A 52,297-nucleotide genomic window follows, 5' to 3' on the forward strand; every position below is an offset into this window, starting at 1 on the left:
TGATCAGGAATACTGGGCTGTCGTTGTTATTTCAACATTACAGCATAAAACTTGTTCTGATTGACACATACGAGAAAAACTATTAAATGCGTATGTCAAGGCAATCAAATCTGAACTTTAATAGGGCACTGGCTATTCTTGATTCAAGTCCATATCCACCCGAAGCCACCGGAGAAAAATTACAATATGAAAAAGCTTTTACAAACACCGTATAATAATGAAAATGATGAGGATGCCACTGACACGCATGGTGTATTGTTGTGGCACCCTTTACAACATTATTAAATAATATATGATAAACAAAATTATAGAAGGATAATAAATACATTTGTAAGATATGTGCCTTATGGGTTAGTTATAAACTTATCGAGAGCTATGCTTTCAATTGTAGATCAATAAGTAATGATGAGTAAAATAACAACCAAACCTACACGGTAGGTGTAAAAGGGTTGTAAAATACCATTATAATATAATTTATATAAATAAGCTTAAATAAATGTCGGTGATTTAACGTGCGCTACACCCAAGTACAAGCACACTTCAACAATTATTCCGCTGCCATTAGGATATATCAGAATCATTTCCGCTTCCAAAAGTCCGCAACTGATGCGCAGGTACTCTCAGCGACTTAGTTTGTGATTACCCCCAGCAGCTCCCCCATTTTACACCTGGGTGGAGTGAAGCAATTGGGAATTAAGCCGTCTTGCTTAAGGACGCAACACACTGGCCGTGGTGGGGCTCGAACCCACAACCTTTCGATTGTGAAGCTCGCGACCTAACCATTAGGCCACCGTGCTTCCCCTAATAATACGATGGTGCTGATGCCGTCCACACCCGAACTATGACTAGCGTTTAATTTTGCACATAATTTAGATGGCGTGGATCAAAGATAGAGGAGTGGTTGGTTTTTCTTGCGCGATCAGAGAGTAGATGGTATTAGTTGAGTAGACGCCTTTTGTTCTTTTCCCTTTAGTGTCAAGTTGCGTACGATGATTAACACTTTCTTATTTAAAGTTGATGCCTAACATGTTGAGAGGTCAACATTTACAGGTGCACAATGGGCATCCTTGAGCAATAAAAAAATACTAGGTCAAAGGTTATAAAGGGTTCAAAACTCAAACTTGCTACGGCCAATCAGTCTGGAATTTTTAGCAAAAAGGTCAAGGGTTGAAATTTGGGCTCCATATAGCCGAACGTCAACATCATTGGACTAAACGAGCAGTAACACCTTTTGTGTCACCATGGTTACGATACATTGCAAGTAGTGCAAACTATTACGTTTCTGAATTATTATAATAAAACAAACATTTTGAGAACATTTTCATCAAAATACGGTAACTTTTCTGTGTTTGAGCCCTATACAGCCTAAATTCCAACCTTTTACCTTTTCGCCAATAACTCAAGACTGATTGGTCATAGGTCAAACTATATAGTTTCTGAATTTGTGTGACCTGGGAAATATTTTGGAATAGGTTTTAATTTTTTTAAACGCAGTCATTATAGTATAGTAATTAAATCGGAATAATTTTGATTTATAGTGATAACAAATGTACCACAATAAAATAACTTATATCATCAATATTGACTTGAGCAAAAGAAGTATGTCCATAAACTTCTGATACATCCTGTACTTTTAAGTAATTGGTAATTGCCAAGAAAAGTAAACGTTGCCTATGCAAAAGAAAAACACCCTTAATTGGCTATGTGATTGTATCCTTGGGTGATTGTATGGTTACACCTTTCCTTTTGCTTTTAAAGTATAAATATTTATATAACTGTACAGGTATATTGAAGCAAACTGCTTCAAATATAGTAATATTGGGTTCTTCCTGAATAAAACATGATTGATGACAAATAAGTATATTTATAAAAGACCCCTCACAACTTCCACCCATCCTACCCTCACCCCACTCACACACACACACACATTTAAATTTCTATTTGTATTTTCCTTATTTTCATGCATTTCCAGCATTTGTATCAGTTTTCCTACTTACGCGTGCCCAGATTGTTATTTGATTGACATTAAAATTATCACTGTATTAAGTACCAGATCTTACACGTGACCAGTATTTATGTTTTCCTTTGTTTCATTTTGTAAATAATTGTATGTGATTTTAATACCAGTTTTTCTTCCCTTCCTGCTAATGCTGTTACGTAATCAAACGTGCGGTATAATTTTTATATTATATATAGGCCAAAAGTCAACATTCATTACATGTTGACCACCTCATGTATGTATGGGTCATAGATTAAGAAATCAAACTCATTTTACCCAAAAATCGTTATAACCCCGAATAACACCGGTATGTTAGAGCATGCAGCGACGGATGATCTAATAAGATATATGGAACCAGGGACTTTAACACAATTTGCAAATTCATCATAATTAGATAATAAATTCACTTTAACAATAACCTATTTCTTTTACCTTGGTATCATTCCATATCGTCCGTAATTCATATTGCGGTAATATGTCTTCTCTGGCGTTGATGTCATCAAATGCCATTTCTATTGCAGGAACACAGCCGCTACCTTCCCATCCACCAAGACCAGGGCCTTCATAATAGGCGCTGATATAAATTGGGATTTTCTCGTCTGGTTTTCTTGAATGCTCGTGGAGACTTTCCTGAGCGGAACATTTGCTATAAAGCGCGGCACACGTTGTCTCATAGTTATCACTAATTGAGATATTCTCAGTAACCGGTAACACTGATAAATCAGTTCCATCAATTGTTACATTCCATGTATCAGATACGGGAGTCGCGTTACTTCTATTAAATTTGTCCACAAAAGTAGTGTTACTCTGTGGTGTTGTGTAAGTTTCCAAAGTGGTCATATTTTCAATCTCACCCGCAAGCGTGATTAAAAACAGCAAAAAGAAAATCATACTGCGCTTCTCCAGTACGACATGCAAAATATGAGATGAACGTGAACAATATGAGACATTTCCTGAACGGAATGCACCACGCAAGATGCATTCATAATTTGAATGTATTACTTACTATGAAGAGTTGTTCGGATGCGCATGACCGTCAGGGTTTTTTAAGCATTTTGCAAAAGGGGTATATTCCATTTGTTGTACTCTTTTAATTCTGAGGCCAGGAAATTATGGGGATATGCTCCGATTTCGTTGCGATTTTTTTATCACGTGTTACAAACAAACCCATAAAATAATAAACCTATTACTCAATAGATGGGTCGTCCCAATTTGAAACAGTAAGCGTAAGGAAGAACAGATGTGTTTTCAACTGATTGAGTGTCCCAGCTTAGAAATAAATAAAACAAACAAACAAACATATTCACAGGATTTCAATGAAAATGACATACGACATTATTTCTTTAAGAACAGCTAAGGAAAACATTCAAAATAATTCATTTTATCACAGCACAACAGGCAAAAATAATTTCCAACATATAGTTCCAAGATTAAGACACATTTAGTTTCCGGTACTCACATTTTCTACTTTTTCACAGTATTACTTTACAATATTATAATATTCCATATGCAGTGTTTCTATTCTAGTACTTATATCCGTATTGCATGGGAAGTATCAATTGATTTTAACAATGTTATAGAAATTGAAGAATTCCTACCAAAACTTCCACTATCATTACTTGACATGCTTGATGGGAGAGTCAGGGGTTTTCATGGTTTTGTCTACCAGGGGCTATTTTAGGAGTAAAAAGTCACTGCACGCCGGCAAATGGAAAGCTTTCGGGCAGAATTTGTAAACGCTGTCGTTAGCATTGCGTTGTGTGGGTGTGTAGGGGTGTGGGGGTGTGTAGGGGTGTGTGTGGGGGGGGGTACAGGGCGGATTACAAAAAGTTGAAACCTTTAAGAAATGCCGATCTTAAAAATTACATTTAGTATTTTAAGCACTTTATACAAGGTATGCACAAATCGTTTATGCGTCAAGATATGAAATTTCGATCTGTACTGATCGCTTGATGGAAATGTCTGTACAATATCATAAATTTTGAGAGATATATTTAGCACCAGTAAAGTATACCAGATGACTCATGAACATAATTTATTGTTGCGATATAAAATAAAACATTCATATCGAGTTTTAGCTTCCATTTTGTATATAATACCTATTTTTACGCAACAAAATTTTAATCAAGGTTCTTCATACATGATTATATACATGTATACCAGAACTTCCAGAAGGTATATAAGGTATATGGTTGTATGCGGATAGGGATACGTTATTGTCATTCGCGTTTAGCATGTTTTTCACTAAAGAAGGAACCAATTAGCTCTAAAAGCCCTATCTGTAAGGTAACAATAGCAAAATTATATTAATTTTATGGCTACATGAGATAAGCCGTAAGATGTGCTCTGAACTGGACTTAATTTCAGATAATATAGGCACAATTTAGCCAAATTATTTGTACTTGGTTTCCATTGAAGAAAGAATCAAACTCTAGCTTTTATCTGTATAGTGTAACAGTATTAAATTTTACATTTAATTGCATAGCTACCTGCGTTATAAGATGTTCTCTGAACCGGACTTAATTTCTGATAATATAAGGCAAAACATATGTTTCTTGTACTTGCTTTTCACTAAAGGACTTCATTTTAGATAATATAAAGCAACGTTTATAGGTTCCATGAACTTTTACAGGTATTGTGTGGAAATTTCTCAAAATAATTTTTAAAAATAATTCTAGCCTCCTAACGATTGGGTACTGTGTGATATTTATCCTTGCTCCGAAGTTGAAATAAATATGGCAAAGGTTATGAAAAGATAAAACTTTAAACAGCAACAATTGATTTCAAGAGATATGATATACTATAAATTATTTAATGATTATCTTATGGTGCCAATATTATTGTTTGGTCATAATTATTTACTGGGTGCACTCTTTGGGGGCAGTGGGAAGGTTTAAATTACTGGGTGGGCAAAATAATTTACTAGGTGTGCATTTGCCCATCCCGTTATACATGTTATTTGTCACCCCGGTTTGGCACCCTGCTCCCCATTTCAAAAACCTGGTTCCAGGGGCGTAGCAAGAGCATCGGGGGCCCATGGACAAGGAGCAGTACGGGCCCTTTTAACCATGGATTTACCTTATTGGGCCCTGGGCCAGGCCAAAATTTGTAGGCCCGAACTCACGTGCCGAGGATGGCATGTGCACTCAAGTCAGTGGCCATGTTTGGGTTTACGTAGAGTGGACTAACATATTTTGTTCCGATGGCATTTGCGCGCAAAGCACGCGAAAAACAATTTTAGCCCCAGATCAACATTTTGATTTTGCCCTATTTAGGCCAAAAACATGCTGTTAGTATTTGTGGTTAAAAGAAAGATGCACATGGCAATTTCCGGCCCTGCTCTTCATTATCAGCCCTTATTCAATTTTCGCTTTTGTGCTTGGGGCCCCCTGAACCCTCGGGGCCCATGGACTTCGTCCACCCTGTCCCCCCGCTTGCTACGCCCCTGCCTGGTTCCCCTATTCTATTATCTGGCTCCTTTCCCATTTTCTCCGTTTTTCTATATATACATCGATCCCAATGAAATGAGGTTTCAATGATATAAGGTTTTCTAAGGAAAGGGATACTGAAGTCACCAGTAGAAAAATTGTAATGAGAATTCTTTCAGAACTATGAGAATTGGATAAAAGTATGAGAATTGTAAATTTTCTCATTTCTATGAAACTTTCTCATCCAAATGAATGAGAAATATCAATTAGCGTGTCAACCACCTGTCACATTGTATTAAATGAAGACATTTACGTTTCAACCGTCGCTGGAAATTATACAAATAAAATGCATATGCAGTTATTAGGCCTATGAATTTCTATAATAATATATATAAAAAGCAAAATTGAACATGTTGAAGAAAACCCAAGCATTGATACATGGAAATAGAAAAAAAGAAAGAAAGAAAGAAAGAATTGAGTAAATAAGTTGAGGTAAAAACAGTTTTTAAACATATCTTATAGAAGAGAAGAGGAAAAGTAAAAATAATAAAATATAGCACTACATAAGATTCGAACTCATGACCCACAATATTAGCCTATAGTTCACAAGTCAGATCTTCTGCCGCTGCACCACGAGGAACTCTATAAACATTTAATCGATTTGTAATGTATTATTAAGTTATTCAATGTACGTATGGCTCGTGGTGTGGTAGAAAACTGAACTGAAACGTCTCAAATAGACATAATTGTATCGGTTTATTACGAACCAGGTGATTGAAAGAGTTTCCTCTGTCAAGTTCCTTGGTATTCATATTTCTGACAACTTATTTTGGAATGAGCATGTCAATTTCATCTCTAAGAAAGCCAGAAAAACAATAGGCTACATTCACAGAGCATTCAATTGTGCCTCACCAACCATGCCAACTATCCGGCGTTTGCTCTACTTAGCCCTTGTCCAACCCATTCTGGAATATGGCAGTATCACCTTCCATCCATTAAATGTCACATTAACCAACAGGCTCGAGTCCACTCAGAGATTTGCTTGGAGAGTCATTCTCCAATCCTGGAATGTCTCTCATGCAGAACTTCTCTGTAAATGCATTCTCCCAAGCCTGTCTAAGCGTCGTGACATTGCTGCCCTTAGCCATCTGTTTAAGATCCTCAACCACCTCTGCTCTTCTCCCAACCCATTCAAGCCCCACCCCAAGACCACTCTCCGCAATCTCAATAGCCTCTCTCTTGATACACCTTTCCGAAGGCTCACACTCTGCTAAAGGTCTTTCTACCCATATGTTCCCACCTTGTGGAACTACCAGCCCGGGATGTTGTCAAAAGCACCTCCCTACCAGCCTTTAAATCTGCTGTTTGTCTCCACTTCGTGTAGCCATTTCGTTTGGTCTCCTTTTATTTCTCCATTCCACCTGTCGTTGTAGAATTTCTCCATTCCACCTGTCGTTCCACCATTCCAGCCTATTGTTATAAATAAAATATATTTGTTGGCAATGTATTTAGGGTTCAGAAAATAAACTTGGAATTTCGATTCGTGCACTTTCCCACGGTGGACAAAATTTAAATAAAGAAAATGAGATCAATTTCTTTTAACACTGTTTGTGTCCACCGTTAGCCCATCAAACTGCTATACTTATTATAAATAACCTCACCCGACTGACAACGGCCCTACTACAGTGTAGTGGGTTTCGTTAATGCCTCGCGATCACGAGGTCTAGAGTTCGAGTCCAATTGTCGCCGATTTCTTTTTTTATTTAAAATTCTGGTCTTTATCCCTTTTAAAAATCTCCGATGACCCATACGACGGCGCAGTTTATCGATTTAAATTTGTTTAAAAAATTATGATCAATAATGAAATCTGTGAGATTATAAATTAAAATGAGCAATGTCTCAAGATACTGGTTATCCTTAGCTTTTACATTCACCTATTTGGACACAAATGACGCAATGTAGGTGTTTTGCATCAAAACAAAGTAATCATAATAATTCCTTATGAGAAAATTGAAGCTCACATTAGTTTCAGTGTCAAACAACCATCTGTGACAGGTTGTTGATGGATGAGAACATTTTCAATTCTCATAGTTTTGTTCAATTCCCATCGCTTTGAAAGAATTCTCATTTTACAATTTCCACTAGTGAGTGTTGATGAAGTGTGAAGTGCGCTCAAAGTGCGCGAAAAATTAACATTTTGCCTGGCAGTAACCATTGGTAATCGTAAGAAAGGCCAACTACATATTTTAAGCACGAATTTTTAATTGTCACTGCACGGATTTTTAATCTCACTGCACGAACGTGCCAGGAGACACGCTAAAATAGCCCCTGTAGTCAGCACAGTGCATGGTTGAAACACATTTATGAAAGAGGAGAATTTACATGAAAATAGAATGTTGCATTGACGTATAATACATAATTAAGGCGCAAAATATTGAATAACCAAGTTCATGTAGAAGTCGCTGTCCAATGGACTGTGTCCATCCAGCTCACATTGTTTAAGACGTCCTCCTAGAACAAACTATTACTATCGGCACATATGACGTTCGCATTGTTGGAACAAACTATGACATATGCACTCCATGACATTTTAATTTGGGTGAATCGGCTTAGTATATCATCAATTGTTTGTGGTAATATTTCTAGATGCATTGTTGTCATTGTTAATTGCAATAGTAATGTCGCCAGTATTTGCCTCTCCCTGAGCTTTTCTTAATGAGTTTTCCAGCTGAAATAAAACACAAGTTAGGTTTACATAACTTTAATATTGTACCGATGGAACAAACGTATTAGATCTAGATGATCCATAAAAATAAAACTTGTACGACTCGTATACAATGAGCTTTGGGTAACCGAGAATTTCGTCCATCTGAAAAAAATGCCCATGACAATATTCCCCATTCCCATCACGAGTATAATTCTCAGCATCAGGGTGCACTATTATTCCATATCAACCTTTTTTTTTCATTTTGGATCTAAAAACGGTCGGCTTATCCGATCTTGATGAGCGATCTGAACATGAAAAGAACCCGCAAAATATGCCTATGTCCAATAAGAAATGCACGCACTTGACTTTTTTATGATGTAACATTTTTATATTGATGCTGCATCTGTGATTTTTCTTGTGTGATTTTTATTGATTCTTGTGATTTTGAAAATATATAATGAAAATAAAAGCACAGGGCACTTTGTGTCTTGTGGAAAGATAAAAAAGAAATGTACGCACTTGGATAATTCGCTTCCTCAAATTGATATTTTCCAGATTTGGAGTACAATCCGCTGGATCCTTTTTGAGTCGATCTTCTAAATTCTGAGAAGACTCTGATAAATCTCGTGAGGAGCCATTTTTCATAGTCGATACAGGCTGTCCTTCTGGATATTTGTACACAGAAATTATCTGGAACAACGACAAGACATTTTATACTCAATTTTAAAATGCCAATTCATGGACAAGGAGTAAAGAGAAGAAAAAGATCTAGAAATTAAACCACTCAATATTGTCTAGGAATATACATTTATGTCAATTATGCTCAAATTAATCTTTATAACATTTATAATGTAAGCTTTAGATTTAGAGGGGTTGTCACATCGTATTTCTCAGAAGGTCTAAATCACCCAGAGATTTGCATTGTTTAACTTACCTTGGGTATAAAGATAGTAAGTAGCGTAAGTGTTGTGCAAAACAAAACTATACTCGCTACAAATATGTAGAGCGTAGATGGAGCGTCAATAATAAGACTAATAGCTCCACCAATTGTACATAATATCACGACATTGTATATGCTGATTCCAATTATCTTGCTATCGTTAAGAGCTCTAATTTGAACCTGGAATTCAAAATGAAGGCATAATTTTGATTGTTAAATTGTGTACATTGCCTACTCATTTTATGCTACGGAAACAGAGCCACGTATTATGATGAAATTTTGAATTTCTGAATTTCATAGCCATTATTGTGCTCATCGGCTCTTTGCAGAGCAACCATTTCTGTATTGAAATGGAAGCAAAACAATCAGTGTGTCCTGTCTGCAAGATTTATATTTGACTCATGGTTTCTGTTCTTTAAAACATTGCAGGTTGACAAATGAAGGATAAGAGATCAATACCACTAATAACCTATTCATAGTTTTGAATGTGACATTTAAACGCCACATGAAACTAGATGATTTAGATGCTAAATGATCAAAAGCACAAAATAGGTTGACCTTGAACTTTTCTTGTTTTAACGCACTGGCCCGTCTGTAATTATTTTTTTCGTACATCATATTTGTAACGCATGTGGTAAAATCAGTTGAATTTTTGCTTTATTCCGTGTTAAATTATGAAAAACGAAAAAAAAATACAAATACGATGAACGCAAAAAAATAAATAATCGCGAACCGCAAACACCTTAAAATGGCAGTACACCCTCGAAGCTGACAGTTACAATTAGGTATGACAAATATTTACTAAAAGCCTATGCCGTGCGGATGCATTTTGGTAATATTTCAACAGAAATGTAATATAATAAGAGAAAATATACCATTTCGAAGCATCAAAACCCAAAATTTTACAATCTTTTTTGCCATACAACCTTTTTCAATTTTGGAGATTTTAAAGCAGCCTTATCAGATGCCACATAAACAAAATTAATAGTTCCTCGTAGTTTTTCCATGCATCGCCCAGGCCTAACCTATACTGTTTATAACGCTTTCGCTGCAGTATGGTCTGTATCTGAATACCTGTCATTTCGTCAGTAACTACTATCATTTTGTATACATGCCTTCCTTGTTTCCCATGCTAAGAACATTCCAAAGATAAGGAGAAGTCCTTTGAATCCACATAACGCTATAAGCCAGTATGTTATCCAGGAACATGTACAATAATCAACGTAAGGTAGGAGCTTCTGATTTACCACGTTTGGGTCGTCCTGTGAGGAAATTGAAATGTAATACATGTCGCCAGATTGATCATAAACATATAATCAAGTTTATTCTTTTTTTACAAAGAAATGCACTTACTGTGTTAATTTCGATAATAACACATATCCAATCCTCGCAATGGACACGGTATTGCCAGTGGATTGTTATTTTGTTTTGGGGTTTGGGTTTTTTCTGTCGGAATTTTTTTAACAGGATGCATCAGAAATCATTACCAATTACGAAGCTTCGTAAGTCTTAAAATCAAAACTTCCGAGGTATCGTAAGTTCCATTTCACTAAAATTACTTACGATCGGTACCCTTCGTAAGTAATGCGGACTTACTACAGGGACCCTTCGTAAAGTTACGTTCAGTTAAAGGGTATTCGTAATTTACGTTTAAGTTTAAGGGAAATGGACCCCAGTTCACTTCTTCAAGTGTTGAAAAAGATATGAGGTGATATCAAAAAGGTACACAGTAAATTAATTTCTTTGGATCAGAAAATAAGAACATTAATAACTTTAAATAAAAACATTTTAATTTGACTTTATTCTACCGATCCTGTACATGACATTTATTGAAATGCAGGTAGCTCCTGAAAAAAGAAAATGACAAACCATTGCGCCAATCTTTTAAATGTGGGATCGAGCTTCTATTTTTAAATTTTTATTATCGTGATCACAAGAAAGCTGTAATCTTAGTTTTATGTTGTTTTCAATATTTGTTATTTATCTTTTGTTCTGTCTCATTGTGTACAGTCTGGATCGCGATAAAAATACGTTTATGACGTGTAACCCATCAAAATCAAAAGTAGAAGGCACCAAACTAAGGTCTAAAGACGGACACTGGACTACATCATCGATCGATATCTTATCGTTGATTCGTTGCTTAGACAACTGTCAACAAACCGTCAATACGGTAAAATTGAAACGATTATGTAGAAAATTTATGGAACAATTAGCATATTGCAACAATAAATTGTCATAGTGTAGCATTTATGCATCAAGTTGTTACATATTTTAAGGTTTCTACCATTCTCTTGGTCGGGCTGACGTTACTAAGGGGAAATAGCCTTGTAAAACCAGTGTGCGCATGTGCAGTCCAGTTCCCCGTTCTCAAGCTGGTTGCTATGCGCGCGCTTGTGCAAAGGGGACGAAGGGGCAATGATCCCGGATGTCCGACCGAGTCAATGTTTCCTACTTTGTAGATTCCAGAACAATACAAACATTTTCGCGCGCTTCCCGCGCATTCCTACAATTAACTTGTTCGTTGCCAAACGGTTCTGGATTCAATATACTTCAGGAATTTTTTTCAAACCCCATTCTCCTCCCCTTTCCACAATGTCAAAAGGAAATCTACGCCACGGCGTCTTACAACTCGGCATCCGGAATTACTAAATAAATGACGCTGCTCATTACTCACCCTTTCAAAGCCTTGATCTGTGGCTATATACCAAGGGCTAATAACTTGCCACAATATCAAGATGATCACATCGATGATAAATAGGATGGTAACAAGGAGAAGCAATTGCTGATCTGTAATTATCTGTAAAAACAAGAAGAGCTTAAGCTTAACATCTATACCCAGTTACGATGCATTTCAGATAAAAGAAGATGATACAAAAATATCTAAACATGTAACACGGGTCAAAAAATGATCTAGATCAAGAAAGAAGTGCGCTTTATTTTCGAGTTATTTTCATAAATGTAATCCACGTCATACCATGGAAATAGTAGATACCAAGGTATTTTGGTTACATGCTTTAGTAATTGTGTGTATGAATTACTCCACCTACTGTTCTATATGCAAAGCAATGGATAGCTGTGTGTCTCCTGTTATTCCTGTATCCAATGATACCCAAAAGAAGTACCATCATCCCTTACGTAATGTATTGGCGCCTCGCAACATTGGGGAGTTCTTTGTACAAAGCATATGTCAGCAATTCGCAAATATGATTTTCCCGAAATTTTGGCTAACTATGAAATATCAAGATTGAACTTTTGGAAGAGCAAGAAAAATATCGCTGGGTCTTATCAACCCCGTCCATTACCATCGTACCCCGGGTAATGTAGACCAAAGATCAAAAATAATTTTGCTAAGCTAAAATAAGCGTAATGATGAACTTACCAATAGCCCAAGTCATATGAGCGAGTAATTTGGCGTTTTAGCGTACCGGGAAATCTGTGTGGGGTTGGTACAACCAGAGGCGGATTTGAGGAAAAGGGCCCTGTCAGCAATATACATTATCCTGGGGGCCCAATAGTAAAGAGTCAAAATCAGGAGCGTGCCTGAACTTTCTGACGGGAGGGGGCAAGCAGTGGCGTAGTGACTTTGGACGTGACGCGTATGTAGGGCTATTAAGACCCCCTTTTTCACCGGTTACGGTTCGCTATCTCTAAGGTTCGCTATCTCTAAGGTTCGTTATCACTAATTACGAAAAAGGTTCGCTATACCTAAGGTTCGATATCACTAATTTTGAAAAAGGTTCGGTATTTCTAAGGTTCGATATCACTAATTTTAAATAAGGTTCGCTATCTCTAATTTTAAATAAGGTCCGCTATCACTAATTTATTGAAGGTTCGCTATCTCTAAGGTTCGCTATCACTAATTTAAAATAAGGTCCGCTATCTCTAATTTTAACAATCCCGGTATCCCTAAGGTTCGCTATCTCTAATTTTAAATAAGGTCCGCTATCTATAAGTTTCGCTATCTCTAAGGTTCGCTATCTCTAAGGTTCGCTATCACTAATTTCAAATAAGGTTCGCTATCTCTAATTTTAAATAAGGTTCGCTATCTCTAATTTTAAATAAGGTTCGCTATCTCTAATTTCAAATAAGGTTCGCTATAGCGGTCCTTATTTAAAATTAGAGATAGCGGACCTTATTTGAAATTAGAGATAGCGGACCTTATTTAAAATTAGAGATAGCGGACCTTATTTGAAATTAGAGATAGCGGACCTTATTTAAAATTAGAGATAGTGGACCTTATTTAAGATTAGTGATAACGAACCTTAGGTATAGCGAACCTTAATCGAAATTAGTGATAACGAACCTTAGAGATAGCGAACCTTAATTAATTAGGGATAGCGAACCTGAAACAAAATTAGTGATAGCGAACCTTAGGTATAGCGGACCTTTATTGGAATTAGTGATAACGAACCTTAGAGATAGCGAACCTTCAATAAATTAGTGATAGCGGACCTTATTCAAAATTAGTGATAGCGAACCTTATTTTAAATTAGTGATAGCGAACCTTATTTATAATTAGTGATATCGAACCTTAGAACTAGCGAACCTTATTCTAAATTAAGGATATCGAACCTTAGAAGTAGCGGACCTTTTTTTAGGTATAGCGAACCCTTTTCTCTATTAGAGATAGCGGGATTCTGATCTCCATAGACTTTACACGTTAGTGATAGCGAACCTTAGAGATAGCGAACCTTAGAGATAGCGGACCTTAGAGATAGCGGGATGTCACCTCCCCACCATCGCTGTCACCAAAAGACCCCATTACCAGCACATTTGCTGATTTTAAAGGTTTGGTGGTAAAATCAGTTGATTTTTTTTCCAGTGAGTTTTGCTTTATTTCGTCCATTACCATCGTACCCCGGGAAATGTAGACCAAAGATCAAAAATAATTTCACTAAGCTAAAATGAGCGTAAGGATGGACTTACCAATAGCCCAAGTCATATGAGCGAGTATTTTGGCGTTTTAGCGTACCGGGAAATCTGTGTGGGGTTGGTACAACGGATTTAAATTTATTACGTTACCCTTCTCTTAGGCTTCTTGAAAGTAGCAACACGATACACTCTCCATGTTTTGCTGAACATAGCACCAAATGCTAACACAAAGCCAATAGACAAAAGCCACGTTCGTATCTAAAATATGGTATACAGGGAGTATTTCAAACAAAATATATTACAATTTAAATTTTTTCAACTAGAAGAAAAACGACATACATCGAAAATGATTTTTCGTTGTTGGTGAGTAGCATGATGAGTGAATGTTCTTAGTCATCCAATAATTGTAAACAGGATTTGGGAAATAACTCTAATACTGGAACTTACTTTTTGCAACTTTGCTACGTTGCTTCGGGAACCACCAGTCACGTGACCAGTCCAGCGGGTCAGATGCCTGATGGTTCCAGACGCAATGCAGCAAAGTTGCAAAAAGGACGTTCCAATATTAGATTTATTTCCAAAATTCTGTACAGCATAATGTCAGCCAAGTTTGTTTTTGTGTAATTTGATGCTATCGTTTTTTACTGGGGTATGCCCAAATTGACCTGGTACAATTTCTATAGACGAATCCAACGATAACAGGTGTTGAGACTGCCCAATTGGGTGGTTTAAAGTCGCTTAAAAATCGAGGTTATATTGTATTGTGTTGTAAACTTTCATCATTCTTTTGTCTACGTGTAACACTGGTGGTGGAATGCATTTTAAAATTTCCGCCAAGGCCGGATCATTTCACATTTCAGGTGGGATAGACAAATGATGGGAAGCCACATTATGGCTGCCATTTTGGATTCGTCTATACACTGAGTAATAGGCAATTGATAAGGGGAATTGATCCCACCACGCTAAGTATAGGACGAAGTGGACCAACTAGGGTTTGCTATACTTTATGTTTGGATGTAAATGCTTACATGGGATAGGATGAAAGCCAGTGTGTAAGGTACGTGATTATGTTTTTTACCGACATATGAGTCAAAGAGAGCCTTTATATATACTTTTTTTTAGATAATGATGTACATGGAATAGATAATATAATACCGGTTACTTATGGAAACCTTTATTAAATGCTGTACATGGTATAGATAATATAATACCGGTTAGTTATGGAAACCTTTATTAAATGCTGTACATGGTATAGATAATATAATACCGGTTAGTTATGGAAACCTTTATTAAATGCTTTACATGGTATAGATAATATAATACCGGTTAGTTATGGAAACCTTTATTTAAATGCTGTACATGGTATAGATAATATAATACCGGTTAGTTATGGAAACCTTTATTAAATGCTGTACATGGTATAGAAACATGGAAAGCATTAATGTAAACATGGTACAGATAATACGATTGTAATCGTTTCTTCCACAATTTTTTTTTACAAACACCAACTTTTTGTGTATGGAACTAACCCACACGCTTGCACAAAGAACAAATTTGTGCTATTTTTACATGATTTGAATCATTACGGAACAGCCCAAGTTCATAAATTGCGCCGTTCCAACGATTAGAATACCTAATAGCTATGTAGAGGTTTCTTACCTGACATGCCAAAGCAAACGTCCAATCTGATACCAGTGTATTATCAATACCACTAACTCCCACCCAGCAATAGATGAGCATACTGCCCGCAATGATGACATTATTCAGATTTGGACTGGACATTCTAACGAACCTATTAAAATAATGATGATAGTATAATGGATTCCTACAAACTTGGAAATAAGTCTTGGAACACTTTTGTGTCAAGAATGGAAAACTAACACCCCCTCTCCCTCTTGCAATGTTGGGAAATGCCAATGTTTTCAACAGTTTTCCCAATTGATTGATGGGAGAGGGGAAGGAAAATCATTGTTGTAGATGTCATGTTTATTCAAAAACAAAATACACAAAATATCTTTTTTCCAAGATCAAACATCGTTATCTTTATTGTTTGAATTTTACATCCATACATTTATGTATCCATTAAAATGAAGATTTGAGCATATCACAGAGATAAAAGATACCTACTTTTGCTTTCGAAATTTAATGTTGAATGTCAAAAATGATAGTGCTAAGATGCCTCCTGAGGTAGCCATAGCGCACATGATGAAGAAAATGTAAGATGGGATACCACTTTGGACTCTCTTGTAGGTGATGATGATTTGTGGCGTATGATCCAGTGGCACTTCGTTGTCTTTAATGGTCGAAGACGAAGACGAAGACGGAAGAAAATGTATAATAATAAGAAGATAAATGGGAAACAACAAGGACCAGAACAAGAACAATAAATAGAAAATATGAAGAAAAAGAAGACCAAAATTAATAAATGAGAAGAATAAGAAGAATACAGATCAATTAGGAAAAAATAAAAAATATTGCAGAATGTCACACAAAATAGGAATCGGTTGACGAGTGAACTATCCCTCCTTAAAATCCTAAGTGAAGAAAAAATAAAACAAGATCTGTCCTGTGCATCTTGCTTTTTATCCGATAAACTCCATGTTTTGGGCCAAAATAAGGTAAAATTGCCAATGTTGCGCACTTCGCACAAAAACCACCATTTACCTTCATTTTGGGGTTAAATAGTCTCTTGCAATTGTTCCAGTACGACCGGAAATATGTTCATCCGTCTCAATTTTAATTTTAACTTGAGACTTATTTTTATTTTTATTACCGGAGGTAATAATATTAATGATGATGATATTATTGATGATGATGATGATGATAATAATAATAATAATAATAATAATAATAATAATAATAATAATAATAATAATAATAATAACACTAATAATATAGACTAGGCGGTTACCCATATTTGGCGGTTCTCGGCTGGGCGCGATTACCTGGCTGATGGTGACTGTACCCACCAAGTTTCAAGCCCATATGACAGTTTTTACTAATTTGACCTCAGATGACCCTGGTGACCCCAAAATGACCATCCAAAAATTTGGCTCTAAATGTTAACTGTACCCACCAAGTTTCATGTACATATGGCAGTTTTTACTAATTTGACCTCAGATGACCTGTGGGTGACCTCAGATGACCCCAAAATGACCTTCCAAAATGTTGGCTCTAAATGTTGTCTGTACCCACCAAGTTTCATGCCCATACAACACTTTCTAGTAATTTGACCTCAGATGACCCCTGGGTGACCTCGGATGACCCCAAAATTACCTTCCAAAAGTTTGTCTCCAAATGTTGACTGTACCTACCAAGTTTCATGCCCATACAACAGTTTTTAGTAACTTGACCTCAAATGACCCCTGGGAGGGGCCCTGGGGTCAGATGACTTAACGAACATAAGCTTCGTCTTGCCAGGACAGAACAATACCCACCCACAGAGTTTGGGCCCCGTACGACCTATGACGGCCTCACACAACAGTTTTTAGTAATTTGACCTCAGATGACCCCTGAGAGGGGCCCCGGGGTCAGATGACTTAACAAACATAAACTTCTTCTTGCCAGGACAGAACTACACCCACCCACCGAGTTTGGGCCCCGTACGACCTACGACGGCCTCACATTAGCAGTCACAGACAGACAGAGAGACAGACAGACAAACAGATCTACAGAGAATAGCGTATTATAATATAGATACTACTACTAATAATAATAATATGTGAGTGGACATTACGAATGAGCCATAAACTCGACAAATAGAGGTTATCCACTTCACTCATGGCCATATGGGCCATTATGGGCCATTAACTGGGCCATATGGAAGAACAGGGGAATACTTAAATTTTCCCCTGAATATGGACCCAGTATAAAGAAGAAATAAACAAACAAACTCATGTGTGACTTCTAACAAAAGGCACTGGTTCCCGTAGTATTCCTCATTCAAACTAATTCAATGCACAACCTCGGAGTTACCTGCATGACTTTGGCGGGCTATTTTGAAACAGTCATGGTTGCACATGCAGGTACTTCTTTAGAATGTCCTAAACAAGGTATAGCAGTCGTTGATAGGACATGCAGCTTATAGAACATGGATAACCTCTATTGTATTCTGAGTTCTGAGTGAAGGTCGTATTCATAGCTATCTCAATTCAGTGCGACAAGTATCTCATCAAAAACTGTTTAAACCAATCAATAGAGGTTATCCACTTCACTCATGTGTGACTTCTAACAAAAGGCACTGATTCCCGTAGTATTCCTCATTCAGTCCAATTCAATGCACGACCTCGGAGTTACCTGCATGACTTTGGCGGGCTATTTTGAAACAGTCATGGCTGCACATGCAGGTACTTCTTTTAAGTCCTAAACAAGGTATAGCAGTCGCTGATAGGATACGCAGCTTATAGAACACGGATAACCTCTATAATCCTATTGCTGAAGAGGATAATAAGCTAATTCTTCTTATTTCTATAGAATAGGTCTGTCTTTGTTTGCTTTGGCTAAATCCTGTTCAAGTGGTGGATAACAAAGCAGTATATTTTGTCTAGGTATGTATAATCAACAATTAACAATGAGAGGACATTCTTGAACCTCGTTGACTTGGGGATGATTTGAAATGACCGCCAATTATGACTGTTTGATATTTATTACCAGCAATGTGGCAAAAGAGACACACGTAGAACCGATAAAAAGTACAATTTTGTTGAAGGAACAGAGTTCAACAAACCATTAACCCCGCTTCTGGATATCGTTTGAAGTCAAATGATATACCATTTTAAAGTTTATGATATATATTTTCTAAACACAAAATAAAACAAAATTGACCGGGCCGACTTTACGGCTGATTCGTGGTGTCCAGTCATATATGTGTGCCAGTGTCCATCAAGAAAGCGACATAATGCAAATCAAACAAAACCATGCAAGTTAAAAACAAACATATATATAAAAACATTAATATTACAAAATAATATTTTGTGAAACTGTTTTTGGCTCACCTTGCCACAATAGATTTGACACCCAGCGAAGCTGATCTTTGCGAATATCATGATAACCAACAATATGTGAGACCAACTCTAAATGATGAGAATCACAATAGAAGTAATGAAGCATTTTGACAAGTTTTGGTTAGCTTAAATTATGTATCATTTTCAAGGTCAATTCCGAATTGTCTCTTTTTTCGACCTGGCAGCACCTTGAATTATGCTAAAATGACAATAAGAATTAGTATTTTGGCATAAATGGGTATAAAGCGGTCGGGCGAAAACGATTGCAATTGATTGCAAGTATATTTGTGCACCCAAAATATACGACAAATGAATGAACAAATCGTGTCTTAAAGAATATAAGGTGCGTAATGTTACGGTTAGCAATTAGAAATATATTTCTGGATAGCTGGTCCCAAATTCATCCCATTGTTTGAGCCCATGCTACAAAACAAGGAGACATTCATGGCGCATTGGCACATTAAAACTTAATTATATTGCCTGATTACCCAAATGAGAATGATTCTTTCGACAGTACCGCCCAACCACAAATACATGAAATAAGAATAAAATTTAATTTGAGTCCTTTCAGCCTTTCAGTCTTTTTATATATAAATAAAGCTATCATTTGCATGATGTACCTGTCTGAGTCTTGCAGATGTAGGGAAAGAACACACTACAATCCATTACTTGCCATGACCCGTCCTTACTCATTGCCACACAATGCAGTTCAGAGGTTCTCGCCATAGAGCTTCCGTTTGGAATCCATATCGCTTCCTCAGTCATATTAGTATCACTCCAAGTCCATTCCATTTGGTGCTGCTGCAAACCAATCCTGCATATCCGTGGAAAAGATTATTCAATACTAAATACTAATGGAAACGACATTCTTCTATATATTAGAGGCTGTGCAATAATTATGATCCCGGCGGTTAAATGGGAGGATTGCTGCTAGCCGAAAGGGGGAATAACATTTTTGGCAAACAGAGAGGGAGGGCAATTGATTTTGGCACAAATTAATGGGCCCCTTTTAAATACAATGCTCGTAGGAAAATAGTACGGAAACGCTTAAATATGCCAATGTTCCTGTTCTCTGCGCGCGCAATATATATATATATATCTAGACCATTTAAGGTTTGAAAATTGGGATCCCCAAAATTTGGCATGTTTGCAAATGGGGGAGAAATGTTTTAGCAAGCCAAGAGAGGGTAAGCGATTTTTGGTACGCCGTTTGAAATCCCCCCCCACGGCGGGCTCATAATTATTGCACAGCCTCTTATCAACACCAATCTTTAGTCTTTAAACAACTACTATTTAGGCTACATACCAATTAAATATTAAGCAATTTTCGCCGCATTTGTCAATATAATAATCCTCTATTGTTTTGCTAAAACAAATTTGAACATGACAGGGGTAAAACAATGTAATACAATAATAATAGCGACTGCAAATCAATCATTACCAGAACCATGAATCTGATTGTGCAGGCCAATTCCATTTAATAAAGTTGACATCGTTGGGTTCTCTCAAAGACGCCAAGTGGGCTCCAAAATTGCCGCATTCGCCTTCTGCATCCGTCCACGTCAATGGCGAATCCATAAACACATAGCAATCATTAGCATGTCGGACCCATCCGTCCAAACACCCTACTACAAAATAAAGATTATCATGATGGAAATGTTGATCTATGGGCATGATGGGCAGATAGAAGCTCACCTGCCCATCGCAAACTAGCACTTCGCATATTTTCGTTATTAAAACTTTTTATTGGAAAATATTAAGTTGATACATTCCTCTATGGCCTTTCACGACTGTCACTATATTGTTTTCATCATAATATTTTACCAATCCTGAAAGCTTAATAAAACTACTAATTCACCCTGCACATCAAGTAAGGAGGTAAACAACTATTAATACAGTAGTCCTGGCAAAATTGGATTTCTTTCACGTATTTTTGTTTATCCATGATACGTATTTGGTAATCATAAACATCTTACTTTGCGCCTGCTCAAGTTGTATCACTCCAATTCGGTCTCCATTGATGAAGCTAATGGGTCCCTGCATCACAAATGAAAATTGAATCATAAAGTTAAAAGAAATGACAGCAGCGTTGTCCTTTATTTTAATATTGTAGGCAAAGGAAAAGGTTGTCATGTGGTATTACCGTTTCGGTATATTATTATTCATCAAAATATTTGGTTAATTCTACCGGTTAATTATTAATTATATCCTTTCATTAATTCGCAAAAATATTATTTTTCCCGGGATAAAAATCGAGTTTTCTACATCGTTAATGCTAGGATGCAACCAAAATTAATTAATCTGTACTGTGTATAAGTTCAACTGAATTGTGTTTACTTTCCTTAGAAAAAGATTGTGTTGGATGCAGTGTGTGCAAACTTTCCTCAATTTCCTGTAAAAATATCTAAAAGTTTTGCATGCTTAGTGTTTTGTTGTTGGCTCTAATTCAATGTGGCTCATTGTAATTTTAGGATAAATAAACTTGCAGATCGTGACAACTACAGAAAAGATAAAACAAAATAAGCAAACTTACGGATACGCCTTCAAAATTAACATCAGCAAGTAGTCTAAAAAACAAGTCTTTCATTTCAGAATCGTTATAAGTGAAATCCTCTAGTCGTTTAGTAGTGTTTCTGTTTTCAAGCAGCAACGAAGCTTCATGTAACACCAAACCAATAACCCATGCGCCATCATAAGCCATGCTTCCGTATGGCTCGTAATTATACTTAAGATATTCTGGTTGTGTCAGAGTAGATTTTAAGCGACCAACATATTCCGTCGATGTCTGCCATCGTGGAAATAAGATGAGAAGCAAATACAAAATCAAAAGTATTACTTTCGATATTAACTTGTGGAAACTTTTCAATGGACTTATAAATATTACTTTTTGAAACAAGATTTCTTTGAACACGGACAATGTACAACTTATAAAATGTGTTAGTTCTTTCTAAATCGGAAGCTTCTGCCGGCTCAAAATAGATCAAAAGTGACACGTGAATATACCATGCTCAAATACATGGAACTTCAACAATATTTGGTTCATTGCTTTTTGTGACCATGATGACGGTATGAAATTTTTTTTTATTGACGGAAGGCGACTTGCTGACAAAACAAAATCTCAAAATCTGTCTCCCTAAATGTAAAAGCGTGAAAAAGAGAGAATTTCACTCTAAAAGAGTACCTGCAGGGATCACGCCAATGAAATTAAAATTGTAGAAATTGAGCGGGAAAAGAGTGAAAGTCACTCTGAAAAGAGAAAATATGGAGTGCAATTCACTCTCAAAAGAGTGTCTAAGTGTGTCTAAATCCTCATCGCATTGAAAAGGATAGGAACTATCATCAAATTTAAGTATTAATTGAATAACAAAATTATTACACATGGGGAATCCCGAATTTGTATTATGTTATCAAAAACAACATTTTGAAAATATATGGCAACGGAAAAAAAATATTTATCGACGGACACGTTTACAATATAATCACAAAGTTGAACAAAACAGCAAATTTTGCTGCACAAGTCCAGTGTTGTTTACCGCTTTTGCATTAAACTGTACAGGAAGACCACCCGCTGTGTAGAAGGTCACTTCGAGAATTACTGTCTACAAGCTGTTTTGGCAGCGCGGAGGTGGTCACGTGAATATTTATAAATACGTATTTATAAATATAGTCGAAGCATACTGTTAGCAATACATCTTTAATTGGATATTGTATTGATAGCTTTCTGACCTCTATCTCTTCTACATCTTATTTATAACACCTAGCCTACTACCTTGGGAAGACAACTTACCATATTTGCAATAGTAACAGTGGTAGGATCATTCAGCAATGTACCTTCGGTACCAATAAATCCTTCAACTGCTTGTCTCATTTCTTCCAATGTGCAGTCAATTACTTCATCTTCACCGGGTGTCTCCCAGAATTTATGTTTATACCACCCCATCATCAGCCATACGTAACCTTTGCCAGTCATGCCTTCTTTGTATGCCTGAAGATGGTATTAAGAGACAAAATCTTTTAATACCTAAACAAAGATTCCAGATTGCAACGTAAGGTCACAATCTCTTTTGTGCATTTTCGGCAATTGATTTTCAACCAATGGGCTATTCCATTTGAAATCCATACACCTCCTATGGAAGAATTGCCCTTAATCTGTCACACAAGAAAGAAATGTATTTCATTTGAAGTCTACATCCCCTGTGCGGGAGATTAAGGTTATGTCTTTCATAGGGGGTGCATGGATTTCAAATGGTATAGCATAATATATGAGGCGTAATAGTGGTCCATCTAGTTGGTATATCGCATCGACTTTTGATAGTGATTAGCGAATTTAGCATGTAGTAACCAATGTTGGTATTGCAGAAAAGTGAAGGCGCTATGGTGTTTTTGTATCAGTTTTGTATAATCTTTTAAAATCTTTGGTATAACACATTTAAAAACACTCGTGAGTCGCCGGCTTTTGGCGAATACCTTTGGTACATCGAAGTATAATTCATGAGCTTAAAATGTCTACAACACATGTCACAATTTTGGTTTTTGAACACATGGATCGTTTGTTAGTGGTATAGAGGATTTAACCAGAGTATCAATACCTTGTTCTTTTTTATTTTTGAAAAAGCACTGGCCCTGATTTAGGGCTAAAATGATCTGAAATTGAATGAAATGTTTTGCGCGCTTTGCGGACACAAAAAGTTCCAGTACAACCGGAACAAAATAATTATGCTCATCACCAACCCCAGGAATTGACATAGCTTACCTCACAAAATACCGCCCGTGCCGTGCTCTCATACATATTGCCTATGATGATCTTAGCATCCTTTCTCTAAATATAATATATTATTTGGAATGTTGTAAATAACTTAATTTTACAAGGTTAAATCAAGTCTATTTCAAACAATATAAACGTCAGTCTGTTCAACTGTTTAGATAAGATAACTTCCTATAATGTCAAACAAACATAATGAGGATAGTCAACAACAGTAGGAACCTGAGAGATGATGCATTGAATTGATTGCATTCACAAAGCAATATATCATAACAACGCAGATACATAAAAAACACATAAAACGTATGTGATGGAGAGCCAAATCAGACACATAATGCTGACTAGCAAGAGACAAAAATCAAGATTTTAACTCACTAATTGCTTATTACTATTCTTGTCTAATATTGATTGATTTACATATATTTTCATATTTTTAATTTAATCCCGAAAATATTGTACTTTTTCTAAGCCCTGAGAATATTCGCAAATTTACTTTTTCTAAGGACAATAATTCTTATTATTTTTCCATTTTTAGTGTCTTTGGATGAAATACACATAAATGAAATCATGCACACTAACTGAAAACGGATTTATAATTTATCTTTTTGCAGAATTGCATTGATACTATAGAGCCCTATAATTCGGTCATACCTACAAAAAGTAACATTTTAGAATATCTGGTTTTGAGGGAATGGATCACATTGACATTAATTTGTTTTAAAGACAATTAGTTCTTGTTGGTAGATGGTTGAATATTGCGTTGAAAAGGGGACCATGCCAAATTAAAGTAAACATATGCCATATTAAAAGTCTTAGTGGTTTCATATATGTGGCTTACCTTGATGTTTTCGATTTGATTTCTGGGATTGGTGAAGAAACTTTCTGATGTCACCAAGGTGATATTTGCTTCTTTCAATAAGTCATGCATATGATCAATACCCTAAAATGAATATAATGATGTTTTGTTTGAGCAAATTATTAATGTATTAATTTCAATGTAATCTATAGAAAAACAGAATCCATTAACGTAAAGAATCTTTGTCTTCCACCTATGAATTTGCTGCATTTGGTCCATTTTAATGCTAGGCATGGGCTTGACGACTTAATTTTTTCTATAATCATATTGATGATTTACTGAATTTGTTTGAAACATAATAAAAGACAATAATTAATTTAATGGCTCCATATAAAACAATAATTTGGATTTATGAGGGCAGAAACAGATCTTAATAAATGAAGAGAAAGCAAACTGACAGAAAGTATTAAACTCAGAATCATGCAGTAATCTGAATTAATTGCTTTTAGAGATTGGTCAAATAATGGAGAATTCTGAATTCTACAAACAATTTGGGAATTAGATACATAAAATTAAAACAACATTGGATAAAATAACATCAGTGTGTATAGTTAGATACACGATTCATATTGTCACTGTCTAATTTCACTGTAAATTCTTTTTAGAAACGTTTCAGCAATTACTTATATTTCCTTATGCGCAACAACAAAACACCGTTTACTTGGCATTTATACTAGCATAATGGCACAAAGCGCTCATTCCTCGCGTCAGAAAGCAGAGCATGGAAAATAAACAATTTGAGTAGACTCACTTTCTAAATCTTGTTAGCGGAATATCAGAAAAATATATAACATCTCATTTTTACATAATAGCTAATAAGTGCATTAAACGACTATGGTGATATTGGAAATAAAAGACTAATGCGAAGAGGAAGTGACATTAGTCATGTTAGTAGGTCTCGGTGATGAAAGTAAATTTGTGAACACCAGCATCTGCGTATTGAGACCTAGTTAAAAATTGTAAATATACATTTAGTAAATGTAACAAAATAGACGTGCTTTTACCAATTTAAAGACCTCTCTGTTCTCGTGAATAGTTGCCACTCGATTCCACCCATATTCTCTCATTAGTCGGATACGCGCGTAGTTATAGACGGTAGCTGGTGATATGGAACGGTAGAAATAAGGATAGAATTTCCGATTGGATAAGCCAGGAGATTCAGCGCCATAAGCAACCTAAATAACAATAATGTAAACAAAATAGCGATAAACTTTTCATGCACCTCATAATATTTTTCAATTCAATCAGTTCAGACGAATAGTAATTTGTGACCAACACAATCTGCATAAGACCTGGTTAAAATCGTGAGTAAACATAACCAACCTCATTTTACCAAATTGAAAACCACATAAAAGATTTTAATCTTTAACAGGTACACAGGACAGGTAATTTGAAAAACTAGATCAAATGGGTAATTTTGATTTTCCAGACAAATAGAAATCCATGATGAAGTCAAATGTCAATTCTTTTATGTGGCAAGCTTTGCACTTTTCACGGCAACCTTTCTATAGCAAAACTTGACATATCTATATCTTACCTCGCTTGGAAGTTACGAGGTATTATTGAAAATCTACTTGCGGGCGTGAGGTAACCCACGCGAACGACGCACATGCTATAAAATGTTATTATTATAAGAAATTCACATTCACTATTTTGGCAAATAATTAAAAAAACATGGTAACTCATAGTAATCAACACCATCCAAAGTCCAAGTGTTCTGGTCTTTAGTTATCGCAGTTCATAATTACTTTGGACCAACACCTTCTTACCGTTATTAAGTTCCAGTAATAAGCCGTACTTGCAATAGCTTGAGTGGGTGGGGAACAGCCACTACCAAGTATCATTATCTTGGCCGGATCACGAAATAGTTGATCAAACAGAGCTCTGGAACCAGTTCCTGCGTTACACTAGAGAATTATATAAAAAAATAATACATATAATTATGATAAAGAAGAATAGTAACAAAATCGCCAGGGAGCACGGTGGCCAAGGGGAGCGGGCTCCTACTCATAATCGGCAGGTTGCGGGTTCGAGCCCAGACGACGTCATCGTGTTGTGCCCTTGAGTAAGGCGCTTTATCTCGGTTACTCTTCTTCACACAGGTGTATAAATGGGTGTGGGTACTCTTAAATGAGAAGGTAACAGACTCGCTGTGGAGTTGGTGTGGCAATCTTACCACAGCAATATTTCACGATGGAGTCTGGCCTAATCGCCAACGAAAGAAAGATGGCAAGATGTGTATTGTAGGCCAATCAAACATATTAAAAGTCCCCAAAAGTCCAAATAGTGGAATAGTGCCTAATTTGCATAAATCCAAAATGGTCGCTTATGCAGGGGGTGAATTTCAAATTTGGTCAGCTGTTGTTAAAAAGCATACCAATTTATTAGAGGAAAATTGCATATTTGTGTTCTAAAGACACAAATCTAGAAAGTGTTTTCTTAAATTTTTGAATTTTTCCTTCGTTTTAAAAATATGGGTCAAAAAGGATCAAAATTTGACTTTTTTCAATTTTGACCAAAATTGTGGATATTTTAAGGTATATTTTCAAAACGAAAAAAAAAATTTACAAACAATTTTCGTCAATTTTGATATTTAGGGTAAGTTGTTATGGCGGACCGAAAAAAATTGGCAAGGAAAATCAATTTTGATGCTTTTCTCATGTGCTCATTTTTGCAGAAATCTGCCGTGGTAGTTGGATTCCTTGTAATTTATGTCAAACCCCGGGGAGCGACAACGCACACATATGTGTATAGGCCTACTTGCGCGATCGATACTCAATGATCCAAACAATAGCATTTGAATATACCGCCCTTATGTATGTATACATCTGCTTGACATGTCTCGTGTACAATATACCATAATACCTTTATACAATAGATAGTATACCCCACCGTAAATAGCTCTCTTCATTTCTTCGCTGTGCCAATATATACGCGTAATGTACGTAATTTTGAGACTAGATATATTTCGTTCAATAATGATAGGAAGAGGCTGTTTTCAGACAAAATGTTGGCTGTCAGCAGATGCGTAATGGTACCGGGAAGTGTTGCAGAAAGGTAAGCGTACTCATTATTTATTCAAAAATATCACATATTAATGAATTCGAATGGGAAACTTGAAAAGGGATTGACAGGTCAAAATTCTCACCCTAGAAATATTGTGAAATCAACATGATTCAGTCATGTCTACAGTAGAATTCACCACGACCTTTGCAGGACTTAAACCCCATTAAAAGCTATTAAACCAAGATAACACTCATTGAAAACAGCTCAACTATGTTAAATCAGATCTTCTCTGGTTAAATCCACACTACACATGTTTCTGTTTTACCTGTGCAGTGAGCAATGAGCTGGTATTATTGTTTCAGTTGGGTGAACGATTATAAAGCAAATGCAAGGTAACAATACTGTGTGAGCCTTTGTTTAAGAAATGAAACAATAGTCTGCATAATGTGAACCAGCATTCTTGAAAATGAGAAACATAATGGTTGCAGACTTCCAAACACGGTTTTGAAATAATTTCTACATATTGTTTGGTATTATCTGTCGTTTACATATCCTTCCTAAAACACAAAAGTGCGAATATTTCCAAACACCTAAATTAGCTAAAAAACACCTAAATTATACAAAACTATATTTTCTAGAATTTCAGAGAGAACTTTAAATAAAACTATATTTTCTAGAATTTCAGAGAGAACTTTAAATATTGGCCGGTTATTTTTCACACAGTGACGTTAACTAGGCAATGCCCTATTACCTATAACATACACTAAAACACCAAAGTGCGAATATTTCCAAACACCTAAATTGGCTAAAAATGTAGGACATGTTACAAAACTATATTTTCAAGAATGTCAGAGAGAACTTTAAATATTGGCCGGTTATTTTTCACACAGTGACGTTAACTAGGCAATGCCCTATTACCTATAACATACACTAAAACACCAAAGTGCGAATATTTCCAAACACCTAAATTAGGTAATAATTTAGGACATGTTACAAAACTATATTTTCTAGAATTTCAGAGAGTACTTTAAATATTGGCCGGTTATTTTTCACACAGTGAAATTAACTAGGCAATGCCCATATACCTATAACATGCACTGTTTGTAGAGATCACGCGTCAATGGTGAGAGTACTGTGTATTGTGTATAGGAAAATGGACAGTAACTGCAGTATGAATCAAACCAAATTTAGACTCCGCAAACAACGTCCAATTATTCCCATTGGTGTTTGCTACACGTGTATATAAATTATGATTTAGGGCTAATTTGAGAAGAGTTATGGCCTCCAGTTTCAAAATACACCAATCAACGTTTTTTATCAAAAACCTCGACAAAAACAAATCAAGAATTATCTGGGATAATTGCAAGTATATGAAAGTTATGATCTAAGCTACCAGATGCATCATTAATTTCCTGACTATGATATTTAGTTGTGGGAAATATGATAATGATAATGATAATAATAATAATAACACTAACAATAATAATAATAATAATAATAATAATAATAATAATAATAATAATAATAATAATAATAATAACAATAATACACAGGCTTTTATAAAGCGCCATTTCAGGTGATCACGGCGCATTGAAACAATAAACATGAAAAACACAACAACAATAAGATAATTATTTACATAGTTCTAAAACAAATCCAATATAAACTAGATGGCACAGCTGTGTTTACACCCCTGCCGCAATATCATTGATGGTCTTAAGGGGGTACTACACCCCTGGCAAATGTTGTGCCTATTTTTGCATTTTTCTCAAAAATTATAGCGCATTGGGGACAAGTAAGATATGTATAATATAGGTGCAAGGACTACAACTACTGCAATGGAAAGTCAAAAATGAGGGAAAACCAATATTTGATCAATAAATCAATAACTACTTGCTTTGAGTCGCTGAATTTTCAGCACAGTAGTTGTAGTTCTTGCCCCTATAATATACATATCTTACTTGTCACCAATGTGCTATAATTTTTGAGAAAAATGCAAAAATAGGCACAAAATTTGCCAGGGGTGTAGTACCCCTTAAGGCCATCAATGATATTGCACCAGTCTATTTGTCATCCCTCCTGACTTTGTACTCTCCTGCCCGTGGGGGATTACACTCATCCATCGACGTCACTCGCCTTGAAGTATCAAAGATAAAAAGCAGAACTCTCAAATCAGCCGCTGACAAGACATTCTTCTTTACAGCACCATCAATGTGGAACAGTCTGCCTCAAACCATAAGATCCATCGGCTCACTTCCGGTCTTCAAAAAGGCCTCAAATCCCAATTTTGTCCACAGTTATAGTTCTTGCATTGTTTCATGTTGTTTTTTTGTTGCTTCATTTATCTTATTGTTGTTGTGTTTTTTCATGTTTATTATTGTAATGCGCCGTATAACTTTGCAATCATTTTACTCATTTAATAGCGAATAATTATTTGTTAGTGCTCTGCTATGGTTGATCACAAATTGGCATACTCTTTGATCTGGTCTAACTCAAAAACGTTTTTTCTGGCGGAATCCAACATCCGTCACTATGTAATGCACTCGACGAAATATGCAATTTTCGTCAATTGATATTGAAAAAAAGTTGGCATGGAAAATCAATTTTGGCGCTTTCCTCAAAAACTGCTCATGAATTTCTTGTATCATTTCCTTTCTGAAAATGTATACTTTTATATACTTATCAACATTACTTTTAAAGATACAATACAAAACAATCTATAATAAATTACTGAGTTTAGCGAATTGGTAAGGCTAAAAACTTTTACGGTTTACATCGGAAAACGGACTTTTTACGATGCGAAGAACAAGGTCGTTCGCACTTCAATAAATCGTCGAATTTTGTTTTTGTTTACGTTAGGGGTGTCAAATTAAATTAATTAGTTTCAAAAGCACTCAAACCTCTCAGCGAGCTAAGCACTGAGTAAACACTGAGGAAACAGTCGCAATACATTACAATACAGTCATCTGTCCGAGAAGCCTCAGCCGTGTAGTCCGGTACTCCGGTCACTGAATTAACTATTATTAAGGCATTCTTTTTGGAGATCCAGACTCAGGGTTGCCAAACATTTTCAGTCAGAATCCCGGGTCGATTCATCGGGACATCGCCCAATTTTTCTCTTATAAAACCATTGGTTTTCTAGGAAACTACCGGAAGTCGCGGAAGCCAATGTTGAAAACCAGCTCAATTTCTTTGCCTTAACCATTGCTTTATATGGGACAGGAGATGTACAAATTGCGGGGAACATTTCACCCAATTGGGCTACCAAATTGTTGGTTTGGCAACCCTGACTATGAACAAGCATCTCATTTACACTATACGCTGGCGAAGTTACGTAATAATCGGATTAACTACCATAGCAATAGGTGAAAACAATTTTTGAATATACCGCGCTGCACTGATACGTTGCGCGGTAATCAGGTTTAAGCCCAATTAGTCCTATATATATCAGTGTTAACAATTACAGCATACATCACCTAGAAAGATAAATCAATAACATGGGATTGGTAGGGCAAGCCTACTGGCTTAGGAAGCCTCATCGGGGTGGGGAGGTCAATCCCCTTGTGGCCTGTACACCATCCGTGATAATAAAAACGAGTGTATCGTGTTTAGGCTGTCAAAAAAAACGGTACAAGCTACATTTAAAGTATTCTCTGAAATTCTAGAAAATATAGTTTTGTAACATTTGTAAACGATAGATAACACCAAAAAATATGAAGAAATTATTTCCAAACCGTGTTAAGTCAACAATCATTATGTTGGTCATTTTCAAGAATGCTGGTTAACAATAAGCAGACCATTGTCTCATTTCGTGAACAAAGGCCCACATACCATTGTTACCTTGACTTTCCTTTATTATCGGTTACCCAAGTGAAACTATAATACCAGCTCATTGCGATACCGAAAACAGACACATTGCGAAAACAGACACATGTGCACAACCAGAGAAGATCTGATTTAATCAGTTGAGCTGTTTTCAATGAGTGTTATCTTGGTTTAATAGCTTTTAATGGGGTTTAGGTCCTGCAAAGGTCGTGGTGAATTCTACTGTAGACATGACTGCATTATGAAACAGCCTCAAAGCGCTTTACATTTATTCCGCCATCATTACAATATGTCGGAACCACGTTTGCATCCTACAAGTGGCGCAGGGTCCATCAGTACAACGACTGTGACTACCTCTAACAGCTTCCCATTGCACCTGGGTGGGGTGAGGCAAGTGAGGCAAAGCGCCTTACCCAAGGGCACAACACGGTGGTGGGATGGGGAATCGAACCCACGCACGTCAAGCAAGCTCTCAGATTATGAGTCCAAGGCCGTAACCAGGAGCCACCGTGCCCTCACCGTGATACTTGGCTGGTTGCATAATGGATATTGATACTTGGCTGGTTGCATGGGATTTAGCCATAGCTCTAAACTAAAGCTAACATACTGGCAGGGCTATGACACTCTATTCACGTGGTTTCTTTTCCAACGCTAAAAGATTACGAATTTTGGTGGTTTGTAAATGAAAAGTGTCCGCACTATCGATTGATTACGTAACTGTTATGAATAATTTATTAGTTTTTCAATGCAATCGCCTCGACCCATTAATACATATTATCTGTATTTATCAAAGTACTTGGAATAGCAATCTGGTGAGTTCACTGAACTACGCCCAAATACTGATGGAGTTTTAATGGCGCTAATCCTCTCCATACACAGATGAACAAATACAATAGGAGAAGGTCAACACATATGACCTCCTATATGACATGTTATATGAGATGTACATTGTACAACAACCTGAATATCATAAAGATCAGTGTTCGTTTGTGCATATGAACTGCATATTTACAATACTAAATATTACTCGTTATATATTATGTCAAATATTGGTATTATGACAACACGGTATATACATTGTATATAAAACGACTAATAGATCCTACTATCATGGCGTCAGGTCATTGGTTCATCATATCCCGTATGTTTCTTAAAATTCATTCATATTTGAGACAAATTTCTGTGCCCATTTTATAGGCGTACAGGTGGATCCGGATTTTTTTGTCATTTTCATTTCTTTTTGATGAAAAAATTAAGGTTTTCCACTGCACGGAGGCCACTATGTGATACTAATTTAATGCTATTTGTAAATGAATGCGGATTCCCGGTTGTTGTTTTTCCACAGTGTGACAACTGTCCACCCATCCAGACAACATCATCACACAATAAAACGTCTGTATTTGTACGATGAGTAAATATTAAACTGAACTTTGCCTTGGAACATTGTGTAAGACGGTGTAAGATTTTGTGGGCGCCCTCAACATTATTATCCTCTTTGTATCCGTAAATGACATGGCATAGACTGTGTGAATTCTATGAAGACTACTTATACATGGGGTCATATCCATGGACACAAGTAACGATAATTGACAACACGATACGCGACTCATACTGCAGTTACTGTCCGTTTTCCTATACACAATACACAGTGCTCCACCATTGAGCTGTGACCTCTACAAATCGTGCCACGTTAAAAGGATAGGCATTTGCCTAGTTAACGTCAATGTGTGAAAAATAACCGGCCAATATTAAAAGTACTCTCAAAAACTTCTAGCAAATATATTTCTCTAACATGACCTAAAATTACAGCTAGGTTAGATGTTCAGAAATATTCGTACTTTGGTAAAACAGTGAGTGAGGGCAAGGCATAGCTAGCCAAATCCCGTGTTAATTGAATGGAGATTTGACCGAAAATGTTGGTAAACGGACCGCTCACTTCTGAAGAATGCCACACGAAAACGGTACAAGCTACATTTAAAGTACTCTCTGTTCGATCATCATGATGAGTTTTTTAAATAGTATGCCGAAATTTGGTACTGTAGGTAATTGACAAAGGGTCGTACTTCGCTGATGAGTAAGTGACAGTGAACATGAAAATCAGGGCCCATAACCCAAGTTAGTAGCTAGTTAGTGGAGGCCGTCACGGACTGATTATTGATTATTGAAGTGCCTTATTAATAGATACGCACGATTTAGGGCAAGAAAAAAAACCGGGACACTTTTGGAGACATCATCATCATCATCATCATCATCATCATCATCATCATCATCATCATCATCATCATCATCGACATCATCATCATCATCACTTTCTACATTTTTTCTAAACAACATAGGGCCTACCGTTTTAATAAGATTTTTTCTTGAAATGCATGTAACTATAATTATTGTTTAGAGCGTGATGAAATAAAACATCACGATTTTCATCACAAAACAAATATAATGCATAAGAAATCGTTTGTTTTAGAGCGTGATGATGAAATAAAACATCACGGTTTTCATCACGAAACAAAGTAATACATAAGAAATCGTTTGTTTTAAAGCGTGATGAAATAAAACATCACGATTTTCATCACAAAACAAAGTAATAGGCCTACAAAAGAAATACATTTTTCGAGAGTGATTAAATAAAACATCACGATTTTCATCACGGAACAAAGTAATACATAAGACATCGTTTGTTTGATTGCAATCAACCGCGACAGTTCGTCTCACACACATAACAATGCACTGCGATCAAATAGGTTGATGACAACATTTGATTGAATGGACTGCACTGCGCCATGATTACGTGCACCGGTTCAAATCCTTTGTTTGGAGCCAATCAATAATTTCACGTACAGCCTCTATGCAAATTAGAGTTTACACACGCTGCAGCTGGGGTAATCGACCGAAGCTGGTTGCCGTTAGTGATCACACCACTCCACGCCATACATAAATTCTGCCAGTCACATTTCCCCAATATGACATTTTTTAAAAGTAAAATTTTAATTTTAATTTTACTTCATTAAAGTTTGGCGGAGGCGGGGTTCGGACTGCTTTGGACACACTATGAATCCAGCGCCTTAGACCACTCGTCCACTTGTCTAGTTGGAATTCATTTGAAACTTATTTGAAGATATAATCGCAACTTCAACATAGGCCTACCACGTGACAAGCAAAGGTAGAAAACGTACCATATTTTGGAATTTTATTTCAAATAAAAACATTTATGTGTATTATTAGCGCTCAATTGTTGTTAACTGCGTGTTTTATACAAAATAATCCAACGATAAGCATGATAACTGGGCGTCTATATGGACAATACATTATATCGATTTTGACACGTGCTTGTGTCTCAGTACATTTCCATGGTCAGTAAAATACTATAGAGAAAAACCTACCATTTTCTTGTATACACCTTCGATGTTTTGATCAAGTATGTGAATATTTGACATTAGACCCACAATTTTTTTCAGGAAATAAAAGATTAGATTACCATAAAAACGAAACAGTAATCTTTTGCCGGGTCTAATGTTATTTATACATAGATTTTTCAACGTTTTTTCTATCCTTATTCTTGCTCAATTAAAAAATATTTTGGCGTATATAAAATTGAAATAAAATTCTCTGCCTCATAAACGACATCAAATGTGCCACAATTGGGTATCACGAATCGTTATATATGATGTGCAGTTAATATTCATATTTTCTTTTACACAGAGGATGCTTCAGTTTTGACAGGAAAAATATTTTCTTGAAAACCCTCTCACTCGGTTATTTTAAAAAGGTAACCACGCTTCCCTAGAATGTGCAATAAATTAGCATTAAAATTTTTCTTATTCTAACAGCAAGCGTTTCTAGAATGTATTATGGCGAAATGTGGTGTAGTTAGTGATCGAATGCATGAGCTTATTTGCTTTATTGAATCGATTTACTGGATTAATTTCCTGTTAACTGGGTTTAATGCCACAAAGGTCGAATCGGGCTTGCAATGGACGATAAGTGCATCATGTACCACTAATAATTAATAATGCCGGGTAGGGCCTACTCCTGGGCGACTCGTGTGGGCAAGGACGCTTTAATAGGACGGTGACCAAATGAGTCTCAAATTTCACCGGGGAGGGGAGGGGCACTCAAGTATGATAATGTAGGCCTATACGCATGTGTGGCCAACTTATTTAAACACCCCCTAAAACGAGTTTTACCCTACCAGCAAATTTAGGATCAATAGGCCTAACTTAATACACTAAAGGAAGTTTTGGATGAGAAAACGGCCATTTTGATGAGAAACGGCCAAAATGGTGAGAATTTAAATTTTCTCATTCTTTTGGATGAGAAACTTCCTGGTGTGTGTGTCAATCATTATTGTCTTATTAAAATCCGGGACTTTGGTTGACCTGTGCTAGACTCCAGCACATGTTAATGACGCAAAGACAGTTGTGGTAACACCATGGTCGCAGACCTGCAAAAAAGCTCAAAAACAGATAGTAATGAAACCAGTTTTTATTTTCCTTGCTCTAGCGAGTTCACAGAGAAGGTGTTTCTAGTACAATGCAGCGTCGGACTCTAGCTGAGAGCGTAGGACTCCAAGAAGGGCTCTCCATACACAAATGAACAAACACAAAGGAAAGTAGTCTCCTCCGTGACCAGCTTGATTTCGATGGAGCGAAACCAAATTGGCTGCAGAGGAGACGGGTAATTTTGCCATGCAAATGAGGTGAGTGCCCTCTCAAGAATAACTACTCTCTGATACTGGCTTTGAATCCTCGTTCATGCTTCTGGTTTCGAAGCTGTGAAGTGACGCGGAAAACAAAACTGTTTATCGAAACAATTTGACTTGTCTAATTTCGAAGGTCGTTTAGTTAAAAGCGTTATACCTCATTCGGAATGACATGTCAAAGCAATTAGTGATGAGTCCACTATATAATTATTATAAGGTCATTTCATTGAAAGCGCGTTTTTCTTTCTTTTCCATTATGGATCTTTTCGATCGATGTTGTTGATTCTTTCCGCATTTTTACAAGACATCGATGTTATGTTATTGTTTGTTTTGAATATTAATTTTCTTTTTGCATGCCGGGAATTTGAGTTCTTTTATTTACTTATATAAACCATATAACCTTCGCACATGCCATAATTTTATTAATTCGTTCATTAAAAGGGCTTTTAAATGTGTATTTCTGAATCTTAAGAAGCCATTTAAAATTTATTACTAACCTGTATTTTGTGAATCGAATCGAATCAGAAATTTAACAAAATATTCATTTTTAACTTGAGGAGACGGGAGACAGTAACTCGGGGGAGGGGGGAATAGGATTATATAGGGTTTAATGTTTAAATCAAGCAGGCTGTTTTTCTATGCTGCAAATGCTTTAAAATCAATGTATTATTGCATAGTAACTAGGATATCAATCAATATCTGTCATGTCAACGTGTGAACATATAGATTAAATGCCTTATTAATGGGCAAATTCGGAAAAATGTACTTTTTTTCCTTAAAAGGTTCAATATTCATTGGTCTCCTTTGGAGGCATCTTTTTGCTAGTATAATAAGATTTCTAGTACGGGCAAAGAGAATACGAAATTCCTTGCCATATTACAATGAAATTCTAGAAGATTGCTAAGAATAAATCTGCAATATGTCAAATTAGTAAATAAAAAATAATAAACGTTGAGCATTGTGTAAAGAAATGGCATTCGCCGTATGCATGTTATAAGAATCAGGTCTACCAAACTTTAAGGGGCAGGTTCTAGATGCTAGGTAGGTAGAGGTTAAAAACCGATTGTTGCCTTTTTGACAAGAAGACATGAGTATTCAATTTTATGTGTATTTACTGGGGTTGGGATAGGATTATGTAGGGTTTAATTCTATGCTGCAAATATATTGTGATGTACTCTGTATAATTGTGTATCATGAAATAGGGGAAGTTACCTTTCTAATCATGCAATAGTTTGTTTATTATGACATCACGGGGAAAACCCAGATGACTGCAATAACAATATCATTTATCAAGACTATTTATATCAAGGGGAAAATCCCCTGATATCAGAATGTTGCAATAATGCACAATGGTCAGTGGTAATGTCTATTATTAGAACATTTGGGAAAATCCCAGATGGTTTGCTATAAAACATGTTGCTGGTAATAATTCTAGGCAGACCTGTATCGATGTGATTGTAAAATGTGGTTGGTGTAGTTACCTCTCAAAAATGAGAGCAATAATAATTAAGCTGGATACTCAGAGAGTATTACAAAGTGTGGCCATGGAGGATTCCTACAGTGCTACAAGTTCAGCCTTTGAGCGATGAAGATTATGTAGATGGATCTCGTCAAGTGCGGATACCGTTGTTTGCCCACACGGCAATTGTTTTGTCCTATTATCCTCAACGTGCTGAAATTATGGTTATTATTTTGGAGCTACGAAAATGGACCAAAGTAAGACATAGGGTCTACTGCGGATTGTGTCGGACTTTATGGAAAAGGTTACAATTATGATCATCTGGATACAGATCTGACAGGCTGCAATAACCTTTATCATTGAGACAGTTTATAGTGTTGATCTGGACTAGCTAACTAATATGCTTACAGTCCAATTCCTTCAAAGAAAGGAAATTGCTAACCAGAAATATTTTACGTAGTCAATGCACTACTGCCTGCCAGTGTTGTCGGAGAAGATCTAGAATACGTCAAAGAACGTACTTCTTCCAAGAAAGGAAAATATATTCTTCTGCCGATTTGCTGAAGTCTGGTTAAAGGAGCAACACAATTACTGTCAATATAAGTGGGGACAACTGCATCGCAGTCCTGCTTCCTGAAGATATAGTGTGAAAGTTGGAAATAGCACCATAGCAGCGCAAGGAGTTAAGTTTGGAGAAAGCAGCGCAAGGAGAAAGCAACGCCATTTTTGTGTGAGGATTTCATACGCAAGGATATTTATAAATGCAAGTGTTCAATGGACTTCGCTGATTTTCGCAGGACAAGTGAATAAGGATATATTACATCAGTCGTCCAGAACATTGCAAGAACTTAATGATCACCAAGAAGAAGAATGCTGGCTAAGTACTAAATAGTTAAAGAGTGATTATATTTGATTATTGTGTATATGCATTTGTTGTCATATATTGTACCAATCATAAAGTGCTTTCAATTAAAGACTTAGATTTTGTTAGCTTAATCAAACGGTGTATTTGTGTTGTGCATCCATGTGAGTTCGGGTAAAAGGTGATTTTGGCCTTGAGTCAAGTACGACTCGTAACAATGTCAAATTAATTAAGAAAATAATAAACGTTGAGTATTGTGTAAAGAAATGGCATTCTTCGTATGCATGTTATAAGAATCATTTGTGAATCCCTGTTAAGAGGCATCCACCATATTATTAAGAATGGAGCGTGTTAGTTTATCATCGCTCAGCAATATTGTCACCAACGCACTGAAGGGTCTATTGTTCTATTGTGTCCAATTTGAACGCTGACATATTGGAAAATGTTGACACCTACAGCTGTTCAATTGGGCGACTTTATTGTTAGGTGCTTTTATTCATACATTGGGCGTATCGAGCTGCATCGGTTGGTCCGCAATTATATTTAATATAGTATTATAGGCCTACAAGTATTATTTGCTTTGCTTTATTGATTGATTCAGAAATAGTATGGCTATATGCTTCTCGAGTTATTAGCAAATATATCACATTTGAGGTCCATGGTAGACTCGCTTGCCAGTCCTATATACGCGGTGCTTATGTAAATTATTATGGTAGGCCTATATGATAAAACACGATGTGGACCGCGGCTAATGTCCTTAAAAATACTACAGTAGGAGCGATATCATAATTACTTCAAATCCTTATATGTAGGCCTATTGGCAAACATTGTGTAGATTCTTATATCCGCCACACAGAGCGCACACTTTGCCCACAGAAATGTGTTCAAATATCTATGCTTTGCCTATGCTGAACTGTCCGTAGCGAAATGGTAGAGCAAAGCGTGTTCACTGAGTATAATCAAATGAGCACACAAACCAATTTGGGCGCTGCAATAGGTTTGTATTGCAGGCGAACCTCTGTTTTGTGTGCATGCGACAACTCAATCATACCCTTGGGTTGCATTACAACAAAGGATACCTCTCGCTTGTGTAGACGCTTTGACGTGACTTTCGTTTCATCACTTATTGACAGTAGCCTGTCTATTATAGCGTTAATACGCTGTCAGGTCAGTTACCGATTTAATGGCGGAAGCCCTTTGTCTCAAACAAAAGGTACCTCTCGATGAATAGCGTTTCGGAAACTCAAATAGGCACAAAGGAACAATAAGCGTATCTATTTCCTCTCCTTTCTATATTAGCTCCATGATTGTCACTACGAAGTTGATTGACAGACATCATATATAGATAGTGATGTCAGACACACCTTTGACATACCTATGCATTTGGACCAATCAGAACGCAATCAACACCGCTGTAGACTTCGCCTCTGTGTACTTTCAATCTACTTCCATTTCACCCCTCCCCTATAGGGCCTATTACAAAGCGGCAATGTTAAGGTTATACGATGTATTGTTGTCGAAGCAGCAGGAAAAAAAAGTAGTTCACAGCATCTTCCGAATGGTAGTGACCTTTAGCAAAAATTGCATTGCTCAATTCATAGCGAGCGTATAGAAGAATTCAAATATCACAGATATACTTTTGTAGGTCCTGTGGTTCTTGAGTTATGTTATAAAGAGGGCTGAAACAACACTTTTGTAAAACGTACATAACTCATTAACAACAATAAATTAAGCAAGTTTTCAAAGTATATAATTTATAGAATGAACTTTTGCAAAACAACAAAGTGTTATTTTTCAATAATATATTGACTCAGATAATGAAAATCGACTTTTTTGGCTCCTTCGACCAACAATCCCTCGTATACCCTTAATGCCGTTCAGACGGACAATCATCAATGCTGTTTATAATATGTACTAAATAATATATCACAAATTATATTTGCCTACCTTATTCTTTGAATTATGTTCTCTCACCTCAAAATATATATCATTGCGTATGTTTTTCGTATGTTGTGACAATCAAGCCCAAATACTTGAAATAAGACTAATTTCAGATTATACAGTCAAAATATTTTTAAATCTTACACGCAAATAATAATTAAACCTGATTTAAAGTAAAATCATGAACCCGTACCCTAGCTGTCACTAATAAAAGCATTTATATTTGATTATTATCATAACATTAGTCTATGATCGTCTTCCCGTCTAAATAGATCCTTATTATGCAATACGCTGGCGAAGTTACGTAATAAATCGGATTAACTACCATAGCAATATGTTCAAACAATTTTGAATATATCGCGTAGCGCGCAGAAATATTATATTTTACACTATTTCGCCCAGTATCAGGATAAAAAAAGGGCTCTATTACGATAATGTGCGCTCGCAGCGCGAAAAATATTTGTATTTTACACTATTTTGGCCCATGATTGGGGTGAATTTCGGTGGAAAGGGGCCTCCTTGCCCTTGTTTGGAAGACTTTTGTTGTAACAGTGATTGTTGGACCCATCCACAGATGCTCCGGTTTCCAAAATGCATACCATGCAAGCGCCCTCAGCCGGGAGAGGTCACTGGTGCTAGAACCCATCATGGAACGACATGATGCAGTCATGTCTACAGTAGAATTCACCTCGACCTTTGCAGGACTTAAACCCCATTAAAAGCTATTAAACCAAGATAACACTCATTGAAAACAGCTCAACTGATTAAATCATATCTTCTCTGGTTAAATACACACAACATATGTTTCTGCTTTACACGTACAATGGAGCAATGAGCTGGGATTATGGTTTCAGTTGGATGAACGATTATAAAGCGAGCGCTAGAGAACAATTCTGTGTGGTCTTGGTTTACGAAATGAGACAATACGTGCTTATTGTTAACCAGCGTTCTTGAAAATGAGAAGCATGGTGGTTTGCAGACTTAACACGGTTTGTAAATAATTTCTTCATATTTTTGGTGTTATCTGTCGTTTACATATCCTTCCTAAAACACCAAAGTACGCATATTTCCAAACATCTAAATTAGCTAAAATTTAGGACATGTTACAAAACTATATTTTCTAGAATTTCAGAAGAGTACTTTTAATATTGGCCGGTTATTTTTCACACAGCGACGTTAACTAGGCAATGTACTATTACCTATAACATACACTAAAACACCAAAGTACGCATATTTCCAAACATCTAAATTAGCTAAAAATTTAGGACATGTTACAAAACTATATTTTCTAGAACTTTAGAAGAGTACTTTTAATATTAGCCGGTTATTTTTCACACAACGACGTTAACTAGGCAAATCCCCATACTTTTAACGTAGGCTATTTGTAGAGGTCACGCGTCAATGGTAAGAGCACTGTGTATTGTGTATAGGAAAACGGACAGTAACTGCAGTATGAAGATATTTAAAATCGGTGACATACTTGATGGGTTCTCCGTACACTTGGAGCGGTGGCCGATGGCCATGTACTCGGTTTGAGGAACAATGATGATGAAACCCAGGCTTTCTGCTGCAGCCACCGTTCTGGCCAGCCGAGCCGGCGCCCGCGGGATGAAAGATTCAAGTAAGGTAAAATCGTCAGCGAAATCCAAGTCGTTCAAAACCTTGGCAGGATATCGCCTGGAACGACGCGGATGTGTTTCAACACCACTGTTAGTCCCCTAGCAGCCATCTTCATAAATTAAAAAAACAGTCGACGAGAACAACGAATAGGAATGGAGCCAGAGACACCGCCACCCGGGACCGTCAACCACCACCACGGCGCTTTGTGAATTAGTAGCATACAGTATTTGTTTCAAGATCTAGTAGCATACAGTATACGTATTCTCAGGTATTGCCTTTATACGATGGTCTCTGGGATACCATAGTGCCGCAAAACAGAACACACCATCTTCCTGTTGATTGAATCAAAGGCTTTCTTGAAGTCAATGAATGTAACAGTGAGCGGGAGTTGGCCCCGCACACCGACATCGCCCGGTTAATAATTACATTATGCAGCAGAGACACTGAAATGAATACCCGGGACCATATACGTCAACATTTAGGGCACACGCAATTCTGCTACTAAATCGAACACAATAATACATTTTAAAAAAATCGACAATACTCGCCCTGTGAAACAAACACAAAACACAATGGCTATAGTGTGCAACAAGTTGTGTTCCTCTTCCGGTTTCACTTCAATAAATGTTGCTTTCGTTCAAAACTGATACTCTGTATCATAGGCGGACTTGTCAGTTTTAATCCTAATTTAAAATAGTTGTAGTCTTTCTTTCTTTTAATAAAAATAATCCTGCCCTATATCATGACATGTATCCCCGGGATCGATACACGTGAATGTGCTATGCACGATTTGATATTCAGACGATAAATCTTTGGATACCGGGGTAGAAAATGATGAATATCTCCCGCAATTGATTTAGTCTAAAGAAGCCAGATTTTGTTCCTTGCACTTGAATATACGTGTTCAATGGATATGATAGTCGTTAGCTTGCGTCTTGAGAAAGAACCATTGCGTCTTGAACTCAAAAACTGACAAAAATACTCTGATTTTATATGTGCCGAACTATAGTGCAGCGTAGGCTAGCAGCTGCTAGCTGCACTCACTCGTGCAAGCAGTCTAAAAGCATTATGACCATTGACCTCATCAATGGTGTATACATGCTCACTCACACACAGAGAGGTCAATTACCAGGCTATTTTGAGTACCTACCTTGGCGATTTCTGCCATGAAGATATCGGGGCACTGTGCCCCGGGAAATGGCAACTATGGAAAGCCTCCATAATTCTACGAAGGATATGCGTTTGCTGTGCACAGCTTCTGCCTGGTCTAAATCCGGCCTGGTTACTTCCCACTTCAGGACCAACATGGTCCCCAACTCTATCCAGCAGGATCCTACTATACACCTCAAATAAACAAGCCTATTGAATTTCCTCAAATATTAATATATATATAGCATTTTTACTCAAATTTGCTCCAAATTGACCCACCCCTTACTTAAACTTAAATGTTGACGACTGTCTACTTTGCCACAATAAAGGAATTGTTAAAGTCCATAATTTTGATATATAGTGAGTTATAAACAAAAGAAGTTGGTTGAATGTACCATTACATAATTAGATATAATTACATGAAAAAAGGTTCAGAAAGACGTGAACCTACATGACCTATGTAGAATTAAGAAAACACATAATTGTATGGCTAGCTATCTATTCATAGATATTTTCATTTTCAAAATAAACAAGTAATTTTGAATAACAGTGACAAATATGCATAGCATATACCGGTAGTAATTGAAGTATTAAGTGCAATATCAGATATTTATTTAGTAGGGTTGGCCACGGTCAAAACAAATTTTCTTGCTGAGGTGAAAGGACTTTGGTTGGATGTTACAAAAATGCATTTCGAAAATTCAGCTGAAGTCCGTTGCCATCGGGCAACGACCCGATTTGTGTTTTTTACAATTTTCGCCTATTTTGGAGCTTAAAAAAAGTGAAAAATGCCCTTAAAAGGGCGCCTCGTTGCCTTAATATACAAGTTGGTATTTAAAAATAAATTGTATCATAAAAAAAGCCCTATCCTTGTTCTATCTACAAACGATGTTGTGTTTAGAGATTCTTTTTTTAAAGATCGATTTCGGACCTGGCAACACTGCAAATTTTTCAAATAGAGTGCGCACGGTAAACCAAAAATGGTATTAAAAACACAGCATCTGGCAACACTGTATGATTAATTATTTTGTTTCCAAACATTCAAAACAGGTGAAAATTATGATAAAATGATTTATAATAATAGACTGTGATTTGACTGGATTGACTAGATTCATACATGAAAACTTGACCTATTTGAGCTATTTTGCGTAATGTAGCTTTCATAATTTTGGGCATCTGGCAACACCGCATTAAAATTAAACTTCATTTATTGTTTCCAAACATTCAGAATCGTTGACCATGATGATAAAGTGACTCTATGATACAACTCATTACATCACATGTGCTAAATCGAAGGCAAATTGCAGCAAATGTTCCTTTTATGAGAATTTTGAATTTTTACAAAATGTATGTTTTTCTGGCAACACCTTCCTTAGAGAAATAAATTTCCCCAAGCTGTTCTTATTAGATATGTTGGGGGCAAGGTATGTTCTACCAATAACCATAACGACAAAATCCTAGGTGAGCGCGAAAGTTAATTTTTCGTATCGCCAAAATCGGTAAAAAATGGCATTTTTCAAATTTGAAAAACTTGCAGTGTTGCCAGGCCCGAAATCGATATTTAAAAAACATATCTCTAACCACAACTTCGTTTGTAGATAGAACAAGGATAAGGCTTTTTTTAAGATACAGTTTATTTTTAAATACCAACTTGTATATGAAGGCAACAAGGCGTCCTTTTAAGGGCGATTTTCACTTTTTTAGCTCCAAAATAGGCGAAAATTGTAAAAAACACAAATCGGGTCGTTGCCATGGCAACGGACTTCAGCTGAATTTTCGAAATGCATCTTTGTAACCTCCAACCAAAGTCCTTTCACCTCAGCAAGAAAAAAAATTGTGACCTTGGCCAACCCTACTAAATAAATATCTGATATTGCACTTATTAGGCTTGAATATATACAAGCGTTTATTTAAATATTTTTGTCAGAGTTTTGTATTGATAAACATTCCTGATTGATGGCCATGGATTTTATGGCCGTTTTGATTTTTAAAAACAATCATCATCCTTCAAATTTGTTTTAGGTACGTTCGATTGGTAGGTTCGTCGATGTATCGTCCATTTAAAGGGGGGTAACCCTATCGGTTTAGGATATGGATTCTCTTCAAACTTACATACAATGTCAAATATTGTCCCCTTTATCCATCTATGTGAGAAATCGGGAACAATTTCAGCATAAATGTGAATAATTAGCATATTAGCAAGCCAATACACTGGTACGCGTGAATTGCATTCTGGTCAGGCATCCCGAAACAACGGCCGAGTGCATGTCCCGGTGGAAACAGGAAGTGTTCGCCTTGGCACTGAAAACCGGCTCGCTGTACACTTTTATACCCTCTATTCATACTGATTAATCTTAAAAAACATTACATATCACTGCGCTCATTATCATTCTTGACAAGATAGCCCATGCTGTATTTACTTCGCTTAATTATTTCTTTATTTTTAGCTATATCATGCACATTTTCACATATTTATGATTTTTCTTTGTTTTATTTTTTAATAAGGGGGAGGTGCTCTCATAATTTTTTTCATATTCCTCGTATCATGCTTGACAATATAGGTCATGTTTCCTTATTTATTTCGCCTCTTATGTATTTCTTTATTTTTGTTTTTTGTTTTATATCATTATAGCGCCATCTATAGTTTGACATTAGGGGCCTATTTGATGTATTTTGCGGACGAATTGGTACTGGGGTGAAGTCTTCCGAATCTATTCCGATTTCATTCTATGACTACCCAAAACTCCCGTGTCGTGTAAAATGCGACCAACTGGTAGCCTGTAACAAGGTGGTTTTTCAAGATTTCTTCGGAAATACATCGATTTGAAGCGTCAAATTGCAGGATGGTAATGAGAAAAATACGATTCATTTTATGATATCAAAAACTCATCAACAATGAGAAAAATCGGGGGGATGATGCTGTTGATCGGGTTACGGACCTTTAATATATTTACTCAATCAAGTTAAATTTTGTGTCATTCTTCAACTAATCGAAGTGGAAAATTCACCGGGTGTAGTTGAATCAAATATCTGCACAATGAGTATCCATTGCATTGAATTCGTCGGATTTACCAATGGTTTAATGTATTTTCTCATAGATGTGAAAAAGAGGATCAGAAAATTATTATTGTTTGTGAGTTCGTATCGATTATAACAAAAATGAGTGAAATTATCAATAACAATGAATAAGTTACTCGCGTATGTGTGTAGGGTGGAGGCGATGAAATGGATGTGCAAAGCTGATACGAATATAACTAAAGAGATAGGAAGCAATGCACTTTTACCATTATTCATTGTGAACCATGTTTTACGTGGCATCAGCATACAAATATATACCTCAATTAATTTCTTAAATTGTGCAATCACTAAAAGAACATGCGCATAAAATTATCAGTACATGCACAAACATTCAATTCTTAATATGAAAAAAAATCAGACTCATAGGTTGCATTAATTTAGCAGGAATTATTACACAAAATGAGCCAAAATTCAAGAAATTATGTCAAAATCTGGCAAAAAAGAGGTTAGCATTACATTTTGACATAATTTAATGAATATCGACCCATTTTGTGCATTGCGTCCTATCTCTTTAGTTATATTCGTCTCAGGTGCAAAGAGCGTGGGATGTGCATAACTGCTTATGTAAAAGTGAAGTGACGGAGTTGATTGTGATAGAGGAAGGAACGCTACCTTGTTTGCCTTGCCATCAGCAGGGTGTATTGAGATAGGAACAATCAATTACTTAAATTGCCCTCGTGAAATGCATCGACAACATAATTGTCAGACTTTACTTGATGAGCAGAGTGCAATACAATTAACACATTCCATTCTATGTACTAAAATTTAAAAAGTGATCTTTTCACATTGTGTGGGGGGCGTATTTGTACATAATGTGACCGTACAACACGAATGAGCCGTAAATTCCCTAAATTGTATTCTGAGTTACAGTGTAAAATGTGTATGAAGGTCGTATTCATCGGTAACTTAAGCTGGCGCGACATCTTTCTCATTTTGATATTCAAACACCAATCAATAATCCTATTGTTGAAGTGGATAATAAGCTTCTATCTTAAATGGCTATAGAATTGTTAATAGCGCTGGTCTTTGTTTGTTTTGGCTAAATCCTGTTCAAGTGGTGGGTTACCAGGCAAAGTATTTTGTATAGGTATGTATAACCAACAATTAACAATGAGAGAACTTTCTTAAACCTCGTTGACTTGGGGATGATTTGAAATGACCGCTAATTATGACTGTTTGATATTTGTTGCCAGCAATGTGGAAAAAGAGACACATGTAGAAACGAAAGAAGCTACCATTTTGTTGAAGGAGCAAAGTTTACTCTGGATATCGTTTGAAGTCAAATGAGCTTATGATGATTTTTCTAAACACGAAATAAAACAAAATTGACCGGGGAAGGAATTTACGGCTCATTCGCCTTGTACGGTTACATAATTTATATGTGATGCGATCAAACAAAATCAGTCGGAACTCGGAAATATTGATTTTAAGATATAGCCAAACAAAGGATATATTTCCTTCTGTTTTCCGTTGTTTTGGAAATTCTTTAATTGTTCATATATTTGGAACTGCTTCTTCAATTTCAATAGGGATTTCTGCGAAATGCAGCTTTGTAAAAGCTTTTTACAATCATAAGACACTGAAAATTTAATATTTCCGAGTTCCGACTGATTTTGCTTGATCTATTTATATGATTTGTGTGATCTTTAATTTACTATGACAATAGGTCACTGTAAGCATTCTCTTAAAATTTAATAGCAAGACAGCACGAGAGAAGGTGGTATGTGTAACGTTTGATTTATTTTGTGAGCACTTCCAAGAGCAGGAAACTCTACCTTGAATTTGACTTGCCAACAGCATACTACAATGAGATAAAAACAATCAATTACTTGAATTGCCCTCGCGAAATGCATCCACAAAATAATAGTCTATTTTTCTAATGCTGTGTTTCTAACTTCAACTTTATTTCCATGATCAAAAAACAGACATGTACTTATTAAATACACTACTACATAGTAAGATTAAAAGAAATAATCATGATGCAAAGGCCAATATAGCTAGCATTGACCCCCCCATTTATAAGACAGAAAAAAAAAGAAAAACGAAAGACTATCAGACAAGACACTTTATGTGTCTTGTCTGCTCTAAGAATTAATTGTAAGATGAGATAAGATGCAATTCGGGTTTTTTTCAAAAGTTTTCCGATGATTTTGAAAAAACCACAATAATAATTGTGAGATTTAGCTTCTTTGACTTTTTTATTGAAGGACTTCCATAGGATTGGGCATGTAGTTCTGACTCGACTGCTTGATCAGTAAAAATAATTATTTCTTGTTTGATTACAATTGTTGCTGTTTCTTGTGTGCTAGCTATGTATATCATGGCGTTTTATAAAGAAGTTATTAAACGAGCTTGTTATTGATTAGGACAATATTTGTACATACACCTAATTCTTAGGTATCAATACGTTTAAAATATCACATTATTTGATATAGGTCTCACAGCCCACCTTTGAAACTTATGTGGTGTTTTTTCTCAAGATAATTAAACGTTGCATTCATTTGGCGATTTGGTATCCTTATAATGTAAACAGTCATGGTTTTCCATCATTATGATATGATTAGAAAATCATAAACAATATTGCAAGTGACTTAGAAAATCCAAGTACGAACAGAAAGAGCACTTGTGATTATTATTTTTAGTTTGCTTACGTTGGGCCTTAATCATATTTCATGCTTGAGTGCCTCAAACGTCTACAAAATGTGAGTACAAAACGTTACTTCACACTTTCCAGTTCGCATTTACAAATCTCGGACGGTCATTTTTTCGTATGTCGGGCATTGTCTGAGAGAAAATAACTAAATAAAGTCCAAAATATTAGAGTATAACATGATTGAATATTCATTTAAAACAATAAGCCATTTGTTTTACCTTTGTATCATTCCATATCGGCCGTAATTCATATTGTGGTAATATGTCCGATCGGGCGTTGATGTCATCGAATGCCATTTCTATTGCAGGAACACAGCCGCTACCATCCCATCCACCAGTATCGGGACCGTCATAAAATGCGCTGATATAAAGAGGGATTTTCTCGTCTGGTCTTCTGGTAATCTGATGAAGTGTATTTTCCTGAGTGGTACATTTGCTGCAAATCATAGCACACGATGAGTTTGTATCATTGTTATCTAAATTTTTCAAACTCTCAGTAACTGTGAACATTGGCGAAACTAGATCTGTAACATTCCATGTCTCAAATACTGTGTGTCCGGTTGTGGTACTTATATCAAATTCGTCAAAAACTTGAGTGGTATCATTTTCTAATTGCATATTCATGTAAGCTGTAGAAGTTGACACATTTTTAATCACATCAGCAGCTGCTGTCTTAATGAGCACAAGTACGAGCAACAAGCGAATCATACTGAACGTCTAGCACTCAGAATTCAAATGAGAAATATCTGCCAAATCGAGTGAATCAAGTTATTATAAGTACACCTCTTGAAACACGCCACAGTAGATTCGACTCATATGATCTAATAAAATAATAGCGGTTTTTGTTGCTGTTGTTGTTGGGTTTGTTGGTTTTTGGTGGGTTTTTTTCATTTTGTAATAGTAGTTGCTGCTGTGACGCACAAGGCTGGTGTAATAATTGAACCGAGGCTCACAAAATTGTGAGATTAATTGCTTCTTCGAATAATTTCTTGCTCGGTTGTTTTCCAATCAGCAATTGGTTGCACATTCTTTTGAAGTGAAATTGTTATAGCCGATGTGGTACAAAAGGGGGCTACTATTGGTCACAGAAGTCAGAATAAGACATTTGGTTCTAATCCTTCATACATAGAAATCTGCTGTGCAGAGATACTTTTCTTTTTAATTCAAATTCTTTTCGGCAACAAAACTGAATTAATGTGAGTAAGATCATACAGACATTTGTCTATCCTGATCATATCATTAAACTCGAGATGTGAAGTCATGTCTTGGTACGTAATCAAATCACAAGTATCTCAAAAGCACAACGAGCTTTTATGAAATAACAATGTAGTATATAATGGGCATATATAGAAAGTATGCCTTTGTTTACACATGTTATTGATAAAATGATAAATATCAATGTGTGATATATTTTATATTGTATCACTTTTGTATAGTACATGTACTATATTGTATTATACTGCTCCAAAAAAGTATCCTTACTCTTGGAAAAATATTCACAGTTTCAAAACTGAACCATATTGGGGTAAATTTGTTTCCACAATTTCTTCAGGAAACATGCCGTTTCCACTTACTTTGACAGGTGTGTTGTTTCATAAACCAGACTTCAGCAAGTCGACAGAAGAATATATTCACTTCTTGGAAGAGGTACGTGCTGTGACATAAAGTAGATCTTCTCCGACACTACTGGCAGGTAGTAGTACATTGACTACATAAAATATTTCTGGTTCGCAATTTCCTTTCTTTGAAAGTAATGGACTGTAAGCACATTAGCTGGACCAAAACAACACTACAAACTGTAAAGAATTGGGTTTACATTTTCAAATGTACCAAGCACCGGGAAATCCCATTATTTTGATAGTCACTTGCTATTTTACAACACATGATGTGATATTGGAAATTCCGAAGTCAAGTCAATTATAACATTAACCTTTCTCATTACATCACTTCCTGTCTGTGGGTTTTTCCCAGTTTTGATGTCACTTTCACTTTACAATCTCAGGGGAATTCCCATATAAGCTAGAGTTAGATGTGATTTAATTTGTTTTTGATCAAGTTGATGCAGACGGGGGAATTCCCAGACATATCATCACTCATGAAATAACATTAATTTTGTAAATAAAGATAAATAATCAAATTAAATTACTCAGGGCACATCACAAGATTCATACTGAAATTGGTGGGGATTCAGTTAAGCGGAGAGAGCTAGAAATTCAGTTACAAAAGGAAAAAGGAAAATACAATTAAAAATACAAAAGTTGGATATGGACGAAAATGCTCGTCAGCAAAAACTAGAAATGAAAACCAAAGCACAAAAAAATGGCAAAATTGGAAAATTGAGAAATAAAAGATGGAAATGGAAACACAAGAAAAAGCACAAAAGCTGCAAATAGAAGCACAACTGAAACAAAAAAAAATTGAGGCAAAGTATATGTATAAGTTTGAACAAGAGAAATTAACAAAACTAGGTGATAAAAATAATCAAGTTTCTCCTCAAATTCAGGCTTCGATGTTACAAAATATGTTAATATTGTGCCTAAATTCCAAGAAAAAGAAGTAGACAAGTATCTTTAACACTTTTGAAATGGCCTAAAGAGCATTGGACCCTCTGTTGCAAAGTAGTTTTGTAGGGAAGGCCAGAGAGATTTACTCATCTCTACCAATAAACAATTATGATGAAGTCAAACAGGCAGTTCTTAAGGCCTACGCGCCAGTACCTTTGAGAGAGCAATCAGACCAAACTCATGTAGAATTTGCTAGAGTAAAAGATCGCATGTTTGACAGGTGGCTTGGCTCAGAAGTCAAAGATAATTTCGTCCAACTTAGGCATTTGGTTCTTGTAGAAGAATTCAAAAGATGTGTCCACGCTGACATTAAACCTCATCTGGATGAAAGTGCTAGCAAAATTAAAACTTTACATGAAGCAGCAACAATGGCATATGATTATGGCTTAACTCATAAGTTGAATGCAAATAAACTTGCGTCATAGCGGAAGTTATTCAAGCAAGCATATACCACCTAAGGCTAATCACGGTGGTACACAAGAAGGGAAATCTCAGTCTAATTCACAGCATAGTGCTGGTGGTAAAGGGACCTCGTGGGTTCAGGTACCAAACCAATAGGTCCCACTGAATTTAAATCCCAAGTACTAGTAACTTGCAATTACTATAAGAAATCATGACATGCAGAACTTAAAACCCAAACAAGAATGACAAAGACAGCAGTAATACTGTAGGATGTGCGGTGTCACTTGGGTCAAGAACCATTTCTGTTGTAGAGATTAGTGTCGCTTGGTGATAATAGTAGTCCACGCCCATTAAGATTGTGCGAGATACGTGTTGTGCTATGATTCTGGTAGGAACTTTGCCCTTTTATGAGGATAGTTTAGCAGGTAATGCATTGATCCAGGGTATTGGATCAGACTCGTACAGACTCA

At 36.2% G+C, this 52,297-nt stretch overlaps 1 protein-coding gene across 1 annotated transcript; it reads right to left on the reverse strand.

Annotated features, from left to right (window-relative positions):
- Nucleotides 1–8,031: 8,031 nt before the first annotated feature.
- Nucleotides 8,032–49,569, reverse strand: LOC140151767 (gamma-aminobutyric acid type B receptor subunit 1-like). Its single transcript, XM_072174102.1, has 19 exons — nt 49,081–49,569; nt 26,337–26,474; nt 25,572–25,742; nt 24,550–24,651; nt 23,703–23,768; nt 22,737–22,934; nt 21,483–21,734; nt 20,926–20,986; nt 20,391–20,577; nt 19,570–19,763; nt 18,941–19,018; nt 16,074–16,239; nt 15,606–15,738; nt 14,097–14,204; nt 11,749–11,871; nt 10,190–10,336; nt 9,069–9,254; nt 8,654–8,824; nt 8,032–8,155 (listed from the first exon to the last, which is right to left on the reverse strand). Exons 1-19 carry the CDS (start codon nt 49,567–49,569, stop codon nt 8,048–8,050), a joined length of 3,078 nt encoding a protein of 1,025 aa, XP_072030203.1. The 3' UTR covers nt 8,032–8,047.
- Nucleotides 49,570–52,297: the final 2,728 nt, after the last annotated feature.

Source organism: Amphiura filiformis, chromosome 5, assembly GCF_039555335.1.
Source record: "Amphiura filiformis chromosome 5, Afil_fr2py, whole genome shotgun sequence".
NCBI lineage: Eukaryota > Metazoa > Echinodermata > Ophiuroidea > Amphilepidida > Amphiuridae > Amphiura > Amphiura filiformis.

Excerpts from the sequence above, each read along its gene's own strand:
- LOC140151767 (XM_072174102.1), bottom strand. The coding sequence starts at position 49,569 with ATGATTCGCTTGTTGCTCGTACTTGTGCTCATTAAGACAGCAGCTGCT. Across the intron at positions 23,769-24,549 it reads ATCAAATCGAAAACATCAAG|AGAAAGGATGCTAAGATCAT; the intron begins GTAAGCCACATA and ends TATTATATTTAG. Across the intron at positions 14,205-15,605 it reads CGTTTGCTTTGGCATGTCAG|ATACGAACGTGGCTTTTGTC; the intron begins GTAAGAAACCTC and ends ACCATATTTTAG.